Source organism: Erpetoichthys calabaricus, chromosome 3, assembly GCF_900747795.2.
Source record: "Erpetoichthys calabaricus chromosome 3, fErpCal1.3, whole genome shotgun sequence".
Lineage (NCBI taxonomy): Eukaryota > Metazoa > Chordata > Cladistia > Polypteriformes > Polypteridae > Erpetoichthys > Erpetoichthys calabaricus.
This window is the reverse complement of record NC_041396.2, coordinates 256,600,384-256,672,472: the sequence shown is the minus strand read 5'-3', so window position 1 is coordinate 256,672,472 and position 72,089 is coordinate 256,600,384. Positions and strand designations below refer to the sequence as shown.

The 72,089-nt window shown below is 39.9% G+C and overlaps 1 protein-coding gene and 1 long non-coding RNA gene across 4 annotated transcripts; one reads left to right on the top strand and one right to left on the bottom strand.

Annotated features, from left to right (window-relative positions):
• Window positions 1-28,256: 28,256 nt before the first annotated feature.
• zc3h10 (zinc finger CCCH-type containing 10) lies at window positions 28,257-54,179 on the bottom strand. 3 transcript variants are annotated; one of them, XM_028798099.2, is made up of 4 exons: window positions 54,061-54,088; window positions 48,226-48,286; window positions 42,012-42,918; window positions 28,257-30,414 (listed from the first exon to the last, which is right to left on the bottom strand). In XM_028798099.2, the coding sequence occupies exons 3-4, from the start codon at window positions 42,804-42,806 to the stop codon at window positions 29,902-29,904; spliced, it is 1,308 nt and encodes a 435-aa protein (XP_028653932.1). In that variant the 5' UTR covers window positions 42,807-42,918; window positions 48,226-48,286; window positions 54,061-54,088; the 3' UTR covers window positions 28,257-29,901. The 3 variants fall into 3 exon arrangements, with proteins under 3 accessions (XP_028653932.1, XP_028653930.1, XP_051781109.1); XM_028798097.2 differs by lacking the exon at window positions 48,226-48,286 and having other exon boundaries at window positions 54,061-54,179; XM_051925149.1 differs by lacking the exons at window positions 48,226-48,286; window positions 54,061-54,088 and adding an exon at window positions 46,764-46,784.
• Window positions 54,180-65,369: 11,190 nt separating this feature from the next.
• On the top strand, window positions 65,370-71,246 carry LOC114648830 (uncharacterized). The gene is made up of 4 exons (XR_003715750.2): window positions 65,370-65,464; window positions 65,554-65,580; window positions 70,548-70,570; window positions 70,970-71,246. It is a non-coding gene; the product is annotated as an uncharacterized LOC114648830 (long non-coding RNA).
• The last annotated feature ends 843 nt before the right edge of the window (window positions 71,247-72,089 follow it).

The window sequence follows — 72,089 nt, the reverse complement described above, 5'->3', positions numbered from 1 at the left end:
CGTGCAGGCAGATTTTTTGAGATGCACAGGGTCAGACTTTAAGTCTTGTGGTTCAACGTTTGAAACCTTGTTTACTAAACCACAAAGAAAGGTATTTAATATACTTTGTCTCTAAGTGTATAAAGTGAATGGCTCATACAGGCATGGAATTATTTGTACTGTTGTTCAATTGATAATCCAGTTGTAACTGCAATTAATTAAAAATCTTCCTAAAATTATCCTCTTCGTTATCAGTACAATGTGGGTTATTATGTCTACTTTTTCATGCTAAAACTGCAGCTTACATCCTTTCAGTTAACATTGGTTATTAACTTTAAAATATATATGCTTTGTAAGAGGCTTAGATCAGGACTCTAATGAAAACCATGTTCTCAAAAGCAAGATGTACCTGTAATCCTACCTCTTCTAGCCGTTATGCAGTATGTACAGAAACAATTCATCTGACTAGTTGCAAAAGTAAAATATATATTCCCACCATACAGATGACATTTAATTCTGCCAGGGGGCCAAACTGTTCATTTTACCTCCCTAGCTATTGCTATTCCAGATGTTCTGTGGTGTGCATCCATCTGCCCTTCCAAACCATTGATAGTAAAAAATGAGCACTTACTGTAGTGAAACTCTGTGGCTGGCTTAGATTTCCTTGAAGTTTAGTACTTTCTCTGTTTAATAACATAAACATTAATATCATCCATCCATCCATTTTCCAACCCGCTGAATCCGAACACAGGGTCACGAGGGTCTGCTGGAGCCAATCCCAGCCAACACAGGGCACAAGGCAGGGAACCAATCCTGGGCAGGGTGCCAACCCACCGCAGGACACACACAAACACACCCACACACCAAGCACACACTAGGGCCAATTTAGAATCGCCAATCCACCTAACCTGCATGTCTTTGGACTGTGGGAGGAAACCGGAGTGCCCGGAGGAAACCCACGCAGACACGGGGAGAACATGCAAACTCCACGCAGGGAGGACCCGGGAAGCGAACCCAGGTCCCCAGATCTCCCAACTGCAAGGCAGCAGCACTACCCACTGCGCCACCGTGCCGCCCCATTAATATCATATGAGATTAAAATTTAATATCATATGAGATTAAAATTTTTGCCTATGAGCAATCATTGGCTACCAGTTTTCATTCTAACCACATTTCTACCTGGTAACCACTTTCTTGTTCAGTTAGACCATCTGTATCTGCTGTCATTTGATCCTTTGGAGTTAGAAAGACTGTAGTGTCTGAGTGTTCATTTCTTAATAGACAGCTGTTTTACACCCTTTCCTGACCATATTTGTTTATTTACATATGGAATATTAATTTCCTTACTTTGAATTATATGTAACACAAAACTGAGCTCAGTTGAGTTATGCTGTTGTGTTGCTAGAACCATTGTGCTGCTAGCAGGGTTATCCATTGAGTTTATGGGAGACATCAGAAAGAGTAATCCAAAAGTAAGACTTGTATGGGAGTTCACACCGTATTGGAAAATGAGATATGTCTGGGTGCCAATTTTACCCTAAAAACTACCCTATAAAACTAATACAAGATAGGAAAAAAACAGTGGTAGAGCACAAAGAAACAAACAAATAGAAGGGAAAGCCTTGTTACTATGCTGGGCTTAACTAAACAAGTCTGGATCTTGTTTATTAGGTGGGGGTTGCATGTCCACACATTCACCATCTAAAAACATATCACACCAGCACGAATGGAAAAGATTGTCTCCACTTACCTCCAAAATCTTTTTCTACTACCTCTTTTCCTTTCATATTGAGCCCTTGTCCAACTGCCTTCCCAAATGTAAGCACAAAGGCCTCCCAGTCAGGTAGTTTGGAGCTATTTCTGGGCATACCTCTAGAGGTTTATAATGGAACACAAATGTCCTCAGACAGTTCTGTGACCATCTCAATGACACTCTGGAGGCTCCAGGTCTTCCTGCTGTCCTGAACCCCATACCCTTAATCACAATTTAATGGACTAGCCAAAACTGTTAGCAGAAGTGCTGTTTTTGCGCCCTAAAATCTACAACAGGAACCCATTGTTCTTACAGAAGAATACTTTGCTGCCACCCAGAAGTCTGGAAGCCAGCATGTAACAACCAGCACCAGCCACCATCTTGACATTTCCATCAACTTAGTACTCAAGGAATAATCACTTCTGACACATTTAAAATTAAAAGACAGATAATCCTCTAGTGCAGGGGTCGGCAACCCGCGGCTCTGGAGCCGCATGCGGCTCTTCAGCCTCCTTGTAATGGCTCCTTTTGGCCTTGACAAAAAAAAACATGAAAATGAATAACGGCAATTTCTTAATTTAATTTGTATATAATATATGTAATATATATAATGTTTATTTACTACTACTACTGTTATACACTTTAACATCTTATTTTTATTTATAATTTGTCAACTAAAATATGCGTCACATCTACGTCTATAGCCCTCGCCTTTACCTGCAGGTGGCTTCTGGAGTGTGTGACCCCTGCACTAACCATGAATAAATCCCAAAAATGAAAAATCCCAGAAGAGAACAGAGAGTTTAATTCTGCGTGGACAGCAGCATTTGCCTTCACCGCCAACGACGCTGGCTTACCGGTGTGCTTAATATGTGGCGATAAATTATCGAACAACAAAAAATGTAACGTTGAAAGACATTTTCGAAACAAGCACTCAGCATTCACTGAAAAATACCCAAGTGAAGATGAGCGAAAGAGAGCAATTTCGGAACTGCAACGGAAAGCTGAACAGAGCAAACATACTTTCAAAAAGTGGATCACTTCTCCACAATCAACTACAGCTGCTAGTTTTGTGGCAGCTCAAGAGATCGTAAGGAGGGGTAAGCCGTTCACAGACGGAGAATACATGAAAGAATCGTTCATAAAAATATCAGAGCATCTATTCTCTGACTTTAAATGTTTTGGTGTTTGAGCGCATGATGACAGTGTTTGCCAGAGATGTACAGAAAGGTACACTCTCTCACTTCCCCTCCCTGAGAGAGTTCAAAGCAGTGAACATTCACATAAATTGTGATTATTTCCACCGTACAATTATTGCAATGCAAGCTGCATTTAGAGAAAGATTCAGTGAATTCAGAAAGAAAAAAAACACTCTCTCCTTCCCTGGACATCGACCCATCCCTGCTGAACACATCCGCATTCACAGGAGTAAGTAAGCCCGATCTAGAAATTGAACTGGCCGCATAGCAGATAAAGATTTATGGGTGTCCAAGTTCAAATGCCTGACAGCGGATCTTGAAGAAGTCGCCCGTCAGAAGGCTACTCTCGCTAAAGAGCACAAATGGACTGATATTGAAAACCTCCCCAAACCCGACAAACTTGTTTTCAATACATGGAGTGCCATTCCCGAAACATATATGAACATGAAAAAATATGCATTTGGAGTCCTGTCCATCTTTGGCTCAACATACTTATGTGAGCAAGTTTTCTCAAGAATGAACTTCATAAAGTCCAAATATCTCTCCCACCTCACACATGAGCCTGCAGTCCTGTGTGAAGGTCAAAGTCACATCGTATAGCCCCGACATAGAACAACAACAACATTTAGTTATATAGCACATTTTCATACAAAAAGTAGCTCAAAGTGCTAGAGATGATCTGCAGCGAACTTCAGAAACAGAAGTCACATTAAACAGGTGAGAACAATAGCATTTAATAGGCTAATATTTAAAAAAAAAAAAAAAAAACATTTATTTCAGACCCGGAGCTGATGTAGGTTTTTTTGTATGTTCAGGTGCTTCAGTTGATTGCTGGCTGAGAGGGAAACCTGAAGAGGATGAGAGCACACTGAAATGGAATTTTATGTTTACTTTTTTAAAGCTGCTAAGCTACAGCTAAATGTTTTATTTATATTAAAGTGGGCTAGTTTTTATTTTAATTTTATACAGGTATAGGAAGGACTCAAATAGGCCTGCAGAGTTCAGTTAAATTTATTTCAAAGTAGGCCTACACATGCACACTGCACTTCTGTTTGTTGTATTCCGTGGTTGTAACATGTAAAATCTAAAAAAAGATTAAAACTTTTAAAAGTTTATAAGCTGTGTTATGTTTTGCGGCTCCAGACTATTTTTCTTTGGAGGAAGAGGGAGCAAAATGGCTCTTTTGATAGTGAAGGTTGCAGACCCCTGCTCTAGTGAATGACCATCTACGTTGCGATATCCTTGGATCTCTTTCTTTGGAACTAGACAGCCCTCTAGTGGCTCTTGACATATTATACCTATAATACAAATACGTCTTAATTATTATTATTATTTTTATTTGTATTATAATACAAATCCCCCTCTCAAATACTGAAGTCATAACACCCCTTGCACCTATTTTTCCACACCATTTAATAAGTGCACACTTTCTTTAAAAAGTAAAGACTGTAACAAGTGTGTGCCTTACAGTTCCCCCTTCCTGTTCAGGCATGGGTAGAACATGGAGTCTGAATGGACCCAATTGAAAACAGTAGTTGTGAAGGCAGATACACAAATTTGTAGGTAATTGGTGGCTAATACTTGGTATGATGGCAACATTTGTAGTTACTAATGGGCAGAAGGGTGGTATTTTGTGCAATGACAACAGGAAGGTCTCTGAAATTTAACAGAGAGCATAAGAAATCAAAAGCTGGGCTGACCAAAATGAGGGTTTGTGCATGGGAGCAGTTCTGTTGAGAATATGGAGAAAGACTTCTGGATGGCCTCAGGGAGACTTCGGCAAAAGTTGAGAACTCACAAAGAGGATGTCATTTACATTTACTTATTTGGCTTACTCCTTTATCCAAGGCAACTTACAACATTTATGATAGAATTGGTTACATTTATTTTTGGTTTTCCAGTTGGTGCACAGGCAGGTCAAGTGACATTATCAGGGTCACACAGTGTCAGTAGTGGCATTTGAACCCACAACCTCAGGGTTTGAAGTCCAAAGCTTTAACCACCACATCACACTGCCTGTCATCAACATGGCTGTTTTCAGCTGGGTTGGGGAAGTGTTGATGTTGACTGTAGATATTATGAAAATGTGGAAGGAAAACTATGTAGAGTAAAATACATGAAGCATGGGTAGGGATAGGATTTATTTTTGTGGTTGAGGTTGATACAGTGGTTACAGTGACAAGGCCATTGGGATGGATATTTTTCTGATAGAAATGCTGAAAGCACTAGATGATATGTGGGAGTCTTAATTACCCTGTCTTTTCAGTTTTGCATAGAATTTTCAAATAGTGCGTTGAAAATGGACATTTAGGTAGTAGTTCCCATTTTATAGGCTTGGAGAAAGGTTATTACCAAGAACCACATATTAACTTGTTAAAGAAACTACAATTATATAGTGTTTTGGGCCACTGATCCCTGCACTTGTGCAGCAACGGTTATATTTGCATACTTCCTTTTAATGACTCTGCCAAGGGGTGAACCTTTGGTGTTTGTAGATGATGTTGTCCACCTAGGCTCACTGATATGTGATCTTTAGAGTACATTGGAGTGATTTGCATGCAAGTCTGATGCAGCCAGCATGAAAATTAGCATCTCTAAATCTGAAATCATGATTCTCTTGTAGAAAAGAGCGTTTTGTTGCCTACAGCACAGCAGAGAGCACCTGCACCAATTGCAGGTATTCAGTCAGCTAAGGGTCGTAATCACAAGTGAGGGTAGAAGGTACCGTGAGACTGACTAGTGAATTAATACATTGGCAGTGGTTTTGTTAATGTGACATGATGTATGCTGGGTTGTGGTGGTAAAGTGGAAAGTAAATTCTTGGATGAAGCTTTTGATCAAATAGTCAGTTTACATCCATAATCTCAACAGAATGAAATTGTGGGTGCAAGAAGCATAACGAAGGAGTACCTCGAAATTCCACAGGATAAACTGAAGACTTTTGACGGGTATTGTGTGGTCTGGAGTATCCAACTCATTGTACTGCCACTGTGATCCTCACCAGGAAAAGTGTATATAGAATGATGTCTTAATTATGAGTGTCCACAATGAGTTGTTTGATGTATGCTCAAGACAAGCTTATTAAAAATAACTGCCCTTAAACATCCATCCATCCATCTTCCAACCCGCTGAATCCGAGCACAGGGTCACGGGGGTCTGCTGGAGCCAAACCCAGCCAACACAGGGCACAAGGCAGGAACCAATCCCGGGCAGGGTGCCAACCCACCGTAGCTGCCCTTAAACAGTAACTGAATAATAAATGGCCTATAATTCCAGTCTTATTGAAAACTGAATCCTCCTTGAGATATTTAAGTTTGGATCTTTCCCTTTTTTTTATAGAAAAAATAGTCTTAACTCATGTTGTTAGTGATGGTTTGACATGCTGTGTTGCAGGAAATGCTACAGTTTTAGCTTGATTAGACAGTGGGATGACTCAGAGGTTAGTGTTGCTTTCTCAGAGTTCTATGTTTTCACTCTTAGGCTCAGTAACTGACTTTGTATAGTCAGCACATTATTCATTTACCCATATGTGACTTTTTCCCATATCTCGAAGGTTAATTGGCATGTCTAAATTAGAGAGAGAGAGGTTAGGAGCACGTGCTGATACAGTGCATTAGCCAGGTGCAAATGAGTGAGGGTGTGTGTTTTCTGATGGACTGGCCCATTGCTGCAGAAATAAGCACCAGTATACCTCGAATCTCAACTGAATAATTCAATTAGATTACTCTTCTAGACTTAACTGCAGCTTCATATTTGACCACACCATTCCATTCCATGGGAGTGACAGTTCACTTGGACTGTTGGTCATTTTGGTTAGGTATTTTTCTTCATATTTTTCAAAGTATTTTTAATATTTGCAGAATCTGTTGGTTATAATCCCTTATTCTTGTCTGCAGTTACAAATTGGGTCCCTTGAGGTCCATTTATGAAAGCAATAATATTTTCTTTCTGTATGTTAACACTAGATGGTATCTGCTCTGCCAGAGTGGAGATGAAAGAGGGCAAAAGATAGCAAGTGAAAGATTAGAAGCAGTTAAGCAACTTGTAGTCAAGGTACAGTAAAGTATCAGCGACAGAAGATCAAAAAGAACCAAGGAACCAAAACTGAAACACACAAGTCAAGCTCAAAGTTTAAAATTATACAAAGAAATTACTCTCTAGGAAAAATTTTGCTTTAGCTAACACCGAAAACAGTTTTGTTTAGAATCCAAAAATTTGGGAGAACAGATACAGTATGTAAATATTTTAAATACCCTACGGATGTTACAAACAGCACACAGAGAGTGACTGGGCTAGGAATGGAACACAAGTGACTGGGACTTGTGTGGCCCACTCAAAGTCACTAATGAAATCCTAGAAAGGAGTAAGAAATGGAAAAAAATCTTCATAGTCTGAGCAACATAATGTGTTCACTTTTGTATATATAACACATCATGTTAGACATGTTTAATTTAATTAATAAGAAAATAAATGGAAAATAAGTGCTTTAGTTAAATAAGGATTTAGCTAGCAGCAGAAATTGACCTCTGATTATAAAATTTGGAGCAGAACTGGGAAATACTGCTTAGAGTTGGAGTGTCCACACTATGCTGAAACAGAGTCAAGTTCTGATAAAAAGTGTATTCTGCACTGCAAGATTTTAGGCAAGGCTGTATTTGCATACATTTCTATCATTCAAACAAAGATTATTTCCATCCATGGTGAAAACAGGAGATGTATTATAAGTAATTGTTTTTTGTAATGTTTAGTAGGTGGCTTTCTTTCTCATTTCCTTGCCCTTCATTCCTCTTGGCATTTGTTCAGCTCTCTGATGCCTACATTCTAGAAGTGTCTGCCAGTGTTTGTCCACATAGCACCTTCTGTTTCAGCATTCCAGGCCGACTCCTTCTACCAGGTGTATTTGCAAATGCTTTCTGAACCCAGCCAGCAAACATTGTATTCTGATGATTAAGGAGATTGGCAGGACAGCACAAGAAATGAGGATTCCATTGGCACCATTGTCTACGCACACAATCCCGAGTTAGTCACTTTACTTGTTTGTACCATATTTTTATAAATATTTACAACACAATTTATTATTGGTGGCAATCTGTTATAGAATTGTTTGAACATACTCATAAGATCACTTGAAATATTTGCTACATTTCTTATTTTTATACATATTTAGCCTCTGGTTATAATCTGTCAGCCCTCTTGAATGAGTTCATCAGCACATTGAAGCAACATTGTTGTTGGATGTCCAGAGCAAGGTGCAACAATGAGCTCTCCTTGGTCTTTCTCAGAAACTGCAATTCATAAATGATTAACAGTGCTTTTATCAACAGCATTGTCTCTATGTAAATTTTAACCAGCAGTAAATAGTTGTTACTGATTGGTTTTCTGAAAAAAAAATTCAATTACAGCCTATTGTTTAAAATGGTTAATGTAATGCATATGCTGTTTTGAGGGACAACTGTACATGCACTAGGAAATTCATTGTTGAGCACTCTTGCTCACACACCCCATTCAACTAATTCAGACCGCTATCAGATATGCTTATTTTTAGCTCTGAGCCTCAGTGGGTCTTAGGCCTATTCTGGCATCATTGTGTGCTGGGTATGAATAAGTTCTGGGGAGGGAAACACACTAATGCCCCACATCTATATTTGCTTACACCAAACCAAATGAAAGACATCAATCAACATTACATGGGAGGAAAATCCACATGGACACAAGAGAAAGTGTAAACCCCTCAAACATATTTGAATGCAAGGCTTGACAGTGGTGAGGAAGCAGCGCTAAACAATGTGCCACCCCAGCCAATTCACTGTCACTTATTAATCGAATTCCTGCTTCTATAACACATGCTAACCACTGTACAACCACAGATAGTTTGACTGGCATCATTTAGCCTAATGATAATATCTTTGGGATGCAGGAGAAAACCCACATAATTACAGAGCAAAACTCTACACAGAGAATGACTCACTATGTTACCCTGTGTCAAAGACAAATGAATTAATTGACACTGTTAGGTCGATTTTTCATCATAAGCATAAAATATATCCAGTACTTCACACACTCAGAAAATACTCAGCTGTGAAAAGGTGGACAGAGCCAACTGAAGAACTTGTGCCTTTAAAATGTTATTCCAAAGTTGAGCTTGATCGGCTATTTTTAATGTGATCTTCTTAATTGTGGACATTTACCTGGATTCATCTGTTTCTGAATTATTTGTCTACCCCGTCACAGAAGTTTATAATGCTGCAGGATTCATCATCCCATGCCTACAGTGCTTAATTCATTCCATTGTGTAGGAATTTTATTTGATGTGACACTAAGATTTTAAAATAACATAAAATGTTTATGTTTGCCACAAAGTGAAGAGAGTACTCTAGATACGGTCAGCTTTGTTCTAGTTGAAGCATAGGCATCAATCTGAGAAACTTCCATGTAGCCCTTGATTCACTTAGGTTTCGACACACACTTGCCCACCCAGTATCTGTAAACTGAAAGGGATAACAGAGGGTTGAAAAGGTCACTGCTTAAGATGACACAATTGACTGTTTAAAAATCAGCCATGATTAAGATAACGATCGGACATTACAGTACTTATTTACCTTTAAGACAGCTTGAAAGTGCACTGGTTAGTGGCACTGTTTCTCAGATCTAAAATTCCGGGTTTGAATCCAGCACAGAGTTTGTATGTTCTCCCTGAGTGTATGTGAGTACTCTGTTTTCTTCCCATATCCTAAAGAAGTGTGTGTTAGGCTAACTGTGAACTGGTCTGAACTGATGTCCAATTCAAGCGTGGTTGCTGCCTTATCCCCTCTGCTGCTGAGATAGACTTTGGCCCCTCCACATTAGAAGGCTTTATAAATGGATAGGTGGCCGTTCAAGATATTTATGTTCTAGTTACATGACATGGCTTTTGCTCCATCTAATGATGCTGTGTAGAAATGGCACAATGACTGAATAAGTGGTATGGAAACAGGGGTAAGGAGGACCTCAGGTAAGATGATTTGTGCTTTCTATTAAATAATTTGAAGTTCTGTACTTTAACACATTCTTCTTTATCATGGTGAAGGAGAGTTGGAATGTGTTGCAAATTGCATGCATGTAAGAATTTCTGTACATATGACAATGCTCCTACTATTAATAGTAACTGAAATAATAAAGCAAATCTAGCGAATAACCCACAGTATACAGTACCACATGTGTGGCCTTGGTGAGCCTCTCATGGGGACTGATTTTATTGGTTGTGAAATGAATAGACTCGACACACTTAAAAAGGTTTGGGGCAGCCATCCGTATATTATTCCTGGCGGCAAAAGGCTTTTAAATAGCACAGAGATGTTCTCAGTACGGAGTCCAAAACAGAACTGTTGAGGGTTTGCAAAGATGGCAGCTTTAAGGGATCAGACAGGAAGTGGTGTGCTGTACTTCTGATGTCAGTTTGTGTGCCGGAAGTGATGTTCTTCTGGGCGCCGGAACCAGAAGTGATCTTCTTCTGGGCGCCGGAACTGGAGGTGACGTCATCCGCTCTGAATCAGACAGGTTTTCCCATGGCTGGACTGCAGGGATAACAGGAGAAGGTTTAGTGCATCCCACCACCCCCTGGCCTAGCATAGAATTACCTTTGCTTGGTCCATAATTCATGCTTGTCAATTTCCCCTTGGGATTAATAAAGTATCTATCTATCTCTATCTATCTATCTCATACAACATCCTCCTATTCCCACATGTGTGACATGGTGCATGGGGAGAAAGGAATAAAGCTGTATAGTCATTGACCCGTTTTCTGCTTCTGTCCTTAAAACAGAGGATAATGGCCTTGAAGATGAGCATTGACATTCCTTACACTCCACCTCCAACTCCACTCTTTTTAGTAGTGGAGTTTAGAAGTACAGAGCAACAGGAAACATTTGCCATTTGGAGAGCCGCGAAAGGTGAAAATCTGCGAAGTAAAAACCATATGTTTATATGGTTATTTTTATATATTTTAATCACTTATAAACTCTCCCACACTCTTATAAACATTTCCAGCACAGTTATACAGCATAAACCCTTTGTATTCTCTTAGATATTAGGTAAGATTTGTTGAAATGATGTATGTAAACACACTGTTTATATACAGTAAAACCTAAATATTATTTTAAAGATATTGAGCGTCTCCGATATCACATATGTTACATGTTATGTTACAGCCATTACGATAGACAGGCCACCAGCAATAAACATGTACAATGCAAGAAAAATTGTATACAGTGAAATGTGTGTACAGTGACACTAAACGTACGTTCATGTACTATGTACTGTACATAGAAAATGAATTATGGTTACTCACCAACAATGACACAACGACTTGTCCGATAACAATGAGTTTAATTTTACTGCACAATAAAGCAGAGCGTTACAGCTCTTCTAAAGGCGCCTTTTCAGGTGACTGTGTAGCACCGCCGTTGTTCTTCTTCTGGCAGTCTTCGATCCAAATCCCTAAAGCAGATTCCATCCGGACTACCGCCTTATTACATCCACTTACAACTCGTTTTGCACCCTGGTTAAAGGACACTGCGGCCGTAGATCTTATATTTTTTTCCTCCTTTTTAAATAAAAAGAATTGTGGATTCATTGATGCCGTAATGGCGTCCTACAGCGGTGTAGCTGTTCCCTTCCTTCAACATATCCACAACTTTTACCTTTTCGGCAATCGTTAGCATCTTCCATTGGCGCTTGGGCACGGCCCCTGAAGCAGTAGCAGGAGCAGATCGTTTTGGAGCCATAATGAAGGGCTTGACTATGCACAAAGATAAACACAAAAGAGCACAAAAGTTAACTCTTTACACAGCAAAACACGTTGATGCTGAATGAGCGAGACGAGACTTCCTTGGTAACGCAGCGGAATCGAATTCAGCGCTCCATCGCTGAGCCAATCAGCACACAGGAACTTAACTGCGTGCTCTGATTGGGTAGCTTCTCAGCCATCCGCCAATAGCATCCCTTGTATGAAATCAACTAGGCAAACCAACTGAGGAAGCATGTACCAGAAGTAAAAAGACCCATTGTCCGCAGAAACCCGCGAAGCAGTGAAAAATCCACGTTATATATTTAGATATGCTTACATATAAAATCCGCGATAGAGTGAAGCCGGAAAAGTTGAAGCAAGATATAACGAGGGATTACTGTATTATTTATGAAAGTTTTTTTTTTTGTCATCTTTGACCTGGAATCCTAATCTTTTATGTACCGACTCGTCTTTTCTCTTTTAACTTTATATACAGTAGGGGTGGGTGGTATGACCAAAATTCTATATCACGGTATTTTTCTAAATTATCCCGGTTTCACGGTATTTGACGGTATTTTTTTCCCATGCATGAGTGGATGTTAAACACATTTTCCACTGCAATTACTGGCTAAGAATAACCTATTCCACTGTCAAGAGTATTGTACATTGTACAAAAAAAACATTTTAATGTGCACACAAGTATTAATACAGGTTTGCATTGCCCCATAAAGTGATAGTTTTCAAGGGGGTGGCACTAATGGAGAAGGTATCACATTGCATGACAGATGCAGTCAAAATATAGAACCTTTTTATTTAACAAATTTTGCAAAAACTTAAATTATAATTTTGACAACATTTTTTCAACCATCCAAAGAGGTATTTAGACTTAGGAAAATATCCAGAAGTGCTTGTCAAAAGTTGTATTGCACTGAACATGTCTTAGAAAAGGAATAAACAAATATTTTTTGTAAAACAACTACACTTTCTGTTAATGTTAACAATCTCTGTCCACTGACACGTTAAAGTGACTTTTTAAACAACTTTACCATCATTAAACTGCATAATATTTAAACTAATAAATAATAACAATAAAATAAATAACTGTATTATTACTGATAGTTGCACTATTACTTCAAGGCTTCAAAAGCCCAGGTGCATTACACAGTATTCACCAAATTAAAATAAAATAAAACAAGTGCAATCTTGGTGATGACAGAATTCACTGTCTTAATCTTCTTTATTTATCTGGTTTGTACAATGCTATATACTGTATACGCTGCAGTTCTTTATTATATTCTGTAAGTGCCTTGGGCATGGGAAAGGCGCTATATAAATAAAATGTATTATTATTATTATGACATCTTTACCAACTGAACTATCATTTAGGCAAACTGCATTAATATGGACCTTGCTTCAAGCTAAGCTATATACATAAATAATACAACTGCAACTTGCATTTATAATTGTATTTGTGGTATAGCCCTACGGAATCGTATTAGGGACACAGGGAAGGAAAAAAAAAAAACTATACGTCGAGAATAAAGTCGACATTTCCACTCTATTCTCATAGTTTACTTTATAATTAAAGTAGAATGTCGTAAACTAAACTTCATCTTAAAATCATTGTTTAATTTACTAGATTTTCTCAAACCCCGTCATAAGTTAATGTAGCACATTAAATGCTTTGTGTTGTGTTCCCCGACCCAGTTGTCCCAGATATTCCTGCTCTCTGAAAATTTAGAATTTATATCAAGTATTTATTTATATCAAGTATTTATCTTGGCATTCTAAATGTTCAGAGAGCATGAATATCATGTGAATGGATTCTGTGCGGCGATCGCTGCCGGTGCCGGTGCCTCCTCTTAGTGCAGAGGAAGTCAGTTTAAGAAGCTCGGGGAACACTTAACACAAAGCATTTAATGTGCTATATAACTTATGACGGGGTTTGAGAAAATCTAGTAAATTAAATATTCATTTTACGATGAAGTTTAGTTTACGATGTTCTACTTTAATGACAAAGTACGAGAATAAAGTCAACATGTCGTCACAATATTACACAGTACCCAGGTACATTACACTGTATTAAAAACAAATAAAAGTACAACTTGGCTTGCAGTATTATCCAGTAGTATAGAAACAGTATTTACACATCTGACCTTTTAAAACTAAAGCATCTCCAGGCGACAGACGTGACTCATTTTTTTCAGCTCTCTGTCCATTTTCACCGCGGCATACCTATGCTACCGCCCACTATTTGGTGGTGTAGCAGTGAAAAAGAGCCCTAGTGCAACAAATCTGTTTTTAGCGGTGTAGCAGTGAAAAATGTCCCCACTTGAAAAGTTTCCTGCTGCGCCACGTTCCGAACGTCGTTTAGGCAATTTAAACCGGTGTTGCGGTATAAGAAAAATCCATATCATAAAAAAAATAAAAAACGGTTTTCGGTATGAACCGGTATACCGCCCAGCACTAATATACAGTATATGTATGTGTGGAGGGAAGAAAAGCATCGTAATTACAATGAGGATCAACAGAAATTGTAAATACTTGATTTTTTAAACTTTATTTTCAGATCCCAGATACATACATTTTCAAAACATTTTAGTAGAGCAGTAATGTCGTGCTAAACAGTTTCAGACACATTTGTGGTTTCATATTGTTTTACTTCCTTGTTTACATGAGAACTCCACCCCACAAAAGGTTACTATGAACAGGCAAGTGCAGAGGAATGCATTCTTACCTCAGGAAAATTAGTTGCAAGAATTTGTGATAACATCTATTCCTTTATTTTTTGTCAAAATCATATGAAATTTGAAAACTTTGGAGTAAACATTTTTTAAACTACAAGAACAGGCATAGTATTTTTTATAATTTATAAAAAAAATACCTTACTTAAGAACCCAATTTTCTATGTTATATTAATGTATACCATAATTGCAAAAAAAGAATTTATCCTTTAAGTAGCTTGCTCAGGATTAGAGAGTGAGCCAGGAATGGAACTAGCAACCCTGTGAATTGAAGTCCAATGTCCACAACACCACACTGCCTGCCACACAGCACCAAGTGTCCCATCCAGGTATGTGGTACATATTTGGAGTAACAACATAACTATTCAAAAGATTTTGCATCAGCATTAGAAATATGACAGGGGCTGACCAGATTCTTTTATTTCTGATTACTTTTGAAAAATTATTTAAGGTTCTCTGATGGATTGGGAATTTCCACTGCACTATACTTTTCTTGGTCACAGCTTCAGATCGTCTCAAACCATGAAAGACATGCATTTATACCATCCATCCTTTTAACATTACAGAGTGTGCACAGCTGCAACCTTCTTCACTAGCAATGCGTTCAAGACAGGCACCAATTGGAGATGGTATCTCTACATATCCAAGCACTATGTTAATTTAGAATCATGCGTACACACCTTTGCGGTGTGGGAGAGATCAGAGTATCAGTACAAATCAACATAAACTGTAAGTGGGATGGAATTCAAACCCAGATCCCTGTATCAGTGAGGCAGCATCGCTAACCACCGAGCCTAAATACAGCTCCATAAAAATATCCATCGACTCTCCCATGTTACTGTATGAACTTGTTCTTCCATTATTTGGGGTGTAGTGGCCTAGTCCGGCAGTAGGATCTATATTCATGAACATGGCAACCCCAAACAAATCCTCACATTCACTCATCCAAATGACCATTTCCCAAATCACTTTAGTTGAGTCAGGCTGGAATCTGTTTCAGCAGTATCAGATGCAAATCAGAAAGAAAATCCTGGATGCAGAGCCCGCCTGTTGTAGGGGATACTCCTGCTCATAGCCATACTCATGGATTTCAGGGCCAGATTTAATGGTCATTTAACCTAAGTCTTGGAGTGTGGGATAGAAATGAAGAAAAAAAAAAACACACAGGTATGAAATGAGCATGCAAACTATAAACAAGAAATAAAAATACTGTGAATTGAACCTAAGTTCCTGAAGCAGTAAGCTAGCATTAACAACCATAGGACCACCATTTGCTAAATTTCTGCTTTTGAAGTAATCCTGTTTAGGTAAATACAAACAGAAATCACCAAAGTTACCTGCCACCCATAAAGAGATGAGGAGAAGCTGCAAAACAGGATTAGCTGGTGCTGATTATGATCACACATGAATGGCACTCATTGTTATTAGATACCATTAACACAAGATTCCTGCAAACAATAAACAAGATAACTGCTTGATTCCGGGGAGACTTCTGTGAAACAATACAAAATTAATATACACTGATAATTTACTGACACTGACGTTAACAGGCCTTATATGAAAACAATTTGGCCAATGTTACAGTAATAACTAATTATGTTTCTTTATTCCTGGAATCATATTCATAAAATTAGTCTAATTATTAACAGATTTTTATTCTTGCCCTTGAAGGATTAAAGTTGGAAAAAATGCTGGAAAGAGGGAAATGTGTCCTCCCTCAGATGAGCCTCAGACGTCAGGTAGACATGCAGTGAGAAGCACTTTTACAGCTATCATTATATTGAACATTAAATCAAGTATTTTCTGACTTTGGGGTACATAAGGTGTTGAGCCCAATTATTAAGGTCTTCAGTTTCTCTGGCTCATTCAAAGTAGACTCAACTCTCTCTACTGCATAATGTCTGTAAAGCGGACCCTGACAGAGCTGGTGCTGTAAGAACAGGTAACAGCTACAGTGAGTTCACATGCAATCTCTGCCTTTTTTTTCTTCTTCCCATTCTGTCGTGCTAGGTAAAACACAAGCCATCAGACAGACATGCTTCTCTTCTATTTCTGAGGTTCTATTCTCACCTGCATAACTTCTTCCTCATTGCTGCATTATACACATTTTTCTTCCAGGTGAGCATTCATTGGTTGTCAGCTTTCTTGCACACAGAGCCCACAGCTATGACTAAAGATAAAATCAAACCTGTTTGTCAAGGCAAGTCTCAAACTAGTTGGAATGAGTGACTGGGTATGTCACATTCCGCAACTAATGTGACTTGGCCTTTAAAAGAATTTCATAACATCTCTGGATTCAAAATTAATTTGAATAAAATTGTGCTTTTCCCAGTATAATCTCTTGGAAAATCTGTAATCTGTAATATCATACCAGATTGGATAGCTGCTTTTCCATAGTGTCAAAACAGTTAAAATATCCAGGGAAAACATTCATAAATACATTTAAAAATATTTATCAGTACAATTTTGGAAGCACTATGAAAAAATCAAACAAGATGTTAACAAATGATCCATCCTCCATGTCAGCTCAGCAGAGACAACTAATACTGTTAAAATGAACATCCTCCCTAAACTGCTAAATTTATTCCAGATTATCTCTATATACATAAACAAAGCGATCTTAAAGAGATTTAACTTGATAATCATAACATCATTCATTTGGACTTCGAAACAACCATGCATTCAAAAGGGGACTCTACAAAAACCAGAAGGTGGCATGGCACTACCAAAAGTATGTGGACAGAATGGCAGCATTAAGGCCTGCTAAGTACAAATAGACAGAAATAAGCATGCAGTTTAAAATGTGTGAATTTTGTAAGGTAAGGCAAGTACACCTGAAAATTGAACAAGCTCTAAAAATAAATGAGTTATTCTTTTTCTAAGCAGAGCAAAATGTTTTTGTATGCAGAAAAAAAAAAACGTGCTTGATGCAACCAAATTCTAAAGGTGCTGAGCATGTGTAGAATAGTCAAATTCACATTTGTGGTCAAATTCATGTAGCACAATGTCTCCATCTATGCTCATCAAATTGTACAGGTGCCCACTGGCATCTATCAGTTTATACATGATAAACACACGTAGGCACAGCCAGAACCAAATTAGGTGGTAGCTGCATGTCACTTTTACGACTCCCTTAGACATTAACTGACAAATAAAAAGGGAAGTAACATTAACAAGAGAATTAAAATGAAACAGCAAGAAAAAAAAATTAAAAACTCTGCACAAAGAACTGAGACTGAGCATTTTTCTGAGTTTCAAAGAGAAGTAAAACCGAGACCATTGCCAAGTTTGAGGATTACTGACAGAACACTGCAGTAGGCATTTTGTCTGTTATTTACCTGAAAGAAGAAACACTTTAAAAGTGGACTGGCTATAGTGTGTCCTATGGTCACATATTGCTATGTAACATTTTGTAGAATGGTAACTAATAAATGCACTGCAATGTACTGTAGTTCTGTACAAAATGATCCTTTATGAGGCTAATTAAAAACAAAGAAGTGTTATGGACTTACTACATAGTAATAACTATAACTAATTAACAAACACTCTGTGGGTAGGCCCAATTCTAAGGGGTAATTGCTGTTTTATAAGTCTGACTTGCACAATTACCTTGCTGTGTCCAGCAGAGTTGTTAGCTTCTATGGTGGGCCAGGTTTAAGGCTGGGAAAACAAATTTCAGAGAAGTAATTTCACTTACAGTGCTGGCTCAAAGCCACAGCAGCAACAAAATAATCACAACAACACCACAAATCAATCACAACACAAACAATACGTTCATAAGGTATGTAGATTGTATTAAGGAATCCTTCAGCATACAGTTTTATACTTTGGTTATTTCTGTATCAAAGTCAACAGAGATTCAGACAGCAGTTCTCCGAGGTGTTCTTAGTGCCACGGCTGTTATCTTCTCCAGATGCTGTCAGAGTGCAGGGTTATGGAGCGGAGCAATTACTAAGTGCCAAGATCAGCAGCTGTGGTGCTCTGGCATGTCCAGGGTCCAATGGTGTGGTAACAATTTTTGTAACTCTGGGATAATATTGCTCTGTTACAGCAAGCTAGTCAGTGTTCTAATGTAGCAGAAACTTTTTTTTGTAATACATTAGCATTTTAAGCTTTTCAATTATATTACCTTTTGCCTAACTGCTTTCATAATCTCTAACCTGCTCTGCATGTGTATCGTGCCAGTGTTTTTGAATTCCTTACAACGTTCTACTTTGTCATCTATTCTTTGACTTTTATTTCCGGCCCCAGGCGTGGTTAAATTTCTTGGTACACACTCTCATCTCACAGGACTTGAAAGTGTCTCTGAAAAAGTCACGTCTCATCTCAGGCTAAAAAGTCTTGTCTCGTCCTAGGATTTTTTATTATAATACAGAGATATTCAAAAGATTTCCAAAATACAAAAAAAATTTTAAAAAATACAAAAAATTCGATACTTCAAAAGGCAAATAAACTAAAGACAAAGTCCCCAAATTGAAAAGTTAAAACCCAGAAAAATGAAAAAAACAGAAAAAGATGGTGAAATGAAAGACAAGATTTACAAAGAAGGAACGGGCACAAAAGGGAAAGCAGAAGTACAAAATAGCATTGCTACAAGAGTTAATACCATGGCAAAGTAGCTGTGGTAGCAGGTGTCATAAATGGACTCTCAGGTAGTTGTTGATTGAGTCAAGGCAGCACCCAAGAGCAATAAATGACAGTGACAGCCAGGGACAGGGGAGAAAGGACAAAGACAATGGAAGACAAGACATAAGACCAAGGACAGGGAAGGGAGTGGGGAGAAATTATGAAAAGAAAAACAACAAAACTGAACAGTCACCCTAATGTCGTTATTTCTCCTTTTGTGCATGGTTTATTAAGGTTGTTTTTTTTCATCATGTTTTGTAACGTTAGCATTGCTCAATTTTGTGATTTATCTTCTGACTGCAGACTTTGCTATTTTGTTGTTAATGTCGTGGTGGCAGTCCACTGTGTGTGTGCTTCTGAAGGTCATTTCTACAATGTGACTGGGAGTCATCATTACACATGACATCACAGAGCACTTCCTATCTATAATGGCAGAACCCAGCTCCTAATATCCAGGCTTGTGGATAATGAATAAATCTTCATGTAAATGTATATACCTACTTTTTTTTGGCTTAGTTTAGAACTTGGCTTATAGTTTTTCTGATCATTTTTGGTTAGCGATTCTGATTTGCTGTTGATATTTTCTGACCTCTCTGAGTTTTACCTAGCCCCTTCACAAGTTAATCTCCTGGTTATTACTTATCGTAAATTTAAAGCAGGTCCAGTTTTTACATTTTAGGCACAATACATGGCAACAGATGCACTTAAGTAGACCCCATTTTAAGGTGTATTGAGAAAAAATGAGAGGCACAAGTTCTCACAGTATGCAATTCCTAATAAAGAAATTAAAAATACTGCTTTAAGATACTCTGACAAGATTAAATTAACTTTGATTTAAACAGATTGTTTTAAAGGGAAAGCATAAGATACATGGGCCCAGCAGAAGTGTCCCGCCATTTCTGTAACTCATTTATTCCTTGATGCCAAAGTCTACTGCAGCAGCAGTTAGTTGCAAAGCCGGAAGCAGCTCTGGCACATGGGTTATATGTTCAGACTCATAAGGAGACAATTAAACACTCCAGTCAGGATCTTAGGGCTATTTAGAGATAGAGAACCTTGTGCAAACACCAAACAGATGCTGATTAGGTTAGGGTTTGAAGGCCATAGTAGTGAGTAGCCCATAGTAGCCCTGACCACCAACTTCAGCCATCTATTATCGAAACCAGTTCAATCTCATCTGGAGTTTCAGAGTCTCTGCCTCATTGTGTGCAAGCCCAAATAAGTCACCAGTCCAGCGCAGGGGCAGACATTATGCAGTCTATCTATCCACTTTCACCCTGGTACCACTTCAACTGCTGTACTCAATCATGCATAAGGTTTGCAAGGCCGGGATCCAAAAGGTCAACAGTTTTGTGTAGGAGCTTTGCGACCTCTTAAGAAGATATCCTTCAGAGTTCTAAGGAAGAATGTACAAAATGATTAAGCTACATTCCACGATGAATCACACTCTAAACAGTGGAGTGATTTTGGCTCAGACCTAGTGGTTTCCTAATGAAGTTTAACCTAAAATGGGTGTATAGATGATGAATGATTACCTCACACAGCCAGATATACAAGTAAGGGGTCAAGTTTTAAAATAGAGGAACTGCTACCAGGGGACAGTCAGAAGCAACTGCTGCCAGTTGCAAGGGCCGGGATCCTTCAAATCTTCAGAGACTCTGTGTATGCTTTAGATAATGTTTGTTTGCTGTTGGGAAACCACGAAACATTACCTAAAGAATACACAGAGTCTGTGAAGATTTTGATTACAGTCATTGCAGTGAGTACCAACTATTTCAAAACACACAAGCAGGCTATGCTAATTTTAATGATTAAGTACCTGGTCAAAGACAAGCCAATGAACAAAATCTGGAGTCAGTGCCTCTGAAAATCTGTAAGGTGACAAGCTGTAAAAATCCACCATCTTAAACTAAATAAATTCTTCAGTCAAGCAAGTAAGCGCCTCGAAAGCCTTAATTAAGACAGATGAAGTTTTAAAAGACAGAGCCAACCACAAACAGGCATGCAGCGGAAAATGTTAGCATTTTTCTAAGATTAGCTTTATGGGAAAGCCCTTGAAACCGACTCTAAAATAAGGGAGTTGCTGTTTCGCATACAGCAAAAAAATGCAACATACAACCAAATTCCAAAGGTGTTGAGTGTGCACAGAATAATCAAATTCAAGATCACATATATGGTTATGTGCACGTAGGACAAGGTCTGCAGTTACCAACTCATCCTCATTGGCTGTTCAAGTTCAGTTCAGGACTGCAAAGCACTGCAGAGGGTGGTGAGGGCAACAAAGAATATGACTGGTGAGCCGCCACCTCCCTACTACCCCGCCCAGTCATTTGCTCAGTTTAGGATTGTTAGCACTTTTATTGCAAGATTTAGGGACAACTTCTTATTCTTGGGACACCATGCTACTTCCACAGCTATGAATTATTACAACTGTGTCATTCTTTCAAATTTTACATTTACCTGTATGTATAAAAATGTTTACATACATGCAAACAAAAGTCTTGGACACCCTTGATTTTTTACTTTCTCGTATATGAAGTATAGAAGTATTGTAATCGTCCAAAGATTCGATATAGAGATTTTGATTAATCTCAACATTTTAGACCTCTCTGACTTTCTAATATACAAAGTATAGGGAAAGTACTGGAATCCTCCAAAAATTCCATTTTGAAATTTTCATGAATCTCAACGTTTTGGACCTCCCCGAGTCCGAAAATACCATTTATGGAATTATGTCTGTGTGTCTGTCCATGTATGTGTGTGTATGTAAACACGATAACTTGAGTACAATTTTACTTAGGTCAACTAAATTTTACATACAAGTATTAGGTACAAAATGTAGATTTCTATCAACTTTTGGGCTATTTTCTTTAACTGGAAGTGGTACTGTACTTTACTTTTTATTCATGCAGTTGCAGAGTCTGATTTATTCAACTTTACTTTTATGATAATTGTTCAATATATTATTAATTTGATTTGATTTGTGGTTGATGGTTCTTTAATGTACATAATATTAAAATATAATCATTGTCTTGTGGTTTACTCCTCAAATATCCATGCCCATATCTTCTATTATATAAAAAAAATCCTGGGACAAGACGAGACTTTTTAGCCTGGGACGAGACGTGACTTTTTCAGAGAGATACCTTCAAGTCCCACAAGACAAGACTTTGTGCCAAGAGATTTAACCAATCCTGGGCCAGAAATAAAAGACAAATAGTAGATGACAAAGTAGAATGTTGTAAAGAATTCAAAAACGATGGTGCGATACACTTGCAAAGCAGGTTTGAGATAATTAAAGTGCTAAAATTCGAAAGTCTCAATAAAATGATTGTAAAGATCACATTAGTGCAAACAAATGGAAATTATTATTCGGTGAAATTGCGGAACAGTGAAAAGAGATCAAATATATTGTTCGGATTTAAATTTTAAGTCGGAGACTTGTAGATCGTCTAATTCATGTTGCCATCAGGGAAAAGTAGTGTTTCTTCTCAATGAAGAGGCGTATCTGTGACAATTAAAATATTTGTTGTTTAGTGAAAGTGAAATCCACATACGCGAGCGGCAGAGACGTGAAGTGGCTGGCGTGTAGCACGGGCCAGGGGATTGGTGAGCAAAGCAAGCAGGGGGCAAAGCCCCCTAGTCTCAGTATACGAGAAAGTCTAGGGGAGACCACTTCTGATTTTTTTTTATATACACGACCAGTAAAAAGTTTGGACACACCCAGGCATTTTTGTGTGTTTGAAATAGTTTTTTTTTTTTTTTTTTAAATCAGAATACCATTAAATTGATTTAAAATACAGCTAATACATGACTTTTGTCTCTATTGGCAATTACTGCTTGGAATGACTGATTTTTAACTTACTATTCACATATGGCTACAATTCCTCGAGTGTCCTAATGGTAAACTCCCCTAGCTTATCCTTCCTTGGTCATGTTTAAATGCGAATTGGTTATTAGAAAGGCCTTTGTAATTGCATTACCACCTCTGAGACCGGTTATTCTGCTTGCTTGTGTTTCAAGTAATGGGTATTCCTAAAGTGCAGTTTTGGCCCCCATGAAACAGCTTCCTAGAAACATGTCAGTCTATTGTTAGAGAGGCAGAAGGCCCAGATGCACAACTGCAAATGTTTGGAAGTTGTGGCACAAACAGGAGGCAATTAGATGGATGGGTGGCTCTAGCCGACAGAGAAGCACATTGAGAGTTCCCAGCAGGTTTAGTGATGCACGTCTGCAGGAGGAGTTGCTGATCTGATCAGGATTAGTGGAATCCTCAAGATGATTGACATCCATCATGGTATACCATCAGATAGTCATTTGAAATGTCCCAGCTGCCAGTTATCCCAAACACAAGCAGAGGTCATAAACAACTATTTTTAGCAAAAACACAAACAAGGGGTTCAGCAACAGATGCTGTGGCACCCACAGAACCGAGACATCATCAAAGGCTGTCCGGTATTGCAAGTAGAGACAGAAGCAAGTGAGAGAGCCAGAGTCTGCAGGGGGACTCATGCAAGTTAGCCAAGATGTTTGGAATAAACAGCTATCCAGTATTCTTACAAATTGAATAGCAGTGAACAGAAGAGAACTGATGTAATTTTAAAAGCAAAGGGTGGTCACACTAAAAATAATTTTTTTTACTGTTTACTTAAATATAGTAATTTTTTATATTTAAAAGCTTTTCATTATTTTTTATGTTTTACATGTACCTAAAACTTCTGCAGAGTGTGTGCATATTATATATATTGTGAGCCACCAGGGTGCGTACAGCTGCCCTAACCCAGACATAGACAGGCAGGAGACAGATTTTGCCACACAACACCTGTTTATTTACAATTGGGAAGTGTTTCTTCCTGCTCCCTACAGTACACTGCACCAATCACCCAACAACACAATAGACAGTTCCTTCTTGCCACCAGTCCTTCTCCCTCCACTCATCCTCAAGGTTTGTCCTCTTCCTCCCGACTCTGACCCCCAAATGGTGGGAACTGGCCCCTTTTATAAGGCACACACAAGGACTCCAGGGGCCTCATGTATAAACGGTGCGTACGCACAGAAATGTTGCGTACGAACCTTTCCACGCTCAAATCGCGATGTATAAAACCTAAACTTGCCGTAAAGCCACGCACATTTCCACGGTAACTCATTCCTTGGCGTACGCAATTTATCCGCCTGGTTTTGCAGACTGGCAGCACCCAGCGTCAAAGCAGTGCTACTGCTCCTGTGTGGTCACCCTTTCTTTCTTAAATCCACATTCCTGGCGCGGCTTTATAAATACACTGAAATTAACTGCATATTGTTTATTAGTGTAATGCATCTGATTGTAATTAACCTGTATATATATACACATACACAGTACACACACACACACACACACACACACACGTACAGAGCCCTCTACAATGTTTGGGACAAACACACATTTTGCTTTGATTTACATTTACTGAAACTTGAGCAGATCAGATGGTTCGCCACACCTCAGAATACATTGTGTGACTGCCATCAGCAGTTCCATCATCAATATAGATAAGTGTGCCAGTGCCAGTGGCAGCCATACATGTCCAAGCCATAACACCCCCACTACCAAGTTTAACAGATGAGGTGGTCTGCTTTGGATCTTTTGCAGTTCCTTTACATCTCCACACTTTGCTCTGATGGAGGTTCATCTTTGTCTCGTCTGTCCACAACACCTTTTTCCAGAATTCTCCAGGCTCTTTTAGGCACTTTGTCACAAACTTTGTGGCTAACTAGTAGTTTGCATCTTGCAGTATGGCCTCTGTATTTCGGTTCATGAAGTCTATTGCAGATAGTCGTCTCTGACACATCGACATCTGCCTCCGTTTCTGATCTGTCAGTCAGTCGTTTGGTGCTTTTTCTTTACCATAGTCAGGATTCTTCTGTCCTCGACAGTGGAGGTCTTCCTTGGCCTACCAGTCCCTTTGTGATTATTGAGCTTACCAGTGCATTCTTTCTTCTTAATGACACTCCAGTCAGTTCATTTAGGTCATCCTAAGGTTTTACCAACATCTCTAATGGTCTTATTCTTTGGTTTTAGCCTCATAATGCCGTCATTGACTGTCATTGGCATAGCTCTTGTCCTCATGTTGAGCAACGGCAACTACAGATTCCAAAGGTAGAAACAAGCCAAGGTATCTTATGAAGCAATGAAACACACCTGTGATGCCAATAATGGCAAACATTATAGTGCCCTGAAATGGGGGGCCAGGAGAAAATTTTTTTTCTGTTTTCTATATGGTGACCGAGAAATATATTCAAATACCCTTAAATTATAAAAGTCTGTATACTTTAATCACGTCTGAATAGATTGAGTTGTAATTTTAAACTGTGGAGAACAGGGGCAAATCAAGGAAAAAATTTTTTTATCCCAAACATTATAAAAGGCACTGTATATATATATATATATATATATATATATATACTGTATATATACAAACACACGCACATGCATATAGGATATGCACAATGTTGTATTCACCACCTTTTTTTTCCCTGCTGCTTGTATCGTTTCACTTTTTGCTAATCTATGGAGACACGCAGGTAAATATTGCATTATAATCTGTACACAGAACATTTCCCTGACCCTCTCAGGAATACCGGAGGACCTAAACCAAGTAAACATGGCAGGGCAGATGTTAGCTCTATTGCCTCACAAACAAGTCTCAATCCCATCTTAAGTGCTGCCTGTGTAGGTTTTCCTCCCAGGGACAAGTTGGTAAGTTAAAACACTTGAGCACTGGGTGATCGATTGGTGTATGTTCCAGGACTGGTGCCTGCACATCCTGCTTAATTTAATTAAACAGGTTTGAAACTTTTATGCTGACAAAATAATAAGATTAAGTAAATTAAAACTGTAATGAACAAACAATTGAACATTAAGCTTGTGCGAATGGTAACTGCTTTTTACCTGTGTTGAGAAACCTGCTTTTGTTATAATTTGTTTCCCTCATTTACTTTTTTTTTTTTTTTTTAAGAGTTACCTGTAAACTGCAATAAAACAAAAAACTGGACGCAAACAATAATCCGATTTTAATATAAATAAGACCTAAGCACAGTAGTGAGGTCATCCTCTCAATAGAAAACTGGAGGTTAAACTAGAAATACGTCAGCCTTTGTGTTTCCTGGGTTTATGATTACATGGATCTGTCTGTATGTGGGTTTGTCATCAAAAAATATGAAGATTATTTTGCAAGTTTTGTGGAATCAATGCTGTACTTAATTGGACTGCAAATCCTAGCAACCCCCCAGGAGTTCTGTTTTACTGGGCAGCTTCAGTGGTTACTGCGAGGACTGCTGGGTGATTCCCAACTACTAGAAATCTTCATGGAAATCATGGGAGGACAAAAGTTTACATAACTTTAATGAGGCTTTTTACAAGAATATTTCATTTTAGAACTATACCACCATCCTCTGCAACTGCGAAACTCAAATGTGCCATGAGTGTTTTATCATTTTGTTGGATTTCATTTGTATCAGTCATTCATTACCATACATACACATACAGTTATTATATAAGTTACAATTCATAAAAAGTTAAAAGTTCACTAAAGAACTGCTGAACTGTGCACTTTGTCTGGGGGGACGCCATGTACCTTTGTCTCAGCAGATAGCCCCAGGCATGTAATTCGCTTGCACGGTGATCATTCTGTCATGCATTTCTTCTCTTATTTACTGTGATAAACTTAGAATATACAGTAATCATGGGCCCAGAACAGATTTGTGGATTACCGCATTCACAGGGGTCCTGTGTCCGTAACCCCTGTGAATTGCTAAGGATACCACTATTGCAATTTCTGGGAATATTTTGGTCCAACATGGATGAGATCAACTCAGTAGGGTGACCACAGCCTCTGTTTTCAACAAATGAGGTGGTGTAAGGTGGCAACAAGCACTGACCATGCCTCAGATCATAAAAGGGCACATAAAAAAGAAATGCAAGCTTTCAACAACGTCTACACCTGTAATCTAGAACTAGAATAGGATCACTGGTCCTCTGTGTGAGATAAGAATGTTGGTATCAGGAAGGACATGCAGCCTTTAAAACTTTGTTGTAAATACTACAAAACAATATTGGGCACATCCTCACCCCTTCACCTATCTTAGCAATTGTAGGGGATGCTGCTGAGACATAGGAAGGCATCTCACGTGTAATGGCTATGCACAGGTTTTTGAATATCAGACCAATGTTGAAAACATGAGACCCCCACACATAAAAAAAAAAAAACTTCACCAGTTTTTGTCTTCTAGTCTGTCTCCAGTTATTTAAGCACAGCACACACTAGAAGTGCATGTCCATAAAGAATAAGATTTACATGCAGAATTCTCTGAGTGCCAAGTTTCTGAACCTGGGATCTCAGAATTTCTTGTAAGCAAAAATTTGATTTCAAAACAAACAAGGCAGATGACAGTCATGTTTAACTTTCTGCAGCAGTTTGTATATTATTTTGTAGTGAAAAATCTAAAAAGAAAGTTCAGGATGATAAAGCTATCTTCTTCACTGCCATGTTTATTTCAGTTCTTCCTCTCACTTCTCACTGGTCTATCACACATGACTGTTACGATGTTGTAACGTTATATATTTTTTTTCTGGGACTTGTTCATTTTTTGTTGGTTTAGAATCTTGTAGAACTCTGTTTCACCTTCATGGTCTTCTTTCATTTTAATTTAGGATTAGTTACTTGATCATGACCTTTTGGAAATACTGCAATGAAAAGAGTGCAGTCCCAGAGGTTGCCACACAAAATGTTTAAACCAGTGCCACATCTCTCTTTATCCGAGTTTGTGGTTATAACTAGCATGTGTATGGGAGACAACTTAGGGGTCTGGTGATAATAACTACCCACCGAACCAGGGGCTGCAGAATGAAAGACTGATGGCTGTTCTATCACAGATGTCATTTCCGTTCACTGATTCTTGTTTTTTTTATTTATTACGATTTTTCCAAACTGTTGCTATCATATGTTTGAATTGGATGTTATAGGATGCATTGAGTAAATAAAGCTGAAATATTTTTTGTGTGTTTACATTTTAGTTCGTAAAGCAACAAAAGGTAAATATCAAAGAGGGCAATTCTTTTCTATATCCTCTGTACAATGATTGAAATGCTAAAATACACCTGATTATTAAAGAAACTTGATAATGTGGTAACAGGAAAAAAGCACAAGTCTATGTCTATTTGATTAAAAACTAATTTATTTAAAGAAAAAAGTTATGTTATGTAGGATTACAATGGTGGCTTTCACAAAGATTTCTAAGAATCTTTTGGTTTAAGGACTTCCCTTTTATTTTAAATTCATTTTATAACAAGTTGATATCTCCATTCTCTCATGTTACTCCCCCCCCCCCCCCACAATTTGTGTTTTCCAAAATGGATTATAACTTTTTACCATGGATTATAAAACACCCAGTACTACTTTTACCAAACACTGCCTAGCTGAAGAATACTTGGATGAGTTCAATGCTACACATAGTCAGAATTTTTGTAATTAAATTCCAAAAAAAAAAAAAACTTGTATTACACTGCACTTTAATTACTGGAGCATATATGCAGAATAATTAAAATAATGAATACATTAAATGAATTTGAGTTTAACAGGTAAAAAAAGACAAAACAAATCCAAACTATAACTGACACATACAGTCTCTAATAAATTGCTCTACCTGCTCCAATGTAATCCACCATTGTATTAATTTCCATTTGACACTTGTCAGCATACCTTCCAGACATTTTAGTATGGAGTACAACCACACATAAAAGTAGACAGACAACCAGAATAAAAAGCGTTTTACTATTTACAAAAAGAAAGACAAGAACCACACATCACTGCACCCACCTTCTACCCCCATCTTAACCCTCTCGTCACTTAAGTCCTTTCAGGCGGTTTCCTCGATGCTTGCAATGTGTGCTCAGTTCAAGAGTCAGACTCACTAAAAATATCTAACAAAAATAAATTACAAAATTCCAAGATCAGTATGTTTTAACTGTAATCAGTCCCACCACCGTAATCCTGTTGGTGAGAAGGTTTAAAACAAAAGTCCTGCAGCACAGGTAGCAGTGCGATCATCTCATTGCCAACAGAATATCGGTGATGAATAGCAAGAAAGTTCTGAGGGGAAGGGATCCTGATGAATGGAAGCAGCTTGCAGTAAAAGAGCATGGAGCGCAAGTAGGAAATGTCAATAGGCAAGAGCTGAAGGGCCAGCCTGCATGCTACTCTGCCAGCAGGCAATCCCTCTTAGTTAAAAGGCTCCAATTCGAGGCATCTGTGAAACTCCAGAGTGCTTTATCTCGAGTTAAACAAGACCATTTAACCACGGTGTTAACCTCTTTTCACTCCAGGTTTTGTCGAGTTCAGAACTTCTTGGGATATAATTTAGATATGACTCAGCCAGCAGCTCCTCACTATTCCTAACTGGCATTGCCCCCTAGGTTTACCGAGTCTATCACTGAAGCCCTACATCCTGATGGTAGATGACCTTTGGTCTGATGCCTCCACCTCTTACACTGAGCTCTATTACAGCCACAAAGTCGGACACCAGTCATTTGTGGCTTACTGAAGTACAGCCAACGCCTTTAAGTGTTCAGTCCTGCTGCTTATTTCACTGCTGGGACATGACTGCCACAAAATGTGGTGTGCTTAGTCAGTGCATCTTTGTGCCCTTTATAGATCTTGCTGCCTCCTGCTATTTGTAAACCCTGGAATTCTGCTTTTGTTTTTCATGAGCCACAAACTAAACTGTAAAATATTCCTAGGTAAACCTATCCCCATCCCCGAGTCTTGCTCACTATGGCTGCAACTCATAATCTGAGAATAAAAGGTCAGTGAGGCATTGGAGTAATTCGCATGCTCTGGGAGGCAATTGGGTATGAGACCATTGGAGTGGTCGCATGGCTCATGGTAATCCCTGGGAGAGGCTGGGCCATAGACACTGCCACAGGAGCCACAGAAACAGCAACTGGAGCCATTGACACAGGTGGTGCCATGCCTTGTGCAATGGTTTGAGCCAAGGCAGCCGACAGTGGAGTAATCTCAGGATTTAAGTGTGGGGGTGGGGCACTGGGTGGGGCAGCATTAGTGGGAGGAGCAGCCTGGGCCCCTGCTGGAGCCACTAGATCCTGCTGGCTTACTGGTCTGGGCTGGAGGGCTTGGCTGCTAAGTGTGGTATGCGTCTGTGCAATGCCGTGGTTGTATGTGTTTACTGTACCTACAGCAGTGGGCAGCGTCTGCTCTGAAGGGGCAGGTGTGGAAGAAAGAGTCATAACTTTGGCCTGGCTTCGGAACTGTGCATTCTGCTCAAGCAGGACCTCATTGGTGGCGATCAGATTGGAGACCTGTCCAAAAAACAAAACAATTATTAGGCAAACCAGACATTTTGGAAAGAAAGCAATTAATGCTGCTGACAGTTTACAGATGATCTCCCTCTTTCAAAAGCGAATTTCCTGCTGAAAACCCCTGTCATCCATAAGATGAATTTTCACAATATGAATACATTGATTGCCAAGGACAAAAATGGAAGAAAAAAAAAAAAAACTAAATATTCTCTGTACCCAAAAAATGACCCCCATATTTGCTCAAATACAACCAAAACGCATGAACCTTGACATAATTAATTTGATAGCAACAATAGTCATCAAAACAAACCCTAGTAAGACATTTTTCCTTCATTAAATACTGTTTCATAAAGGTGTTTATCTATAATTTATACAGTCATATGAAAAAGTTTGGGAACCCCTCTTAATTCTTCGAATTTCTGTTTATCATTGGCTGAGCTTTCAAAGTAGCAACTGCCTTTTAATATATAACATGCCTTATGGAAACAGTAGTATTTCAGCAGTGACATTAAGTTTATTGGATTAACAGAAAATATGCAATATGCATCATAACAAAATTAGACAGGTGCATAAATTTGGGCACCCCAACAGAGATATTACATCAATACTTAGTTGAGCCTCCTATTGCAAATCTAACAGCCTCTAGATGCCTCCTATAGCCTTTGATGAGTGTCTGGATTCTGGATGGAGGTATTTTTGACCATTCTTCCATACAAAATCTCTCCAGTTCAGTTAAATTTGATGGCTGCCGAGCATGGACAGTGGCTTCAAATCATCCCATAGATTTTTGATGATATTCAAGTCATGGGACTGTGATGGCCATTCCAGAACATTGTACTTCTCCCTCTGCATGAATGCCTTTGTAGATTTCAAACTGTTTTGGGTCATTGTCTTGTTGGAATGTGACTGATGCTTGAACATCATCCTGAAGAATTTGTTGATATTGGGTTGAATTCATCCGACCCTCGACTTTAACAAGGGCCCTAGTCCCTGAACTAGCCACACAGCCCCACAGCATGATGGAACCTCCACCAAATTTGACAGTAGGTAGCAGGTGTTTTTCTTGGAATGTGGTGTTCTTCTTCCGCCATGCAAAGCGCTTTTTGTTATGACCAAATAACTCCAAAATGACTCTGGCTTGTCTAAATAAACATCTGCATAAAACAAGCGACTGTTTGTGGCATCAGTGCAGAAAGGGCTTCTTTGTCATCACCCTGCCATACAGATGTTCTTTGTGCAAATTGCACTGAATTGTAGAAGGATGTACAGATACTCCGTCTGCAGCAAGATGTTCTTGCAGGTCTTTGGGGGTACAATACTGCGCATATGCCGCTCCTGTATTTTTCTTGGCCTGCCAGACTTGGGTTTAACAGCAACTGTACCTGTGGCCTTCCATTTTCTGATTGCATTCCTTACAGTTGAAACTGACAGTTTAAACCTCTGACATAGCTTTTTGTAGCCTTATACAGAACAATCTTTGTTTTCAGGTCTTTTGAGAGTTGCTCTGAGGATCCCATGCTGTCACTCTTCAGATGAGAGTCAAAGGGAAGCACAACTTGCAATTGACCTCCTTAAATACCTTTTCTCATGATTGGACACACCTATCTATGAAGTTCAAGGCTTAACGAGCTAATCCAACCAATTTGGTGTTGCAAGTAATCCATACTGAGCAGTTACATGCATTCAAGTCAGCAAAATTACAAGGGGACCCAAATTTTTGCACAGCCAGTTTTTCACATTTGATTTAATTAAATACAACTAAATACTGCTTCACTAAATATCTTTCTTTGGAAAACACCCCAGTACTCAAATGTTCCTAGGAAATGAGACATACCACGGTTATCTTTTTTGTTGAAAGTAGAGTAAATTATTATGCAGGCTGAGAGGGGTTCCCAAACTTTTTCATATGACTGTAGCTTCAAGTTTCACACCCAAAGGCATTTCAATCTTTTTGGCCATTTTCAACTGTTTCGCCATTTTTTTTTTTTGAAGTCATAATGTGTAAGTCAGTTCAAGAAGACACTTGAGCAACATATTAAGATAAATGAGCTATGAGAATGACTCAATCTGTGATTGGACATATCAACATCAGCCCTCCTCCGGACTACAGGTGTAGCAAGGTGTACAGCACAGCAGCAGTGACTACAAGTTTTTGTTCCAATCTAACTGCTTAATTAGAAACCAATCCTTGCTAATAACAGAACTTCTTTATTTAATGGCTTGTTAGTGTTTTAATTGAGCCACATTAGGTCATTCTTATATCGTAGATTTTTTTTTCTTACCAAGTATACCATCCAAATGATGTGTAGCCTGAAGTGGATGAGTAATTCTCAGTCCTTCACTAAGCCAGATAAATTCACATTGAATACACAGATGTAAATGAAAACAAGTTTGATGGAAACTCCTTTGTTGTCTTATTTCTTAGTACTATTAACTCTTTCAGGGTGGATATCGACTTTTGTTGACACGAGGGATTGAGGGCGGATATCGACTTCATCCAGGGGCAGAGGGCGATAATCAGCTGTAAAAGCTGATAAAACTCACTGTTATATTATAGGTAGACCCTCTTTGCTAGGAGGACTAGCAAACTTGTTGCTAGTTAGACTCGTTGACTTGATATCAAATCCTTGCATGTGTGTAAGGAGAGTAGAGTTAACAACGTCTAGGATGGCAGACGTCGTGCGAGACAGAGAAGCCAATGTGCAAAGCAAAATACTCTGTGTGCATTATTGAGTTATTTTTCGCTTTTTGCTCATTGTTGCAGAACCAGAATCTGAGTTGTCGAACTTTGATTTTGATGCAGCAATCTGGAAATCAAAAGCAAAAGACAAGTAGCTGATTTGTTTCTAGAAAGCGCCTTTCAGTTAATGAGTGTTGAGACAAACAGGTACAGGTATGTAATAAGTACATAATAAGCATGTGAACTTACAAACTGTGGAGGCTCATGGAAAATACCATGTTTCCCCAAAATAAGACCTACTCCAAAAATAAGCCCTAGCATGATTTTCAGGCTGCTCTGTAATATAAGCCCTACTCCAAAATTAAGCCCTAGTCAAGATTGTCGGCTGAAAAGTAAGGTGCCTAAGGCTAGGTTTATACTTCATGTGATGCGACGCGTGTGCCCGAAACATCCATTAAATTCTGAGGACACCTTGCCACAATATCTCTGAAAAGAATGTTTAATGATTACATCCATCAATCCAGGGATGTGCCCATTCCAGCAGCATCGGCGCAAAACAAAGAAAATCTGTGGATGGGGCATCAGCTCATCGCAAGGTGAACACAAGCACACACATACACTGGCGTCATTGTAGCTTCACCAAATCCCCAAACCTTCATGTCTTTGGATGGAAAACTGAGCACACTGTGGAAACCCACCAGGAAAACATGCAAACTCCAGGCAGGGATCACAAGGAACATGACTCCCTGCGAGACAGCAGCGCTAGCGCTTTGCCACCGTGCCATCCCATATGTGTAATTATTAACAGTATTCATTATTTAAACAAAGTTAACAATTTATCTGTAAAATGTAACATACATATTTTAATGCATTTCATCATGAAAATGATATCAAGTATAAATCTAAGAATTCTAAATGTGCAGAGAGCTGGAATATTATAAATTTTGTTTGTTCTGTGTGGCGATGCTGCTTGCCTCTGCTATCAGGTCATGAGGAAGCCCCGGAAGTGCGTAGTGATTTAACAGCTGGGTCAGTTTTGAGATGTTTAAGACAGTCTACTTTAATGATAAAGTAAATTACGGGATTAAAGAGGACATTTCCAGTTTCAAGCTGAAATTTCCACTTTAATCACAAAATAAACATTTTCATTATTTTCTTTTTTTCCCCTCTGTGGCTCAAATACACTTCCATACATTCTGATGGTACTGTAAAGATACAAAAAAAAAAAAAAGACAGCACAGAAGATTGTATGTGAGACTTTTAAAATGTATCATATCATTACTTTTGGGAATATGTGATGCTTGAATATCAAAGCACCACGAATGCATTTGTATGTCACCATTTTGCTTCACCACATCGAACCATTTATCAAACACTCAAGTGCGCACATCAATCCTGGAGGATCCTAAAAGCGTAGCAAGAAATTCAGGCTGAAATTCATGGTTTGAATGTGGAGAGTTATGACGATATTCCAGAAGAAGATGACTTGACTGTAGTTGGATAAATGTATATTGTTGTACATAAATAAATATAAGATATCCCCTGAAAATAAGCCCTAGTGCATCTTTTGGAGCAAAAATTAATTAAACAGAGAGACATTTGTCATAAGTAAGTGTTTTAATCTGCTTTATGTGTGAAACCATTGCTTTGTGTGTTTTAGAAAATTTAGTTTTTTGGAAAAATATTCAGCCCAAGGGAAAAAGGAAAAAAACATACCCTAAAAATGTCAAGGAGCAATTACAAATAGCAAATGCTGCTGTTTAAGACTAAAATAAACCAATAAGGGTAGGGAATCTTAACAAGCAACTAAAATCAAGTATTAAAAACATTGCTGAAACACTAAGTGCTCCACCAGGAATAACTGACTTCTCATTAGGAAATTGTGTTGGAAAAACCCTCCTGCCACTACAGCACTCCCAGACCGAGTCAGCAACCCCCTGGCGCAGATAATCAAGTTTTTAGCACAAGCGGCATGCGTTTAGAAATCGGCACAGACTCAGTTTTCTCACACTGAATAATCGGCTTTAATGTTGATTGTAAGACAAAAAGGGGTATTAGAAGATTTTCATTGTACGCCTGAATTTTCATCAAGTTGCGGTTTGGATTTCAGTGGGAGCCTGTATAATTCAAATTAATAGAGCAACCACAACAATCTTCCAAGTCTAGTCTTTTCTCAAGACATGAATGTGAAGGTTTATTGCAAGAGTTTAAAGTTTTCATTCTTGATATTTTAACATTAATCTTCTCTGAGCTAAAAGGCTAAACATGTTCTAAGGTGCAGTGCATAATTGCTTTGTTCTTGAATTTGGCTAAACAAACAATAAGGAATCTTCTGAAAACACATTTCAACTCTTAAAGTAAACTATGTTCCTTGCTATTATTATCTCTGAAGAATTACCCATCTATTCTCTAAAATCACACACTTCTGGATTCCCAGGGATGCTAAGTCACTTGCAGTGCACACTCCCCAGCTAACCCCTTCCATAATAAGACTATACTGATGTTTCAGTCACACACACCTCTAGCAGTGCTTGTGCTCTCACTAACAGCGCCAAAGCCTGACACAACTTCTCAGTGTTAAATGCTGGAGTCTATTCTCATCTGGACTACTGTAATTCTTTCTTTAACAGTAAGAAACTACAGCAGGTTTTCAGGAGACAGACAGACACACAGACAGATACGATTATCCTCAGCTCAGCAGCAGTGGTCGCACCACATCTCAGATCAGGTGTAAAATTACCTAAAAAAATCATCTACTATATTACTTCCTTTTAGGTATTTTTAACTCATGTAGCACACTCATGATCTACTAAGACTGGTCTTCTCACTCTCCCAAAGCTTAAAATAACTCTTGTGATCTTACTTACTTGAAGAATCTCATAAATGGCTTTATGATGGTACATGGTACTAATGGAACAAATGATTGATGCTGTATTTCTTTTACAAGTATAATTTGCAACAGAACAAATGTGCTTATTCTGTAGTAGCTATGTTACCTGGTAATGCTCACTGAGAAAGTTGAAAGGTAAAAGTAATTCAATATGTCACCAAGATTTATTCCCCTTAAATCTGATGCATTTACTACATAATGTCTGGTAGGACATGAAAGCTGCTTTGCATGTAATATTCTTCTTGTTTCCTTCTGGTGCAAAAACCCCAAATTGCAGCAAACATTTTCAGAGAGAGTATGATGCCACCCAGGCTGGCTTGGGGCCATGACACAAACTGAGAGAAATGGTTTACTAAAGAAAATTTTAAAGAAAGGGTCAGAAATATAACCCAGATTTCTTGATTTAAAAGCAAGCATGTTAACAATATATGTGCCATGCCTCTATCAATAGATTATACTGTAGTGTTTTATACCATTTGCTGTTTTGAGAAAGTTATTTTGTTTCATGGCTTTGTTCAGGAATCATTGCCAAATTACTGTAAAGTGGATAAAAATGACTGTGTTTTGAAAGAAAACAAATTATTGATCCCAACTTATTAAGAAATCTCAGTCAGCAGCGGGTTTACAACAACCCCAAATTGAAATAAATAATTCTGGAGACAATATAGTCTCACTGGACTGAATCCATCACAAAACGTATGAGGGATATGCTTGATTAAAGAATACTTTAAATGTTAAAGATAAGAACTTAACCTAGCCTGAGCTGCCCCCAGGGGGACAAAACTTAAATTATATGTAAAAAAAAAAAAAAAAAAAAAAGGCCTGTGGTGAGAAGTACCTGTGTGCCACATTTCAGGTCTGTGCCTCAAAAAAGAAAAAAAAAGTTATTCATAATAAATAATCCAAACAGACAGAGACTGTGATGTATAGATACAGGCGTTTAAAAACATAATTGTGGTAAATAAGACTGGGGGCTCCACCCCATGCTTGCTTCGCTCGCCCACCCTCGGGTTTGGTTTACCAGATATACAATTTAAAGAGATTGTTATTTTCATGGGAATTGTTACATATGCATTATTTTCACTTTTACTTTAAAGTAAAAAAGACTAATGTGTGGTTATTGTTGTGAAGTAATGCAAAAAGCAAAACCTTAACAAAAAGGATATGTCACCATCTAGTGGATTCCTATAAAATAGCCAGCACAGGATTCTCAGTAGTTCTTATATCTCAGGAAATTGTGTCTTTTTAAGGGCTCTTTTCCTAATGTCAAAATGACCTGCACTGTAACAGTTCGTAGAAACTTAAATATTCCTTGGTTTTAACTATAACACTTTATTAAAAAGTTAGCCCATTCAACCTGACAACATGCCAGCTAACAAGCCAAGTAGAAACCACTGGATAATCGACCAGATCAAGTTACTTTTGACTTCTGCATGTATTTTAGGATAAGTCAAGCTGTCACATACATTTTAAATTTGTGCTGTTTACTATAAAGGAAAATACACTACTCAAAAACATGAAGGAAACCCTTCATCATCCAGTCTAACACCAAGTCAATTATGCTTCAAGGATATCAATCTGTCCAGTTAGGAAGCATAAGCGATTGTGAATCAACTTCCCCTGCATTGGTGTAAATGAAAGTGACAACAGGCGCACTGGAGAGGCAACAGCAAGACAACCCTCCCAAAAAATGGAATGGTGGCCACAGACAATTACTCTCTCCTTATCCTTCCTGTTTCTTCTCTAGTTTGCATTTTGCTGGTGTCCTTGTCACTACTGGTAGCATAAGGTGGTACCTGCAGCTGATTCAGGTTCCACAGGTAGTCCAGCTCCTCCAGAATGGCACATCCATAAGTGCCATCACAAGGAGGTTTGCTGTGTCTCCCAGCACAGTCTCAAGAGCATGAAGGAATTACCAGGAGATGGGATGTTAGACAAGGGGAGCTGGATAGGGGCATAGAAGGGTATCAACCCAACAGCAGGACTGGTGGTATCTGCTCCTTTCACTCTTACAACATAATTAACAAGCAAAAACTGGGATATCTCTGTTCCCGAATAAAAATTTAAAATGCTTCACAGCTTTCAAAATAGTGAACCGAGTCCCTGAACGCACCTGAATGTTATGTCTCATTTTCAAACTTGTTTTGAAATTGCTGTAAATTACTAATGAGACACAAATAAGGCAGCAACTTTCTAACCAAGTGCTCCCTGTGGCTGTGTGTCTATCGAAAAGGAGCTGCCAGAATAAAATCTGCAATGGGGGGAAAAAAAAAAAAACAAACCACAGGATCACATACTCCTCTAAAGGACTGTCCATACAGCTTCTAAAATCATTGATGCTGACCTTTATAGCATCTACTCAACCAAATGTCTGAAGAGAGCTGAATCCATCATATCTGATGGCAGCCAATGCAGTTCATCCCGTTTTTAAATCTGCTTTCAGGTAAATGCTGTCAGAGCCTCACCACTTGCTCCACCCGTTTCAGGGCCTGCTTTTTCTCCCAGGGTATTCGATTACTGAACTCCCACTAATTTTTTCTTACATGCCCTATATTATACCCACCTGCTGGTTTATGTGTAATTATACTGAAAGTTAAAGCTGCACTACCATCAACATTTTTTCCTACCGTTTAATAAATCTCTGTGTACAGTTTTGTTTAGCACCATGTACATTAGGCTATTTTCTTATTTATACATCATCATCTTACTGACTTTTGCCTGTATATACTCACCCGAACCCCCCCCTCCCACTATTTTAGTGCAGCTGTGGCACAAAAAAGTTTGAGGGCCTGGAGTGTTAGTGTGTAATTTTTATTTATTTATTTTTTTTGGCATATGCCATAACAAAGGTCCTATCTGTATGCTGACTTGACCGATTAAAATTTTCTAGGGATTCTTTTATCATGAAAATTAACAAGTGAAAGTCACCAGCAGCCAGGCTGAACCCAGATAAATAGTTTAGGTCCAGTAAGCCATCATAATTGAAAAGTGACAAGGATCAGGGTAAGCTGCCTGTATGAATTTTGCATAAAACATCTGCATTCAGTGCAAATGCTTAAGTTAATTGTGTTGCATAAAGCGACACTTCTTTCAGATACATTTCAATTTGAAATAAAGTAAAAGCAAGCCACATTCAAAAAATAATTGCAGGAGGGGAGGATGTATATGTTACTCTAAGTGTTGATCATACTTTTAAAATATTCACTGCCCGCAGTTTTAATCACAGTCTTCTCTTTTGGCAGAAAAATGCAATGGTCTATCTATAATAGTCTGCTAATAACAAGTTGGTAAAATTTGCAGAGGATACTAAGGTAGGTGGATTGGCATCCACTGAATCATCACAAAGGGACTTGGACAGCATAAAGATTTGTGGCAGATGAAATTTAATGTTGGTAAATGTAAAGTTTTAAAAGGTAGGAAGTAAAAATGTTAGGTTTTAATATACAATGGGAGGTCTGAAAATCGAAAGTACAGTACATCTTATGAAAAGGATTTAGGAGTCATAGTGAAATCAACACTATCAACCTCCAGACAGTGTTCAGAAGCCATTAAAAAGGCTAACAGAATGTTTGGTTATATAGCACCCTGATGTGTAGAGTACAAGCCCACCGAGGTTACGCTGAAACTTATTGAAGCACTGGTTAGAAGTCACTTGCGTGCAATTTTGGAGTTGCGGCTACAAAAAGGACATAGCAGTGCTATAAAAGACCTGAAAAGAGCAACTAGGCTCATTGCAGGGCTACAGGGGATGAATTGAACATGAGGAAACATTAAAAGAGCCGAGCCTTTTCAGTTTAAGAAAAAGGAGATTAAGAGGCGACATGAGGGAAGTGTTTAATGTGTTCATCAAGAACACGGGGACACAGTTGTTACTTGTTAAGGGTAAATTTTGCACAAACATTAGGAAGTTTTTCTTCATACAGAGAACCATAGACACTTGGAATAAGTTACCAAGTACAGTGGTAAACAGTAGGACTTTAGGGACATTCAAAACTAGACTATGTTATTTTGGAAGAATTAAGTGGCTAGTGCTGGCAAGCTTTATTGGCCTGAATGGTCTGCTCTCATCTAGATCATTCTAATGGTTACAGACCTGAATTAAAGTGTAAACAAGTAATTAATGGTTATCTGTGTTGCTGATCTAACGTTACTAAGAATTAGAACTGTTGGCTTATCTTTCATGCACGGTCCATAATGAAGTATGTGATAGAATTTTAGGCAACGTCATAAAATATTGCTTGCAGAGATGTAACATTCTTAACTGCGCTTTTTTGATCAACACTGTTGCAAATGTTTCTCTTCATTTTGGCATGAAAACCTACAAACAGTGTCAATTCAACATTGCTTCTCAATTTTTCTGGAGGCTGTTGTAAACAAAAGAAATAAATGTACATTTTTTTAAAGACATTGCTTAGGATCAGACTCCTAAAAATGCATTTAGCACACAGTCACTTGTAATTATTCATATGATGTCTAAGCCTCCAGTTCACAAATGCGCTCAAGGTTTATTTAGATTCCAGAGAGGTTTTGTACAGTATTTTCGGAAATATCAGGATGAACACCCAGTTGATACCACCAATTCCCAGAAGTTACAAAGGAGTATTCTTCGGGTAAACTGCACCACTCATCCTCTGATTTAGCCCCACTATAGCCCATGTTTGGCTTTGTCTCCATTGCTCTGTCAAACATGTCACTTTGAAAACAGTCTTCAAAGCTGGTATGTAAATTCCCAGTGGTGTTTGTGAATCTGTAGATGGATGGCTGGATGCCTTGAATGCTGACATGTAGCAGGCATATAGCCAACTCAGTCAGCAAGTTAAAATGCTTCAGCAGCCAGCACATGAATTATATAGAGATAAGATACTGGAGAGCACTGCATAGGGAGTTTCATAGAATGGCACCAGTTCACAAAAAATCATCACCAATGAAGCAAGCAGAAATTGCCATTGTTTCCCAACTTTATCATGTCTTCCATGGATTACTGTAATTCTCTCTTCAATGATCTTCCTACTAAGATGACTTTGCCGACGATGCTGTGATCTTTGTGGAGTCGATGGAGGCTCTGATTGGGGCTCTCGAGAGATTGAGCGAGGAGTCCGAATGTCTGGGCTTGCAAGTGACCTGGATAAAAACCAAGATCCAGGCCTTTAATGACCTCTTAGGCAGAGCCATCAGCTGTGTGTCTGTCTGTCGAGAGAGTGGTGACAACGTCGAGAGGTTTACTTACCTTGGCAGTGACATTCATGTCTCTGGTGACTCTTCCTAAGAAGCCAGTAGACGGATTGGGAGAGCGGGGTTGGGTCATGAGTTTGATGGAAATGGGTGTGTGGTGCTCCCAATATCTATGCAAAAGTACAAAGGTGCAAGTCTTTAAAGTCTTGGTGCTTCCTGTCTTGCTGTTTGCTTGCAAGACATGGATGCTATCCAGTGACCTGAGACAAAACTGGATTCCTTCAGTACTGTGTCTCTTTGAAGAATCCTTTGGTACCACTGGGTTGACTTTCTGTTGAATGAGCGGTTGCTCATTTAGTCCCGAATGAGGCACATTACCTGCTTTGTGAGGGAGCATCAGAGAACCAGAGTGGCTGGACCAGGCCAATGGGACGCCCACGTAACACCTAGCTGTGGCAGATAGAGGGTCATTTCCGGAGGGTGTGACTTAACCATGTGTCTGCCTGGGGGGTTGCTAACCAGGATCCTGAGGTGTTTTGTCATGTGGTGGGTGTGGCAACGTGCTGTACCAGTGCATGCTCCCCAACCTTATCTGACCTATTTTAAATCATTAAATCACCTCCAACTAGAGTCACACTACCCAAACACAGTACACAATATTATGGTGTGTTTTTTTTTTTTTAGGATTGAGATCTTGTCTTTGTACATCACTTTGTCATTTCCAGGGTCAGCTTATTCTTCATTTTCAGTTTACAGCTTAAAAACAAGCATTTTAATTTGGGTAAGCTGGTAAACAAAGATTATAGCAAAAAACAGAAAAGGATGAAAGATTTCCTTAGACAAATTGCATTTTACCTGTTTTTTAAGGTCTTCCACCCTCTTCCGCAGCAGAGCATTCTCCTCTTCTAACATCCGATAGTCTACGGGACGTGGGGACGCCTGAATCCCATAATCAAAGCCCTCTCCAAAACGCATACCATCCATGCGACGCCTCTTCATTTGTAACCCTGAGTCAAAATCTTCATATCCTGCTTCATACACACCCTCCATCATAGGTTCATAAGGAATGCCCCGATCAAAACGTCGGACACCAACAACTCCAGAAACGCCAGGAACACCAGGCTGGTCTCGAGGGGTGCGGTCTGTTAATGCAACATTCCCCACCACACCTAAACCAGGAACAGCATTTCGCATTACTTCATAGTCAAAATCCTTTTTTAAATGCCGGAACTTGCATTTATTCCCACGTTGGCACTCTCCTTTCAAAAAGTCTCGACAAATAGGCACCTCCCCTCGACTGAGGGGTAAATCTGCGGGTGAAAGTCCTAGACCAGCAGCCACCTTGCCGCGGAGTCTCAGAGGCAGCTCCCCTGTCTTTTTGTAGTAATCCTCATCTTCTTTAGTGCCATGGACAAACCTGCAGTTGGCACGAACACACTCTTTGTTTTGATAGTCATGGCAAAAGATGAACTCATTTTTCTGCACACCTATATCTGGCACCTCATTGAAGTCTGGATGTCTGAAACGACACCGTTTTCCACGCTTGCAAACATTGCGTAGGAAATCTCTACATATGTCATCTGTGGTGCTAGTGCCAGTTTCATCATTACTGCTGCTGTTGTTTAGATAGGTATTATCTCGGTCTGGCATGATGGTACCAGGCCTTTATTCAGCTATCAAATCCCTGAGATGGCCAGTAACAGAAAAGTGACCTGGCAAGTTTATGGAATCTTTACAATGACAGCTCTCAAATGACTGGCAACTGTGAAAAAGAGAGGAAAAAAGGACAAAATTACATTTGAAAACAATACACTTAAATAAAATATTTTCAAAAACATCAATGAAGCTGACTAATCAGAGTTACACAAATGCATTACTACCTAGCAGATTAGCTGAAATAAAGAGGAAAAACATCACATCCGTAGTTTGAAGTATGAACAAGTTTCAAATCAAAGAAGACAAACAAAAAAGTATTTGTATCTCACTAGTAAGAACATTTTGCTTAAATTGGACTTTTCTAGCATTTTCAACATTATGCTACCATTAAACAAGGCCATAGGGGTCGGGTGCAATGGGATATGGGTGGCAGCCGAAGGCGGCAACTCTGGCATTCTGACCCTCGGTTGCCGAAACTGGCTTTTGGGACATGGACTTTTTCCTCTCTGGCGGGGAAGGAGCCTGAACAGGTGCGAGAGGTTGAGAGGTACCGGCTAGATATAGTCGGGCTCACCTCTATGCATGGTCTGGGCTCTGGAACCATTCATCTTGAGAGAGGCTGGACTTTGTTCCACTCTGGAGTTGCTGTGGGTGAAAGGCGTCGGGCAGGGTTGGGCTTGCTTATGGCCCCCCCGGCTCGAGGCCTGTACATTGGGTTCTCTCCGTTGGACGAGAGGGTTGTTTCCCTATGCCGATGAGTTGGGGGAAGGACTCTGACTGTTGTTTGCACTTATGCACCGAACAGCAGTTCAGAGTACCCAGCCTTCCTTGAGTCCCTGGAAGAGAAGCTGTGAGGTGCAGTTCCTGGGGACTCTATCGTCCTGCTGGGAGACTTAAAACACTCATGTCAGCAATGACAGTGAAACCTGGAGAGGTGTGATTGGGAGGAACGGCCTCCCTGATCTAAACTCGAGTGGTGTTCAGTTGTTGGACTTCTGTGCTGGCCATGGATTGTCCATAACAAACACCATGTTCGAGCATAAGGGTGTCCATAAGTGCACTTGGCGCCAGGATGCCCAAGGTCGCAGCTCGATGATCGACTTTGTAATCGTGTCATCAGATCTGCGACCTTATGTCTTGGACACTCGGGTGAAGAGAGGGGCTGAGCTGTCAACTGAACACTACCTGGTGGTAAGTTGGATCAGATGGCGGGAGAGGCTGCCGGACAGACCAGGCAGACCCAAACAAATAATGAGGATCTTCTGGGAACGTCTAGCGGAGGAACCGGTCAGAAAGATCTTTAACTGCCACCTCCGGCAGAACTTAAACCTCATTCCGAGGGAGGCGAAGGACATCGAGTCTGAATGGGCCATATTCCGAGCCTCCATTGTTGAAGCAGCAGAACGGAGCTGTGGCCGCAAGGTTGTCGGTGCCTCTCGTGGCGGCAATCCACAAACCCGGTGGTGGACACCTAAGGTTCAAGAGGCCGTCAAGCTGAAGAAGGAGTCCTATCGGGTCTGGTTGACCAGTGGGACTCCAGAGGCAGCTGAGGGGTACCGGCGGGCCAAGCGTGTGGCGGCATCGGCTGTTGCAGAGGCAAAAACTCGGGCATGGGAGGAGTTTGGGGAAGCCATGGAAACGACTTTCAATCGGCACCGAGAAGGTTCTGGCAAACCATCAGGCGCCTCAGGAGGGGAACGCGGTGCTCCACCAACACTGAACAGTGGAGATGGGGCTCTGCTGACTTCAACTGCAGGCATTATTGACCGCTGGAAGGAATACTTCGAGGATCTTCTCAATCCCACCAGCATGTCTTCCTTAGAGGAAGCAGAGCTGGAGGACTCCGGGGTGGGGGGCCCGTTCATAACAGGGGTTGAGGTTGCCAAGGTAGTTAAAAAAACTCCGAGGTGGCAGAGCCCCTGGGGTGGACGAGGTTCAGCCTGGGTTCCTCAAGGCTCTGGATGTTGTGGGGCTGTCCTGGTTGACATGTCTCTGCAACACTGCATGGACATCAGGGGCAGTGCCTCTGGATTGGCAAACCTGGGTGGTGGTTCCCCATTTTAAGAAGGGTGACCGGAGGATGTGCTCCAACTATAGGGGGATCACATTCCTCAGCCTCCCCGGTAAGGTCTATTCAGGGGTGCTGGAGAAGAGTGTTTGGTCGATGGTCGAATCTCGGATTCCGTCCCGGCCGTGGAAAACTGGACCAGCTCTACACCCTGGCCAGGATCCTGGAGGGTGCATGGGAGTTTGCCCAACCAGTCCACATGTGTTTTGTGGATTTGGAGAAGGCATTCGACAGTGTCCCTCGAAGCATCCTGTGAGGTGTGCTCCAAAAGTACGGGGTACAAGGCTAGTTGTTACGAGCCATTCAGTCCCTGTACAGGAGGAGCAGGAGCTTTGTCCGCATTGTCGGTAATAAGTTCGACTTCCTGTTGAGGTTGGACTCCACAAGGGCTGCCCTTTCTCACTGATTCTGTTCATAAGTTATATGGACAGAATTTCTAGGCACAGCCAAGGAGCGGAGGGGGTCTTGTTCAGTGACCTCAGAATCTCGTCTCTATTTGCGGATGACGTGGTTCTGTTGGCTTCATCAGACAGTGACCTCCAGCTCTCACTGGAGCGGTTCACAGCCGAGTGCGAAGCAGCAGGGATGAGAGTCAGCAACTCTAAATCCGAGGCCATGGTTCTCAGCCGGAAAAGGGTGGAATGCTCTCTCCGGGTTGGGAACACAGTACAGCCTCAAGTTCAAGCATCTCGGGGTCTTGTTCACGAGTGAGGGAAGAATGGAGCGGGAGGTTGACAGACGGATCGGTGTGGCATCCGCAGTAATGCGGGCTCTGCAACGGTCTGTCGTGGTGAAGAGAGAGCTGAGCCAAAAGGTGAGGCTGTTGATATACCAGTCGACCTACGTTCCTACCCTCACCTATGGCCATGAGCTTTGGGTAGTGACCGAAAGAGCAAGATCGCGGATACAAGCGGCTGAAATGAGTTTTCTCCACAGGGTGGCTGGACTTTCCCTTAGCGATAGGGTCCTCACCTCAAGTTCAGTTATCCGAGAGAGACTCGAAGTAGAGTCGCTGCTCCTTCGCACTGAGAGGAGTCAGTTGAGGTGGTTCGGGCATCTGGTTAGGATGCCCCCCTGGAAGCCTCCCTGGGGTGGGGGTGTTCCGGGCATGCCCCACTGACAGAAGGCCACGGGGCGGACCCAGGACATGCTGGAGGGATTATATCTCCCAGCTGGCCTTGGAACACCTTGGGGTCCTCCCAGAGGAGCTGGAGGAGGTGGCCGGGGAGAGGGAGGTCTGGACTTCCCTGCTTAGGTTGCTGCCCCCGTGACCCGACCTCGGATAAGCAGTGGATAATGGATGGATGGATGGATGGATTGGTGGCTACCATTAAAAAGAAAAAAATGGTTACCATCTGATTTCATAGATCAGTCTTATATATAAAAACTGTGAGTGGGTGTGTGTCTAAATTGAAATATACTCAAGCTGCTCATTCCAGACTCAGTTTTAATGCTAAATAGAAGTAGGCTAAATGCCCTACAAAAAACATCAAACTATGACAGGGTTAGGTGTATTCATCTGCATAGTTAACAAAACCATTTGGCTCACATAGATTGAAATATGACAAACAATTTCAGTTTACTACTATCATTGTCCTTTACTCTCTATTTCCTGGAGCATAGCCACCTGACTAAAAGGTTCTTTTTAGTTATATGATTTTAGAAATACTGGTAAATGTCACTGTGCTCACATGAATGACTGTGATCATAAAAGTATCTGTTTACAAATGTATACCTGTTAATATGTGTGCAGAAGCCCACTTACAGCACAGATAAATTTCAAAAATGAAAATATTACCTTTACCCTTTAACAATTCACCCCAAAAACTAGCTGAAAAGGGACAAAGTGCATCTTTTTTGTAATACAGATTATGTATACAAACCATGATATTTTCTGGAGTTCTGCTCTCAGTCTGTCTGTGCTGGTGTTTATCATATCATATCATAGGAACACATAACAGAACCATACAGTTTGCAGTTTCTAAGAGCAATCTCCTCTCTTCTTATTTACCCTCTGATAACTGTTCAACTCCTTAACAAACACGCACACACAAATACAACATAGCCATTTGTAATCAAACCCACTTAATCCAATAAAGGACCACATGCAAGCAGAATCTATTCTGGCAGTACTGGTGGGCACAAAACAGAAATCTAGTCTGGGTGGGGTGCCAATTCATTATCAGGAACATGTACATGACAAAGTTGCCAAATAACCTAACATGCAAGTCTTTAGGAAATTGATGGAAAAACAGTGTGTGGAGTAAATCGAAATAACCATTTAAACTGCACAAAATCAACCATTGAACACAGCACTAGAAATCGGAACACTGGATCTATGATACCCAATAACCAACACACCACGTCATCTCCAACGATAAGACACAAAGTAATCTGAATCTATGGCAGCAACTCAAACTGTAATGAACACAATATACCCTTACTTCTTTCTGTTTTAAAAACACTAAATAGAATAAGTTTAAAAGCTGAACATATGCTGTATGGTATGGAGACTTCCACCTGAGACAGAAAATAACAGAGTTAAAAAAAAAATGCTTTATGTCACAAATATATCCATCATTTGCTGCTTGTATCACAATGTGTTTTCTAAGATGGATATAAACAGTTTAAGCACACATGTAGTGGACAATCCAGAACCCACAAACCCATAATAACAGCACTGGCCACAAGTTTATTAAAGAGTGCAGAAAACTACATACAGATAGTGAGTAAGTCGGAATTTAAATACAGCTTTGTGGTACTGTGAGGCAGCAGAACTAACCAAAGCACAAACCACATTTCAGTAGTCAATCAATCAGCAGTCTTGTTGCTGCAGTTACACACTAATGTATGGCATATATATTTTTCTACCTTAGCACATATTATTATATGTTGAAAGAGTCTGTTACTTGCTCACACTGACCATATCCATCCATGAAAGTGTATTTTTGTAGGGAACTCTGTAAACTATTAAAGCGACAACTTGATCTGTATCAATAAAATAGAGAATTTCTGACATCAGTATATTATATTTTTACTGTGATATTTTGCACAATATGCAGCATAACATCAACTCACAACCTTTAACAAATAAGCAGTTTGTGGTTAATGGGGTGGGTGTAAGAGTGTTGCAGCACCCTCAACTAGACGGTATACAACCTGAAGCTTGAGACCATTAATTTTATGAAAAGGATACCTAGACCTGGACAGAATGATGGTGTATCACTAAGCACTGTCACACACAATTACTCATTGTGAACCACAAAAACCAACACCATGCCCAAGCTAGAAATCAAATTTGACGACATATCAAATTATCATCTATAAACTAAATGGATACTTTACATATAGAATTCTGTTGTTGTACTGGCCACAACATCCTGGCTGAATCTTTGTCTACTTGTCCCTAGAAGAGAAAAGAAGATGTGTGGGAAATGTTACCATTAAAAGGAAGTAATACAGTTGCAAATTAATGCAATGATAATTCTTAAATAACGTGATTTAAAAAAAAAAATTGAATTCCAAGACTAAGCTTATGTAGTATAGCATGAAGAAAAAAAAAAAACAGCCTCTTCTAAGTAACAATGGTACGATTCCTCGCAGAAAGTCTTTGCAAGTTATCATTCTTGGTTTTTATAAGAAATAATTCTGTCTGGGGCTAGTTTCTAGAACTGTAAGCAGGGTTTCTGGGGGTTTGGGTTAGAATGATTTAAACAGGTAAAGTTTGAATAATATGGGTGGAAATAAAGCAAGATGGGGTAAGAAGCAATTAAAGTGCGGAATCTTGATGCAACATTATAACTGTAGCATGGCATGGTCTCTTACTGCACTATACGATTTTGGAATTATCAAGACGGAACTAAGGAACCTGCTTTAATAACTAATATTTACAAATACATTCAAATGGGTAAACAAAAGCTAGCATATGTCAACTGATTTACAGCAACACAGGACAAAGGCACTTACTGACAAACAAATTTGTAAGAAATCTTTGCCAAACTTCACTTTGCACTTTCAAAACAAACACAATGTGTTTATATTTATCAGATAATTCCATAATGGGATAAAGTGGCAATAACAAAATGCTTTTTCACTTGAAAGTGAAGCAGGATATTCATGCTTTATTAAGACATGATTCTTGACCAATGAATGAAGGGCAGAGGTGAATCTTCAATTCAAAAGTACTTTACTGTAGGGATATGCCTTTCCTGTTCATTATTTCTATGGAGTTTTTTTGGAAGTATTAATTGAATTTTTGCAGAAAATGCATGTATATTGCACATTCCAATAATGCAAATAGATAACAGATTATGCAACACTGGTTATGTGAGATCCATGGACATTTTTCACATCATTTGCCATTGTCCAGAGTTGGTCACCACTGGGTCCCATTCAATTTGAATCTGTTATCTAGAGTATTCCTTTAAGTTAAATTATGTTTGATTTTTAAATAATAGATGTAAAAACCGCAATCTCAATCTGAAATTCAATCACTGCTTCATTCACATGTATACTTGGCTGGCTTTTACAAACCATATGATGCACAACAAGGCCTTTAGAAATGTAAGCATGCAGAAAGATGCTGGAAAATAAGATTACAGCAGAAGGTCTAGAACTTAACAGTTACTGAGAAAAAGAATGGCACAGAAGTGTTTGCATTACGGGTAAAAGTAGTATAAAACATTAGGATATCTCTCTATTATAAATAAAAAAAAAACTTGGGATGAGATGTGATCTTTTGAAGAGAGACAGATTAGAAGAGAGACAGATACTTTCACATCCTGCGACATGGTCAAGTCACGTCATACTGACAACCCATATTTGCTCAAACAATTCAATTGTCATATTAATGTCAAGTATTCTGCATCGGTTATGAGTATTAAGTACATCTACAAATACATTCATAAAGGGCACGATACAGTATGCATAACTTTATCAAAAGAACAGTCTCTGGACGAAGTTCAAGCATATTTAGATACTCGGTACGTCAGTGCAATGGAAAGCGGGTGGCATTTAATGGAATTGCCAATACACGATCGAAGTCGTTCTGTTGAATTATTACCGATTCATTTACCAGGTCAGAATGTGATTCAATATAAAGAGGGCGAATGATGATGATGTTGAGGTGCAGTTGTTTGTTTCAACAAGTTAAAACAGCATTAAAAGCAGAGCTAACTGCTATTGTTTCTTCTAAATATTAGTGTTTTGTTCCCTACTGCCTAATTAGAAGTAAATGAGTGATAGTATTTTTGTGCTAGCATAAGCCTATTTTCATAAAGCATGTGTTCCGTGCAAAATATATTCATAGAATCACAAATAATTCAATCACTAGTTCACTAACAAGCCTAGACTATTAACACCATAATGGAATATGTGCGTTACAAAAATGGGCAGATGAATGTGTCAAATAATGCTTCCACCCCCATCTTAACCTACATTAGTGAGACAAACGATACTAGCCTGTCTGTCTTTAAGTAATTTTATTACTTCCTAAATAAACGACGCAAGTCTCATTCCTGGTACAATGTATGCCAATGGCCAAGTCTCTTGATTAGTTTATTGCAGTTACATTATCTTGTGCTGTAAAGCTTGGGGACTGATACACCCATAAAATTATTTAAAGAAAAGAGACTGGCTGACACACTTCACTCAGCATTATATTTCTATATTTGGTGAGTGCTTGTATCCAACACAACTTACAACAAACTACTTAAACAGCAACATTCAATAGGTGTAGATCCCAACTTTAAGATCCTGATATTTCAATTATTCAAGCATACCAAAAAAGATTTGGGCTCGTATGTTTACATACCATCATTTTTTAAGATAATGAGTAATCAGCCAAACCACCACTCTTATTTACTAACAGTGGTCAGGTGAAACTATTTATCATCATCCTTATCACAGTACTGTGATTATCGTTTAGTAATAATAATGATCGCTGAAATCACACAGATTGCCCTGAACAAAAGTGTACATACCTTTGAATGGTTGGCCGAATAATACACACCCAAGTTCACACACGCATAAACACACACACGCACGCTGAACTGGCTATGAAGGATAAGTATCTACATATGTGCCTTGTTTGATTGTAATTAGTGTTTGTGCATAAATAGTTGATGAGTTTCTTAGCTCTTGAGAAACCCTTGAGTATTTTATCCAGGACTGCATTGACTTTGCTGGTTACTGAATCATGGGGAAAGTAAAAACTGTCAAAGTATCTGCAAAAAAAAAAAAAAAAAACTTCAACTTAAGAAATCAGGAAAAGGATACTAAAAGGCAGTGTTCAAATTTGATTAAGAAGTGGAAAATTAGAGTCAGGTACACTAATAAAGATTTCAGACTCAACTGCCAGTAACATACTTTTGGCAGTGTTTTGTCACAACTAAAATTCAGGCTTCTCTGAAACAAAGTTATGTGGCTGATCCAGGATGGATAGATGGATGGATGGATGGACAGACAATCTGGCCCCAAGGGAAAATCTGACTTAGTAACAATAATAAGACGAAGAAAATACAAGAAAAAAAAAATAGATGGCATGGCACAGTCGTCAAAAAAAGCCTGTTCATAATACTCCAAGGAGCACCTAGAGGCATCTCAAAACTTCTGGAACAAAACTCATTTGGAGTGATAACACCAAAATTGAACTTTACGGTCTCAACCATAAATGCTGTGTTTGGAGAGAAGTCAACAAGTCCTACGAAGAGAAGCACATCATCCATAACATGAACCATGAAGTGAAATTCTGCTGTTTTGGGTGTGTGTGAGCTACAATGGCAAAGAAAACTTAGTTAAAACTAATTGCAAGATGAATGGGGTATGTTATCAGAAAATATTGGAAGAAAATTTGCATTCATCAGCCCGGAAGCTGCCCATGGGCACCCCAGTACTGTCCAACATTACAATGACCTGAAACATATGGCCAAGTCAATCTTTCAGTGGGCTGCAACAAAAAAAAAGTGAAGGTTTTGGAGTGGCTGTCAGAGTCTCCTGACCTCCGCATCATTTGGGCACTTGGGAAAGATTTCAAACATGCAGTTCATGCAAGACAACCATAGAATCTGCAGCAACTGGATGATTTTTCATAAGAAGAATGGGCAGCTTTACAACCTTATAAAAAGGGCAATAAATGATATCAAGAACCAAGCATGTTTTAATTTATTTCAACATGAATCTTAACAATCTTCAATCAAATGTTGATGTATTCCAGCACTCAAGACCTCACAGGGAACACAAACACAAACAGCCCCACAACCTGTCCCTTTGACTGAAAGTCACAGTATTGCCATATATAGAGTACACCAGTATTTTGGTTCCACTTCAAGCACTGGATCTAAGGGTATAGACTTTAGAAAAGGAAAACTTTATTATTGTGTTTGTAAGAATTACATATGAATGCATTAAAATCACTATAGGTTTTTTTTTTTTTTTTTTTGTCCAGCGCCTCCCGACTCACCGCTACCAGAAAAACCCCACAAATACTATTCAACTCATCCTCATATCTAGTTATGCAAAGGAACAAGCTTTTTGGGGTTCTCCTGATTTATGGCCCTGTACACTCTCATAAGAACAGTCATTTTTTAGATTTTGTGCAGGAAAATAATTTCTTATGAAGAAGACTAGACCAATAGGTGTCTACAGCAAAAATTATCAGAAGGTTCACATCAATGAACCCCACAGATTCACCCCAAAATGAGATACGAGAGGTCAAAGTTACAACTTTTCACAAAAATTTGAAAAAAATCTGGATCAGTAATATAGGCATGTAGAGTGAAATTTATACTATTTCAAAGTTGTTTATCACAATTATGATATTACTTTTGATATCTTATTCTTTACCAGTGGTTCTAGCCCTCGAAACCATTCCCAGAAGATTAAAACTGACAAATTTCAAATATAAGCATATGGGATATTGTTTTAGTCTATTTCAAAGACGGTGATTACAAATATGATGTCCTTTTTGATCCTTTACCAGGGATCTTGCCCTCTATCTGAGGGTGAAGAATAGAAAATTTCTATGACAATCGAGAATATTTAGACTTTAAATATTTAAATTGAAACAAATTTTAATATTTTCTTGAATAATTACTGAATTTTATGTACTTTTAACTTTATTATTTTATTATTATTCATTACATTTCTTATGTACACCCTAGGATGGTTTATGCGAATTGATTTTTTTCCTTTACTACTGTAGTTTGTTTAATGATTGTGCTATTATGCCATGTCTACTAGTTTAATTTGAATCCCAATAAAACTAAAATAAATGCGTTTATTCTGATCACTCATTTTCTTAAAAATGGTAAACATACCCCTAGCAAAAAGTGTGATGAGTAAACTTAAGTGCACAACTGCATTAAGCTCGGGCCAGCATGTAATCAAGTGTTAACCACAGCTTGTAACAACTTGTCCAGTCAATTTTACAAAATGATAAAGAATGCATCAGTAAGTTGGTAATTTGAACGCGATTAAATAAACTGTGAAATTTCGGAGGTATTTTACTACAGTAAAAACATGGCAAAAAGACAACCTCACTGCGGAGCGGTCTTCAACATTAGGCTCATAATGATCGTCCAATGACAGTTCAGCCGTGCAGTCTCACACCCGACGCACTAGCAGCTTTCCAAGCCCCATTCAATTCCCACATTTTGAAGAGAGCGTTTATTGGACAATCAGCTATTTCACATCCCCGGATAACACCTAAAGGTCCGGGTTTGAGACTCACCTGCTCACGTAACTAATAAACAATTTAGGCATTCACTCCCTGGACATCATCATGCAACAGAATGCAGGACTTCAGTTCCACAGATATACGCTATGAAGTACCAGATGCTCAAGTAAAAGGACCATTAGATACGATTTTAGAATTGCTTACTTGCGGTTTAAGCGTTTGGTTGCCTTAAAGAAATCACATGCGGAGCTGGGACGCCTCCTCATATAAACCGAGCGGCCCACAATGGAGGGCTTAATAAATACCGAGGCCCTTACGCCGCCACTCCGAGCGACCACTTTTATCAACCCCATCCTGCAGGAGCGACTTAAACAGGCCTAAGAAGCAGCACCCATTTTGTTGAAACACTTCTTATAAAAATCAGACCGAGCGCCATACACCTAGAGATTCGTCAAAGTACTAATGCAAACTGAGGTAGTTCGGTTCGCGCCGCTAAAATCACTCACCTGCACACAGTTGACCACTCTTCACCATAAAGCAAGAGAGCTTCTTCCGGGCAGCCGGGAGGAAGGAAAAACGGCAAATAAGCGAAGTCAGCACTTCTGCGCCCTCTGGCGTTCACTATTCCGCAGTCCTCCAAAGGGCGCACCTCCGAAAGTCACAGGAAAACAGAAAAGAGGCGCAGCAGTTTACGGCGTCTTGCTGTTAGCAATTTTAGCTTAGCTATTTTTGCTTAACATTTCATTGGTTCATGGAAGAGCAAGCTGGATCAAAATATGAATGCAGTATAATTACGTTCTCCAGCTGGCAAACTAGGGAATGGCGTGCTGGATCATACCTTCGAATGGTGTAATTAAGTATAACATGAACGTTATGAATTGTTAAGATTTTTAGTTATCATCTCGCTTGGAACGAGACATATGATCGCGATGTGGTCGGCGGATAAGAAATTCAATGAGTGACGTCACAGTCCTTGTAGTTTGGAACGGCCGGCTGACAAAGTGTGTTAAGTTTTCACTCTCCGTCTGAGGTTAGGTTGCTTTTTAGGTTTTCTGTTCATTACTTATATACATTTTCATGTTTTGGATTGAAATTGATACCATTCTTTACCAACATACCATTAAATTAAACCTAGCCAAGGCATTACTAGTGTATATAATGGCTATTACTGCTTTAATGTATTATTCATATATGGCTGCAAGGCCATATGTCACCGATTCTGTTCATAACTTTTATGGACAGAATTTCTAGGCGCAGCCAGGGTGTTGAGGGGGTCCGGTTTGGTGGATTCAGGATTGGGTCACTGCTTTTTGCAGATGATGCTGTCCTGTTTGCTTCATCAGGCCGTGATCTTCAGCTCTCTCTGGATCGGTTCGCAGTCGAGTGTGAAGCGGCTGGGATGGGAATAAGCACCTCCAAATCCGAGACCATGGTCCTCAGCCGGAAAAGGGTGGAGTGCCCTCTCGGGGTTGGGAGCGAGATCCTGCCCCAAGTGGAGGAGTTCAAGTATCTCGGGGTCTTGTTCACGACTGAGGGAAGAATGGAGCGTGAGATCAACAGGCGGATCGGTGCGGCGTCCGCAGTGATGCGGGATCTGCATCGGTCTGTCGTGGTGAAAAAGGAGCTGAGCCGCAAGGCGAAGCTCTCAATTTACCAGTCGATCTATGTTCCTACCCTCACGTATGGTCATGAGCTATGGGTAGTGACCGAAAGAACGAGATCGCGAATACAAGAACCTCTCTGCGGTGATTTGTCGATTACAAGTGAGCAGGTGAACCTCCTTCTCTGCAGATGTTTCTGGTCTCTTGGCTGTTTTCCTTCACTCAATTGACACTGCAAACACTGTTGCAGTTTCAGATCTCACTTTTGAGACACTCCCTCCTTGGTTGCACTGTAACGCCCTTACGATCTTCCTTGTTCTTTTACCACCGGCCATGCTTCACACTGATCACCTGGAGTCATTGATAACTCGAGCTGACACACTTTTTCCTCAGCTTCGTGAGGTAGAAGCTTTACTGGCATCTGTACACCCAGGTCAATGGACCGTAGCAGGTGGAGAAGTGTTGGTGGAGATGCAGAGGTAGCAGTCTGTCAGCTGTCTTTCCATCTGTACTGCTGTTGCAAACAGCACTCCAGATTTTAGCCTCGAGACTCTCCAGCAACTCCTCCACAGAGCCAAGTAGGTCCATTGCAGTCTCTGTGGCACTGGACACTTACTAAGATCAGACGGTAGGTCTTCTTTTTATCCTGCTTCTGACACCTATGTTACGCTGGTGCAGAGTATCAGAATAAATCCATTGCTCTTTACATGGCTTTTTGAAGTGGCTTATTATCCTCATCAGGACTTGTCACCTTTCCTGCATTAGTTGGAATTCTGTTTGCAATATTGCAGGCTTGCCACTTTAATAGGAGTCCCTGCCACTGGTGGTGGAGTGCCAGCTCACATTATGGTTGATTTATCTGTGGCTGATGGAATTTCTCAGTGCAAAATTAGAAAATACAGACACACTCTGCCATAGTGCAGATTTTGTGAGTCCCCCACAATAGTGGAGGGGTGGGCTTATCCCTGAAATAAAGTACTTGCAGTAGAACCCCAATGTAACATTCCCATATTTAGCATTTTCACACATTTAACATTTTATGCAGTTGTTGGCTTAAAAAGGCTATTGACTGAAGAACTCTGTGTGTTTTAGGGCTTCATTTACACTGCAACTTAAATTGACTATATTGATATTTGCCTCGTTTCTGATTTTGTTTTTTTTAACTGCTGAGATTAATTTTGCGACTTATCCAAATTGGACTATCCTGAATGTGCCCTGCCTGCACAAAATGAATGAAACGATTTTGTGAGACAGATACAAACTAAAAGATGCTGCTCTACTTTATGTTATTTCAAAGCATGACATCGGCAAATTTGTAAGCTCATGATGGAGAGGAGAGTTAGAGGATTGAGTATGATGTAGTCTTAATGTTTTCACACACCAGTGCCACGCATGTATAAACACCTACAGCACACTCTTTTTTTTTTTCTTTTTTCAAAAATTAATTTAATATTTTTGTGGCTGGCTTGCATGAGGACTTGTGGTGGGCCCTTTGGGCCTGGACACTCCATCCCCCAGCCCTAGTGGGACTCTGAGGGTGTCTGCTACGCCACAGTCATTTCTCATGATGATGGTGTCATTGCACTCAGAGAGCAGGTATTCAACACATGTCCAGTCCAGGACTCTCTTATGAACACCCAAATCAGACTGGCAGAACTGGTTCTTTCCCTCAATGCTTTCTCTTTTTATAACAACTTTTTTCACCAGGTCACTGAATTTGGAATGGGTACTAGAATAGGACGTAGATATTTGAACAGTTTTGTCGGCTGGGTAGAAGAGCCGGAGAGACAAGATGTAACGCTTGTTAGAGTTTGTGTTGTATGAGTGGCACATTACCTGCATTGTGAGGGAGCGTCAGTTACGGCACTACGGCCATCCCTGAGGGTGATCTGGCTTGTAGGATCCTCATTGCTGAGGACCTGAGCAGCTGGACCAGGTCAAGAGGTTGCCCACGTAACACCTCGCTGCTTCACAGAGATGGTCATTTCCGAGGGGTGGGACTGGACCGTGTGTCTGCCTGGGGGGTTGCCAACCAGGATCCCAAGCTGTTTCACCATGTGGTGGGCGCAGAAATGCACTATACCAGTGCATGCTCCCCAACCTAACCTGACCTGACCTGGTAGAGCAGCGTTTCTTTTCTTCCTACCTCAGTTTTGTACCAGACCTATATAAAAGATATGTCAACAGTTGTGCTAGTGCTGCCTATTGTTTCAGCCAGCTATAGGAATGCATTAATTAGTTTATTAGTTTTCATCTCTCTGCCATGTTTAACAACCCTTCCATTATTAGATATCATCCATCCATCCATCTTCCAACCCGCTGAATCCGAACACAGGGTCACGGGGGTCTGCTGGAGCCAATCCCAGCCAACACAGGGCACAAGGCAGGAACCAATCCCGGGCAGGGTGCCAACCCACCACAGGACACACACAAACACACCCACACACCAGGGCCAATTTAGAATTGCCAATCCACCTAACCTGCATGTCTTTGGACTGTGGGAGGAAACCAGAGCGCCCGAAGGAAACCCACCCAGACACAGGGAGAACATGCAAACTCCACGCAGGGAGGACCCGGGAAGCGAACCCAGGTCCCCAGGTCTCCCAACTGCGAGGCAGCAGCGCTACCCACTGCGCCACCATGCTGCCCATTTTTAGATATCAGCTTTCTTGAAATTAAATTATTACAAGCCAATTGACCCTTGCCGTTACCTTCTCTACAGCTCCTTCCGTCCCTGGCACAGTAAAAACTCTGTACCTCTTTCACAGCTCATTAGACTCTGCCGCCTCTGCAGTGATGAGGTTGACTTCTGTAATGAAGCACTCAGAATGAGGAGTTTCTTCATTCATAGAGGATGCCCTTCTCATATTGTGGACAGGACCCTCAATCAAGCCAGGACTAGATCTCGTAACATTCATTCTAAGAAGAACCCCAAGAATGAAACCCACATTCTATTGGTCCCACCATTCCACCCTAACACTTTCTCTCGCCCTCAGGTCATCACACAAATTTACACAATTTTAGACTTCCACAGAAGCCTTTTTTTCGTAACCCTCCCTTAATCTCCTTCCATCAACCACCTAATGTATGCAAACTTCTCATCCGAGAGCTCCCTTTATAGAGGACAGCCATATTCCTCATCAGGCAATCTTATTTACTGCATTTACTGAAAGAAGTGTCCAGCCATCATCACAGGTAAAACAGGGAGATGGCTAGCAGACCGTTTCAGAAAGCACATTCGAGACCCTACAAAGCCTATTGTAGAACACTTCACACTCCTTGGTCACAGACATATTGATCTCTTTGTTTGTGTTCTTTCAGAAAACTTCAAAGACACTTTCCAAAGAAAAACAGAAGAAGCCAAATTTATTCTCAGCCTGGGATCACATATTTTTCCAGATCTTAATGACTTTATTAAATTATAGTATTTCAAGAAAGTAAGATAGTATACAGTCAAGCAGATAAAATGATCAGAACATATACATCAAATTACTTTAGAATCAATCTAGATAGAAAATCAGAGAATAAAAAAAGAAAAGAGAGAAAAAACAAATCCTAACTAAACAAGAATTTAACCCCCACCTGAAACTACATTTTTAATCTCTCTCTTCATCTTCCCTAATGGCAGCCTTTTCATCACCTTTTCTCCTTTCATCTACCCTGACCACATTCAGAGCTGTCTGCACCCAAGTATAAAAGAGCCTTAAGACTGGTTGAAATCTAAGTCACCAACATAGACCTCAGCGTATTCAGTGTTAATGTTTGCAGTGCACCATCCATTCAAATGTATTTTGTAATGTATATAGTAATGAAATGCATTGCATTTTTCATTCCAACAGATGGTGCATTACAAACAGCACTGCTTTTACAAATCCCATACCTAATGGCATATAACAGAGACAGCAACTACACAGACACTTTATTAAGGTAAACAAGCTGATTTTAATCGGCTGTGTGTCCCAACTATACAGTATTTCTATGCAGCCTGGAACTTCCTCCTGGGGGCTCCAAATAGGCGGAGTTGACCCCAATGGGTGCCAATACAGTCTAGCTTCAGACCTACAAAGTTTCACCTGGTTACGCTGTGGTTACGATTAGGTTTTTGGAAGGGTTATTTGATTCAAATAATGCAAAGTATGGTTGAGTAAGTTAACTCTACCTACTTGGAACTCCAGGTTGGAGGCTCCAGGCTGCAGAGATATTAGACCTGTCTGTCTGGCAGTTACTGTCTGTTGGTTGTATTCACTGTCACTCTTTGTAGTACGCCATCTATTGGAATGTATTTTGTAATAAATACTAGGGCCCTGCTCACTTCACTCGCCAACCCCGTGTTTGGTTTTCCAGATACACACTTTTAAGATTTTTTTTTCTTTGAATTGTTGCTATTTCATTAGTTTCACTTTTATTTCATTACTTCTTTAAAAACAATATTTGGAATCTTTAGAGTCCCCACATGCTGAATCTTTTTAATGAGGTCAGTGAGACATGTGTTTAATGACTTTATACCATAATTCAGGATAGGTTTCTCTGTTTGGAATTTCAGCACAGACAAAATGATCCACATCATCAGCAGTTAATCATTTTTTCATAAATACATGTGAGGTAAACCCCGTTTTTTGAAATTCTCTGACTTAAACTTCAAAGCCTTACAATATTTACATACTTCTGACATATCACCTATGTCCATATATTCCATCTCTATTCACCTTTTTGTTACTTCCCCCAAACCCCCCCCCCCCCCTTACCACACCAATCAATACCCCACTGTCAGTCTTCCGTGCTGTACTCCGCCCTCCCTCAATCGAACCTAACAGTCACACCAAAAAAGAAAGGCTTCAATCTGGAAGGGACACTACAATACTTTTGAATTTTCCTGCTTTCATATTCTTTACCTTTCTCCACATGTGTATCGTGCCATCGTTTTTTTTTTTCAGCCTTTCAAATTCCACTGCTTTCATAATCTCTAACCTGCTCTGCATGTGTATAGCGCCAACGTTTTAATGAAGTTCTACTTTGTCTTTTAATTCTGAGCCGGATTGGACGTGCTTTTTTTTCAATTCCACTTGTTTCAGACTGATTATTACTTTCCTTATTTTCTGAATTTGCACCTAGATTATTCTTTTTCTTTTTTGCATTTTTTTCTCTCCAACACTTTTTGAGTCTCTTTTCTCCGCGCTGCTCTTTCTTCTTCGCTTAGTCGTCAACATTTCATTTATGACGTATTGTCCTTATACGCTTTATATGCGCTGAGACCCTGGATCTGTGTGTGCTCAAAGCCTTGACACGACTGAATGTTTTGCTGCCCGTGCTCTTATTTGATATTGGTTGTAAGTAGGGCACGTCTTGCAAGAATCTCATGTTCTACATCCCCGCGAGACGGTCCTGGGTCAATCTCTTGGCACGAAGTCTCATGTTTAAGGTCCCCGCAAGACACTCCGTGGCCAGTCTCTTTAGTCTCATGGGTCTTTTAAGTGTCTTCCGTGATCTTAACGTGAAGATCACGTCTTGACGCCCTAGTCATTCTCTTCCAGGATTTTTTTTTATAATAGAGAGATAGTAAGAAAATGCATTGCATTTTTCATTCCAACAGATGGCACTTCACAAATATTAGCACTGCTTTTCGGAATCCCACACCAAATGACATATAACAGACATTTCAACCGAGTGGACACATAGATACACATACATACAGACACTTGTCCTTTTATTAGGCGAATGATTCGTGGCTTACTATTTTGGTATACTTTGGCAAGTCTTTTCTTAATGATCATGAATTCTAGAATTTCACATATTTGCTGATAGTATATATGGCCTCATATAGGCAAAGATTCCTTTGCCAGTTCTGATTTATGCTGACAGGGTGGTATACACTGGTTATTCTAAAAGACTTCTCATGTCTCCTTGTTTCTAACTGGACATCTGCGGTAGGTTCAACTTTCTCACTCAACAGTACATGATTGTAAATGATGCCACTGAGCACGCCTTCTTTATAATAAAAGAAAGAAACAATTTCACTGGGACTTTAGCCAATAGAACTGAAGTATGACAACCACTATTAGTAAACAGTGTGAGGTGAAGATTATTGGAGGCTTTGTAAAACTTTGGGGCATCAACCCAGCCACTCCATGTTTAATAACAAAACTGAAGAACAACAGTGCTCCTTGCACTTCTGTTTATGGCAACTAAGTAGTGGGTCGAGAAGGTCAAAAGTCAGCCTCTCGTTTGGCGTGCACTTTTTATATTGTTCTGGTCCTAGAAATGCTGATGCTTCATGCACCAAATTGGGTCGAGGCTAGCTATCATCTCCAGGCGACAGGGTGCACACTGTGGAAAAAATCAGAGATACGGTCAGCTGCAGCGCCTCCTTCTGCATTGCAGTGTTATCGCTCTTCTTACCGGAGCCTCCTGGAAGATTCCCAAATGGGCATGCATGGATACAGTAATTGAGGGCACATGAGACAGGCAGACAGAACATGTACCAATGGAAGAAGAGGTACAGATCACCTCTAAGGCCAAGTTGGGATCAGGGAAGAGCTGATGTGAGCCTGTGTCTGTTCAGGAAACTCTGGTCTGATACAAAAGAAATGTTAGAATACTGATGTTGTGGGCCTTTGACATTACTTGGGACATCACCTTTTGGGCTTGTGCAGTCTCTGCACTATAATTGTAGAAGAAGAGGATTTTTAGGCCTTCAAAAGCTTCTCAGAGGTGATTTGAAGATCACAATTTCTTAAATACAGTGCATCCAGAAAGTATTCACAGCGCATCACTTTTTCCACATTTTGTTATGTTACACCCTTATTCCAAAATGGATTAAATTCATTTTTTTCCTCAGAATTTGATACACAACACCCCATAATGATAATGTGAAAAAAGTTTACTTGAGGTTTTTGCAAATTTATTAAAAATAAACTGAGAAATCACATGTACATAAGTATTCACAGCCTTTGCTCAATACTTTGTTGATGCACTTTTGGCAGCAATTACAGCCTCAAGTCTTTTTAAATACTAGGGGGCTTCACCCCCTGCTCGCTTCGCTCGCCAACCCCCGTATTTGGTTTTCCGGATACACACTTTTAAGATTGTTTTTTCTTTGAATTGTTGCTATTTCATTAGTTTCACTTTTATTTCAGAACTTCTGTAAAAACAATATTTGTAATTTGCGAGTCCCAATATGCTGAATCTTTTTAATGAGGTCAGGATAGGTTTCTCTGTTTGGAATTTCAGCACAGACAAAACGATTTACATCATCAGCAGTTAATTATTTTTTTTTACAAAGTAACAAAGTAGGTAGAGTTCTGCATTGGACTCCTGTCTGTAAAGTCGTGCTATTTTCCTCTCACAGTTCCAAAAGTACATGGGGTTACCAAGGTGATACCCCAGCTTTTGTCCAGGTTTTTGTACAAGGGCTAGACAATTGTGAATTTCCCATTGGGATTAATAAAGTATCTATCTATCTATCTATCTATCTATCTATCTATCTATCTATCTATCTATCTATCTATCTAGACAGAATGTGTTTGACTCCTGGGGTAAATGTAGCTTTTTAAATAAGCAGACAGATAAATATATATACATGAACAAAGTAACCAATAAATGCATGTGCGGTAAACTCTGTTTTTGAAATTCTCAAGATTCTTTATTTGTCACATGCATAGTTATACAGGACAACAAGCAGTGAAATGCATCCTGATCCGCTTATCCAAAACTGTGCAAAGTTAGAAGAATATCAGTTAGATTAACAAAAAGTCATAGATTGAAAGGTAACGGTATAGTAGAACATAATAAATAAGTACAATTATGTGAATAAAGTAGAATTAAGTGTTAAGGTGCAATAGTGTAGTAATTATTGTGCAAAACCAAAGTTAGACTGGTGCATAGTTAAATGAGGTAGTTTGTTTGTTTGCGCTACTGCGATCTTTACTTTTTTATATTTTCTAATTTTCCTACTTTCATATCCTTTAACTTTCTCCACATGTGTATAGTGCCAAGGTTTTTTTTTTTTTTTTTGAGCCTTTCTAATTTCCCTGGGTTCATACTCTCTAACCTGCTCTGCATGTGTTTAGCGTCAACTTTTGTAAGCATCTCTATGAAGTTCTACTTTGTCTTTTACTTACTGTCATTTAATTCTGAGCCGGATTGGACGTGCTTCTTTTTCAATTCCTCTTGTTCCGGGCTGATAATTACTTTCCTTATTTTCTGAATTTGCACCTCGATTATTCTTTTTTGCTCTTTTTTCTGTCCAACGCATTTGAGTCTCTTTTCTCCGCGCTTTTCTTTATTCTTCGTTTAATCATCGACATTTCATTTCTACCCTATTCATTTAATTTCTACCGTATTGACCTTATACACTTTATATGCACTGAGAGCCCTGGAGCTGTGTGTGCTGCATGACTGCCTTTACACTACTGATTTGTTTTTTTTTTTTGATATTGCTTGTAAGTACGGTGTGTCTTGCAAGACTCTCATTCTATGTTCCCGTGAGACGCACCGTGGCAGGTCTCTTTCATCTCGCAGGTCTTTAAATTATCTTCCAAGAAGATCACGTATCATAGACTATCAGGACAGGGGACAGGATTTCTTTTTATAATAGATAGATAGATAGATAGATGATGCCACAAGCTTGGCACACCTATCCTTGGCCAGTTTCGCCCGTTCCTCTTTGCAGCACCTCTCAAGCTCCATCAGGTTGGATGGGAAGCGTCGTTGCACAGCCATTTTAAGATCTCTCCAAAAATGTTCAATCGGATTCAAGTCTGAGCTCTGCCTGGGCCACTCAAGGACATTCACAGAGTTGTCCTGAAGCCACTCCTTTGATATCTTGGCTGTGTGCTTAGGGTCGTTGTCCTGCTGAAAGATGAACCGTCGCCCCAGTCTGAGGTCAAGAGCGCTCTGGAGCAGGTTTTCATCCAGGATGTCTCTGTACATTGCTGCAGTCATCTTTCCCTTTATCCTGACTAGTCTCCCAGTTCCTGCCGCTGAAAAACATCCCCACAGCATGATGCTGCCACCACCATGCTTCACTGTAGGGATGGTGCCAGGTTTCCTCCAAACGTGACGCCTGGCATTCACACCAAAGAGTTCAATCTTTGTCTCATCAGACCAGAGAATTTTCTTTCTCATGGTCTGAGAGTCCTTCAGGTGCCTTTTGGCAAACTCCAGGCGGGCTGCCATGTGCCTTTTACTAAGGAGCGGCTTCTGTCTGGACACTCTACCATACAGGCCTGATTGGTGGATTGCTGCAGAGATGGTTGTCCTTCTGGAAGTTTCTCCTCTCTCCACAGAGGACCTCTGGAGCTCTGCAAGAGTGACCATCGGGTTCTTGGTCACCTCCCTGACTAAGGCCCTTCTCCCCCGATCGCTCAGTTTAGATGGCCGGCCAGCTCTAGGAAGAGTCCTGGTGGTTTCGAACTTCTTCCACTTATGGATGATGGAGGCCACTGTGCTCATTGGGACCTTCAAAGCAGCAGAAATTTTTCTGTAACCTTCCCCAGATTTGTGCCTCGAGACAATCCTGTCTCGGAAGTCTACAGACAATTCCTTTGACTTCATGCTTGGTTTGTGCTCTGACATGAACTGTCAACTGTGGGACCTTATATAGACAGGTGTGTGCCTTTCCAAATCATGTCCATTCAACTGAATTTACCACAGGTGGACTCCAATTAAGCTGCAGAAACATCTCAAGGATGATCAGGGGAAACAGGATGCATCTGAGCTCAATTTCGAGCTTCACGGCAAAGGCTGTGAATACTTATGTACATGTGCTTTCTCAATTTTTTATTTTTAATAAATTTGCAAAAAATCTCAAGTAAACTTTTTTCACGTTGTCATTATGGGGTGTTGTGTGTAGAATTCTGAGGAAAAAAATGAATTTAATCCATTTTGGAATAAGGCTGTAACATAACAAAATGTGGAAAAAGTGATGCGCTGTGAATACTTTCCGGACGCACTGTATAGCTGGTTGGATAATGGATGGATGGATAAAAGTAGCCCTTAGGGGTACTGATATTTACTGTGAGGCAAGTTTTTTTGAAGATTTTTAACACCTGTGATCTGCCTTTTAGAGAATACAAAATCCAAATTGATACAGATCTGTAAGTTCCAAGAAGGCACAGTTAGACGACCAAGAACATTCTTACATATTGAGAAACACGAAGTCGTGCTTCTCTAAGCATTCGCCACAGTCAACAGAAAACTTCACTTCCCACAGCTCACTAAGTTGTCGCAGTTTAGTGACGTCACACCAACGATTGATATACACCGGATTCACGTTTTTATTTCCTCTTGAAGTTTCTGTCATCCTGAGGAGGTGGGTTATGAGAATTTTGAATCCTTTATCATCTGTGTTTTAAAATTTCCATCTGTCCTCATAATCGGTATATTTGTTTTCTTTGATAGGCATTGTTCTTCAGGATGCGAGCCAAGGTAAGATTACATTTCGCATTATTTGTTTTTGGCTTGTGATTCTTGTTACACTGCGATTTGTTCAATCTGTATTTATTTCTGGTAATTTGTGGTCCCTCGTATTTTCCCCTCTTGTAGCCTTGCACGAGACTTCCTCGTGTTAGGGTTTACAATAAACACGCTTTTCGAATTTGCACACCCCGAATAATCGCGTACGATGCCTTTCGTCCGGAAGAAGTGGCCTGTAGGCCTTCGTTTAGTATTGGAGATGGCTTCTTTAAATATGGTGCAAAATGCATCTAATAACAATAAAAAAAAGTTAAGTTACTTTTTCCTAATAAGCTGAGTGAATCACGTCTGTGGAAATCGGACAGGAGTTTCACACGTTTTTCTCTGTTCAAATTCGGAACGTAGCAGCTAAGACTTGTGGGCGATTAGTGCATGGAATTGATTTGGTGAGGGTTACGTTAACGTGGATTATTTGTTACCATCTAATCCGCGCATTATTTTCCGAGCAGGTTTGTTCATAAACTCATTCAAGCACTTGATTGGATTTGGAGCAGTGGCTCGTGTTCCTAAGGAGCAAAGCAGGACAACCCCGCAGGTCTTCGGGCGGTGGATGGTAGCGGCGGCGGCAGTCGCACAAAACCCTTGCGGACTGCCCAGTGGCCACACACATTGGTAGGCCCTGAGCTGCAGCGGCACGTAAACACCGCTCTCGAACAGCCGGCCACTTTAATCTGTTACAATTCGTTACTCGTAGGCATTTTCCCCCTTAAACCCCACATTTACATAAAATAACTCAAGTTGGTTACTTGTACAGAAATCTTTTTTTTTATTTTTATTATAATATAACCTCCACCAAAGAAGCTTTACCTCTGCATGCCACGCCAGAAATTTAATATGATGTGAAACGAGCGGAGTTGCTTGAACAATTCAACCGGGGTGACCTAACGGTTTGAAGATTACTAGGTCTGAACATAGTGACTAAATGGACAAAAGTATTGGGACGCCTGACCATTAAAGCAACGGGGACTTAATCCTAATGCATTTAAAGACCCAGACTGTAATATGGAGTTGCCCCCCTTTGCAGTTAATAGCCGTTTCCATTCTTCTTGGAAGGCTTTCAACAAGATTTTGGAGAGTTTCTGTGGAAAGGTGTGCCCATTCATTCTGTAGGGTATTTATGAGGTTAGGCACTGATGTTGGTGAAGGCCTGGCTCGCAAATTCCTTTCCAGTTCATCCTAAATGTGTTCGATGGGGTTGAGGTCAGGGCTCTGTGCAGGTCGGTCAGGTTCTTCCTCACTGAACTCCTCCAGCTACAGTATGTCTCTATGGACCTTGCACAGTCATGCTGGAATAGAAAAGGGCCTGCCCCAAAACTGTCTCCACAATGCTATGCTTCCAACTTGATCCAAAATGTCTTGGTATGTTGAAGCATTAAGATTGCCCTTCACTAGAAGTAAGAGGCCTAGCCCGAACCCTGACAAACCGCCCCACACCATTGAACAAACTTTACAGTTGGCACAGTGCAGCCAGGCAGGTAAAGTTCTCCGGCACCCAGACTCGCCCCTCTGACTGCCAAACAGAGAAGTGTGATTCGTCACTCCATAGAACCCGTTTCCACTGCTCCACAGTCCAGTGGCGGTGTACTTTACACCACTCCGTCCAGCACGTGCCATCAGACTTGGTGATGTGAGGCTTGCATGCGGCTGCTCACTCTTGCAGTCCCATTCCGCACAGTTTTTATGCTTACATTAATGCCAGTGGAAGTTTGGAGCTCTTCAGCTATGGAATCGGCAAAGTGTTGGCGACTTTTATGCCCCTTAGCTCTGTGACTTTATGTGGTCTTCCGATTCGTGGCTGAGTTGCTGTTGTATCTAAAAGTGTCCACTTTCCAGTACCACCACTTACTGTGGATCCAGCAAGAATGAAATTTCATGAATTGTCTAATTGCAAAGGTGGCATCCTTTCACAGTAGCTCTTCAGAACATCCCATTTTGTTTCATAATAAATGTTTGTAAATGGAGGCAGCATGGTCAGGTGCTTGATATTTTTACACCTGTGGCAACGGGTCTGATCGAAGCACTTGAATTGAATACGTTTGTCCATGTAGTGTATACTGGTGGCTGTAAAATGTCGCTGATGATAAATCATATGGCAGACATATGCTGTGCCAAATTTTTTAAAAACTGCTGATTGCATGATCGTTGCATACGTGCTCAAGCTGTATGAGCTCATTCGCTCCAAATGACATGCCACCCCGTGGAGGATCAGACTACATGACTACAAAGCCCTGACAGAAAACGTGATGGCCACAGGCTTCTCAGCATGTCAACAAAGAAAAGATAAAGACGCAACTGGACCCACGGGTGATTGAGGGCACACACTAAAGTCTCAATTTTATAAAGAGAATTAGAGAGGTGTAGTTTATCGTTGAGTGTTTGGTTTTTTTTTTTCCCCCGATTTTAAGTTTACTAAGATGCTCCTATTGTTGGCCATTTAGTTGTTTGCGTTTCTCTGATGCTTGTTCTTTGAAATCAAACGTGTACAGATTTGCATGACAAAACTCAATGTACAATATGCTGTAATGGATGCACAGTGACTTCAGAAAATCGGGTTGTTGGACTGTTCAAACCACAAGATATCTGACGTGATAAATTCTTCAAATCGAAAGACAGCAGTCCGGTATCGTACTGCATGTGGACTGATGGCCAGTGAAACTGGAATTTGAGAAGACTCTGAAAACCAGTAGGCTTAGATTAGAAGCGCAGTGTATGCCCGGTGTGACACCGGAGGAGTTTGTTTTGCAGGGTAGTTGTATGATGGTATGGACTCTGAAATGAGGGCGCTGCTCCTTTTGAGCACTCGACTTGGCTGAATGCTTTTCCCTCTCCCACCCTTTTATATATATATATATATATATTATTTTTTTTTTAGACTGTAAGGCCATGTTGCTAGGTGATACTTTTCTGGTATGTTTGGTGTGACCCCCCCAATTTTAGGAAGTTGGAGGAGAGCTGTAGTCAGCCCAGTTGTGTAATGTGACCTGCTCAGTGAGCCACCTCAAAAAAGTCAAGAGCTTGATTTTTGTTTTTATGTTGTTGGGGTTCTCTTCTGTGCATGAGATTGTGGCTAATTTTACTGTACCTGTGAACCGTACATACAGCACAAGTTCTGTCAGGCGATTCATTATTTGTTCTCACAAAAAGGGACAAGCATGACTGTGCTGAAGGGTCAGCTGACCTGGTGGTTGGCCTTTTTGACTAGAGGTCGTGTAACGTGACATTGCCTTTGGGCACTTGTTCGGCAGCAGGGCTGTGTAGCTGGCTCCTTTGTTTTAAGTGCTATTTCATTCTTGTATGGAGCTTTAGAGTGTGAGTCCACGTTTACAGTTAAGGGTTTATGGGGTATTGTCATATGTGTATACAGAGTAAAGTGAAATTCTTACATTCGTGAGCTAATGTGCATCTAACATTCCCAACGCTGTTATTAGTAAGTAGAACTCTTAAAAGTGCAAATTTCATAAAATATGTACACGGTGTAATCAGTAATTGTTTTTTAAACATGTCTGCCTTATACAAAAGGTTTTTCTGGGTAATCGTAAAGAAAAAGTCTTTAATGAAACCTGCAAGACGTCTACTTTTGTAATTTGTTGTCCATGTGTCACAAGGAGGAAATTACTGAGTTGTGTTTTCCTTCTTCTTCATTCATTTACATAATCTTAGTGAGTTGAAGGTACTCGGCAGCATTGGCACATAAAGGCCAGTTGTGTAGTGTGACATGCCCAGCAGCCGACTCCACACTAGACTGCGACTCGTGAGCCCCAACGGGTCTGATTTATGTCTTTAGTCATAGGGATGGCTGTGTGCGCGTGACGGTGGACAACCAATAAATGGTCATCTGGAAATAAAATGCAACGACGAGGAATAAGGAAAGCTGGTGTTTTGGATCTCACAAACTGAAGAGAAGTTTGTCTATTGTCGCATATTTAGCTTAACACAAGGAGCTGGGTTTGTGACTGAACACACAGTACCTGTTAACCCTTTGTACAGCATGGGCACCACGTTATTGGCTGTCCGAAGAAAAGAGCAAGCACCACCGCTGGAATGACTACATTTGGCATGCCCAGTGATTGCCAGTCATGTAAAGTGATGTGGCCCAGTGTTTGAGAGCCACCATTCATTTTGTGCCATTTTTATTAATCTATTTTTACACAATAATAACAGACCTAAACAATAGTGTTGTTTCTGGAAGGAAACTGAGCAGATGACCATGCCTTCTGAAGCACAAAGGTCCTCCATGGGTGCTGCATCATTTTCAGTGTCCCCAGTTCATTCATACTGGGTAAGCTCCACGTGTACCATTCCACTGCTTGAAGAAAGTTCACATTGTGGAAAGTGAGGCTCTTACTCGCTTGTTTGTGCTTTTTGGTATCCGTCTTCAGTTACACTTTCCTCTCCACCCAGTTTGCCTCTTGGAATGTGGTCACACTGGTAGTGGCTAAAGATGGTACTCCTACCCACAACCCCTTTTCCACTTTTACTGCCTAACGGGATCCTCAACCAGAAGTCCTTTTAGCCATTTGTGAAGCCTTTCTCTCTCCAAGCTGTTTGTGTAATCCATTGTTTCAAGGATTATTAAAGAATTTATATGGATTTATCGTTTATGATATAAACAAGTCAGTCTGTCTTCAGAATGCGTGTTGCACCATACTCTTGTGTTCTTCAGTTCCTCATGAGAGGCTGTTTAATTGTACAGAAGTTGAGTAGCATTGGTGTGTTGGCATCTACATAAACACTCCTGGTGCTGCTTTGGCATCTACATAAACACTCCTGGTGCTGCTTTGTAGCCAATCTTTTAGTCTGTAGTAGGATTTACATCATGTATGGTGCATGTATTTAGAGTTATTTATTTAATCTTTTTATTTTTTTTTTCCTTTCTTGTCTGTTCCTTCTCCACAATATTATCTCTCATCCGGTCTTAGTGGAGGAAGAAGCGTATGAGACGGTGAGTACTCTTAACCTTTTATAGTGTACAGGTCCATGTTGCACTTGTTTCAAGAGGTTGGTGTAAATTTAGTGTAATGAATACGTTGAGTTGGCAATGGATTATTTATATATTTAAAAAAAAAAAAAAAATGAGCTTGGCTTTTTTTTGTTTAACTTTTTCAGTGAATTTATTAAACAAGCCTAAAGCAGAATAAATAACTGAACTACACTAGCAGTAAATTTAGTTTTGTCAGGGTTGAGACAGGACTGTTCTGCATTTGTCTTGTATTGCTATCATTTAGACTGACAATCCAGTATACTCAAGTGAATTTACTATATTTTTGAATGTTGGTGCACTAGAGAGATTGGTCATTTTAGACTAATTTTACAATTTTTGTTGTGTTTTTTTTTTTAATAGGCTGAAACGTAAAAGAAGAAAGATGAGGCAGAGGTCCAAGTAGAATGTTTCTACAGTTTGACCGGACTGGAAGTGAATGTCGCCCAGCTGTTGTAGAGACTGTCTGAGACCTGAAGCATATTTTGTACTGCAGACCCCACCTTCTGGGACCCACCTAAGAAATCTTTGTGGAAATTCGCTTGCCATTATCCGGGACCTGCCTAAAAAGAACCTCATTTTGTGGAATCTCAATGTGCTACAGTAGCATTGTATGAAATAAATTTGAGGATACATTTTTTTTTTTCTTATTTGTATTTCTAAAATTGGTTACAAAAAGGACTGAAACAAAAGCAGAGCTCTGTTCAAATAGTTTTTGGGGGTTTTATCCAAATCCTTAAAGTCAGGGCAGTGTTTGTAATGTTGTTCGATCCCAACATGGGAGCCAGGTAGATTCTTGCTTCAGCATATTGTGAAGCGTTACAACTTGAGTTTTGAGTGTGCTGTGTCACAAAACTCCCAGAAGCACACAATCTTTGGAGACTAGTGTTATTATGCCCAGACTCCGTACTTATTCTGTGTTGCACTGTGACTGTAAGGTGTGTTCTCCACCCGTTCCCTTCATTCATATGTACCGAGAATAGGCCTGCATCTTTTTGGTGAGAGTTCATGGAACAGAAACGGTTTCAGCCTTGAATGCTGCACGAAGCCAATAAAAAGTGCAATTCCAAACGGTAACAAAGTGTTCTATGTAAAACTACTTAGCGTTTTGAATATCACTTTTGAACACTAGTAAAGAAAATAATAATGCAAGCGGGAGAATTGATTGAATTTTCAGGTAGTAAATATAACCAGCGTGATAAGCTGAAGTGAATTCTACATCAGTTTGCAGATTGTGCTTTTACCACCACATGGCTGCGAAGAATTGAGCAAGTCGGCCCCAGTAACGCCACACGTTTGTTTGTTGCAGTAATATATAGTTTGTTTTTAATTGAACATTTGTCATAGATGATGAAATACTTTCATACACGAACAACAAAATTGGATGTTTGACTTAAAAGCTGTACAACACAACCTAGAACCTTCTATCACAAATATTTAAAGCAATAATGTGGGGAGGTAGTGAATCGTCTTAACTTTAAAA

Coding starts and splice junctions, on each gene's coding strand:
- zc3h10 (XM_028798097.2), bottom strand. CDS start 42,806: ATGCCAGACCGAGATAATACCTATCTAAACAACAGCAGCAGTAATGAT. Junction 30,415..42,011: donor TGGAAGACCTTAAAAAACAG/GTAAAATGCAAT, acceptor TTTTTTGGACAG/GTCTCCAATCTGATCGCCAC.